Source organism: Tenrec ecaudatus, chromosome 11 (genome assembly GCF_050624435.1).
Source record: "Tenrec ecaudatus isolate mTenEca1 chromosome 11, mTenEca1.hap1, whole genome shotgun sequence".
Taxonomy (NCBI): domain Eukaryota; kingdom Metazoa; phylum Chordata; class Mammalia; order Afrosoricida; family Tenrecidae; genus Tenrec; species Tenrec ecaudatus.
This window is the reverse complement of record NC_134540.1, coordinates 70,272,335-70,341,895: the sequence shown is the minus strand read 5'-3', so window position 1 is coordinate 70,341,895 and position 69,561 is coordinate 70,272,335. Positions and strand designations below refer to the sequence as shown.

At 47.0% G+C, this 69,561-nt stretch overlaps 1 protein-coding gene and 1 pseudogene across 1 annotated transcript; both read left to right on the top strand.

The window, feature by feature from the left end:
- The first annotated feature begins 20,696 nt into the window (after positions 1 to 20,696).
- Positions 20,697 to 20,807, top strand: LOC142462040 (small nucleolar RNA SNORA61; annotated as a pseudogene).
- A 1,393-nt stretch (positions 20,808 to 22,200) lies between these two features.
- Positions 22,201 to 47,942, top strand: STARD7 (StAR related lipid transfer domain containing 7). The gene is made up of 8 exons (XM_075563162.1): positions 22,201 to 22,959; positions 40,454 to 40,662; positions 41,528 to 41,577; positions 43,658 to 43,768; positions 43,848 to 43,930; positions 44,460 to 44,559; positions 45,457 to 45,541; positions 46,917 to 47,942. The coding sequence occupies exons 1-8, from the start codon at positions 22,637 to 22,639 to the stop codon at positions 47,099 to 47,101; spliced, it is 1,146 nt and encodes a 381-aa protein (XP_075419277.1). The 5' UTR covers positions 22,201 to 22,636; the 3' UTR covers positions 47,102 to 47,942.
- Positions 47,943 to 69,561: the final 21,619 nt, after the last annotated feature.

Here is a 69,561-nt window from a genome sequence, read left to right as displayed (position 1 = left end):
ATGATGTGATTGAAAATACCTTGACTTGGGTCAGGTGCACCCCAACTCTCAAAATGACATCCTTGCTCTTCGACACTTTAAAGAAGTTATGTGAAGCACATTTGCCCGATGCAGTATGTCCTTTGATTTCTTTATTTTTAATCATTTTATTGGGGGCTCATACAACTCTTATCACAGTCCATACATCCATCAATGGTGTAAAGCACATTTGTACATTCGTTGCCTTCATCATTCCCAAAACATCCTTTGATTTCTTCACTGCTACTTTCATGAGCATCGATTGTAAATGCAAGCAAAAGGAAATCCTTTACAACTTCATTTTTCCCATTTATTATGATAGTATCTATTGGTCTAATTGTGAGGATCTTGGTTTTCTTTACATCGAGTTGTAGCCCATAGTGAAGGCTTCCATCCTTGATCTTCATCAGCAAGTGCTTCAAATCGTCCTCCCTTTCAGTAAACAAGGGCGTTTCATCTTCAGATTATTAATAAGCCTTCCTCCAATCCTGGTACCACTCTCTTAATTGGCTGCAAATCATTTGGTAATTGAAACCTGTTTGGTACTAGTGAAGTGTATCTGGGTGGAGTTGGAGAGAGCAGGAGCTGATGTCTCCTCCTTGGTTCCTAGCTCTCTGAGTTCAGTCTCTACCTGGTTAATATATGGATTTAATGTTACAAATTTCCTTTTGAAGTCTAGCTTTAACTCAACCCAGCAAACTTTAGTGGACTATCTTCATTTTTACTCCAATCAAAGTAGTTTATAATTTCCCTTAATACTTCCCCTATAGCCCAGGGGGTCATTTAGAAAGATGTTTCCTTTCCAAACATTTGGGAGGGGTTCCAATTTTTTTTTTCTGACATGGATTTCTAGTTAGGTACCACGCGGTCAGAGAATTACATGATTAAAATTCCTTTTAAGAATTTGAATTGGTTAAGGCTGTTTTGCCATCCACGATGAAGAAATGACATGAGGGCCTTGGCCAGCCCCCTGCCTACACGAAGGAGAGAGAGAATCCAGCTCCACACCAACCCAAGGCCGATGGCCAGAAGGCAGAGATCAAACGTGCCTCCTCCCTCCATCCTCCTGCTGGTCCCTATTCTGACTCCGACCATCCTGCCCACGGTACCCTTACTTCTCTGCTGGGTTTGGTAGTTCGTTGCAATGGCTGCACAGGACTTACAGACAAGCCTCGTGATTATGAGGTCTATGAAGGAAGCCAGTAGGTTATAAGATGCTTCGAATACAGCTTTTTTGGTGTCAGCCCCTCGTCAGCTGTGCTGGCTGGCATCTTTCTGGTCCTTGGCAGCTCAGTCACATACCTTGGCCTGTGTGTTGTTCTGTGGGCCAGCAAACTCGCTGCTCAGTCTATGGTCTCAGTACAGCTCCTCTGCTCAGTCTCATGGCCTCTGTGCTGTGACCTCGGCTGCCTCCGTTATTTCAGGCAGGCATTGTACACAGGCTCTTCTTAATGGACACAGGACTCTTTCTCTTCCTGTTTCTGAGATGTCTCACTTATATGCCCAGTGGAATTGTCAACCTCACCAATTGCCTCTGTTAATTGTTTCACATACCCAGTAATTTGGTGGGAGTCACAAAGACATGATCAGGTGATTTCACTTCACCACTAGAGTCTGTCATGGTGACTATCCATGTGTACTTGAGAAGAGAGTATGTGCTGCTGTTGTTGAGTAGTGAGTGGCATGGTCCATAAATGTCAATTAGGTCTTTTTAAAAATGGTTTTAAGATACAAGCCCTCTGTATCTTTTCTATCTACATTTTCTAGGTATTACTGAGAAATCCTCAAGTGGAATTATGGATTTATTTATTTCCCTTCCCAGTTGTATCAGTTTTGCTCATCTACTATGAGACTCGTGGGTTTTTAGTAGTATTATATCTTCTTGGTGTACGGACTTTTATGATGGGAAAATCATTTCTTTTGGCTAAAGTAGTATAAGACTAGTCCCAATGAAGGAGTATTCCAAAATGCTATAATCCTCTATTATCCCCAATTTCAGCCCCTGCTCCTCCCTTCAGTATGTTTCCTCACCTCCCAGGGATTTGCGTGTTGTCACAACGTCTCACAGAACTCAAGAACCATGTGGTTGTGAACTTCCCATCGGAAATTCAGACACAGCGGATCCTCCTCATCTCCAAGGCTGGGGTAGCTGGGGAGTCAGAGCAGGTGATGGGCCACAACTCAAGTCTCAAGGCCTGAAGGTCGGGCAGAGACCAGCCAGCTGCAGGATCAGATCCAGAGAGTGAACATCGGAGAGCGAAAGCAGGTTTTGCGCCCTTGGCTCATCCAGAAAGCGCTCTGGGACTCACGTCAAGGTGGCGGGTCACCTGAGTCCTGGGCCAGTGGTCTTCTGGGGTGGTGTTTTCCACTAGTAACCCAGCATCAGTCTTCTGCACATGCTCAGTTGGGAGACGGGAAGTCACTAAGATGGCTTTGTGGGAAATGTGGTTTTTTTCTTTCCATGCCGCCAAGGAAACAAAGGTGGTGACCTGATTCCCACCCTCAAATTAGGTAAAGATGCAAAATATATTCCACCTCAATCCTGTCTCATTAACATAAGAACTCCCTCCAAAATAGAAATTAGGTGTAGAGTCTAGAGTTTACAATATATCATCACATAATGGAGAACTATGGCTAGAGGGCCTTATGAAGCAGTTGCCTACATTTCAATTACTATGTAATTTCTCACTTTATCCCTACTGATTTTCTAAATTAAACTTGTTCCAAAGTGTAATTTAGTTTTCAGATGGTGTATAACTCTTTACCATTGTCTTACTTTTAGTCTACATATCATCGTAATTAAAATGGGTGTCTTGTACACAGCATAGAATTGGGCCTTGTTGTTGTCCAACCTGAAAATCTTTCTCTTTTGAGTTCTTAGATCATTTACATTGGGTGTGGTAATTGAAGGATGGACTTAGGTCTGTCGTGTAATTGTTTTCTGTTTGTCCTCTGGTTTTCTTTGATTTGTTTCCTGTCACTACCTGCTTTATGATTATTTGAAGTTTCTTTTGCTTTGTTGTGTTTCAATATTCCATTTAGAAACACTTGGCTATATTTACTGGCGTTTTGGCTATACCTCTTTGTATTGTTTGTAAGTGGTTATTTGAGAGATAACAACATACACATTTAATCACAGAATTGATAGTTTACCACTTTGATTGAAATCTACAATCACATAATCCTTTTACCTCCCTGTTTCATGTTGTAGTTTTAATGTGTATCCACATACACTGAGCCCCTATCAGACAAAGTTCAATTTTCCCTTGTAATCAGTGCACATATTTTTTTAAAACTTAATAAAAATAATCTATAGTAGCAACCCAGGTCTTTACCATTTATGTTGCTTTTCCTTCATTGTTGAGTTCCCAGTTTCCCTTTGGTTTCATTTGCCTTTCCCATTTTGTTTAGAGAAGTTCAGCTAGTGACAGATTCTCTGAGTGTTTTCATCTAGGAATGTCTTTCTTTTGCCTTTATTATCCCTAAAGTATATTTTTGCTGGATGCAGAATGAAGGGTTGACAGTTGCTTTCTTAGAGCACTTTAAAAATGTGCTACTGTCTTCTTGCCTCTGTGGCTTTTAAAACAAGAAATCTGTAGTCATTCTGATAGCTATTCCCATATATGAAATGTGTCGTTTTTCTTTGGCTGCTTTTAAGAATATTTATCTTTAATTCTTAGTAGTTTGCTTATCCTACGCATAAGTGTGGTATGATTTGAGTGTATGCTGATTAAGATTCATTTATCTTCAATCTATAACTGTATATCTTTTCCTAAACTGGGGGAGACTTTGACATGTCTATATGATGGCACAGTGGGCTGTGAGGCTGCTGATGCTAGGTTGGCAGTTCAAACCAATCAGCTGCACTGCAGGAGAAAGAAGTCTTTCTGTTCAGATCTATAGTCTTAGAAGTCCTATGGGGCAGCTCTACTCTATCCTATGGAATTGCCATGGGTTGTAAGTGACTTGACAGCATTGAGTTTCTTTTTTGTGTGTGTGTTTTGTCTGGTAAACACTGGACTGCCAATCACAATGTCAGTGGTTCAAATGCACCCGCAACACCACAGGAGAAAGATGAGAAAGCTGTCTGCTCATGTAAAGATTTACAAAGCATCAGAAACCCTATATGTTTGCTTCAAAAAGTTCGTGGAAAAATGGAGTCGAAATATAATGAAGTTTTTCCACAAATGTTTTGAAGCCTCTTCATGTGTGTGTGTGCACACAAGCACACACACGGCACATACACATTTTTTTCCCTCCACCAACTCTGCTTCTGCAACCCCAGGGACTGAACTGCTGCTCCTTTTGATGGGCCCTGAGATTCCTTTCTGTTTTGAATCTCCTTTCTCTTTGTTGTTTGGGATCCTTTCTACGGTCACATCTCCAAGTTCATGGGCCCGTTGCTCGGATACTTCCGTTTTTTTATTGAGCCTACTCGGGGGATTTCTTGCTTCGGTTATGGTATTTTTAAGTGTTCAAGTTCCCAGTTGGTTGTTTTTGCCACTTCCCTCTCTTGGTTAGGAATTTTTATCTTTCCAAGAGCTTTTTCTCTTATTGTGTGTAGCATGGTTATACAAGCTGTTTTAAAGCCCTCGATAATTCCAACACCCCGTCAGTTTGGAGTTAGTGAATACGGACTATCTTTTCCCTGGTGAATTGAGATTTCCCCTGACTTTTTTCTTCCCTCCCCTCACCTGACTTCTTATGTGATGATTTATCATGGAATATAAGCCAAGCTTTTGGAATATTATGTTATCAAACTCTGAGTCAGGTAATTTGTCAGCCAATTTTCTCATTTGGGCTGAAGTTTCATCTCAAATTTATTTTATGGGCCCTGGTCCCAGGGCCATCTCAGTATCCAGCCTTTGGGGAGAAGTGCTGCCCTGTCCCAGGGTCTAGTCGGGAACGTGGGCAGCGGTCTACACTGCAATCCAGTGCTCAAGGTCTGGGGTCTGTTCTTCAGTTCACTTCCACACGTGCACAACTCGGGTGAGGCCACAGCTTTAGGAAAAGCTTACGAGGTCCCTGAGGTCCTGTTCCTGATCCTGATCCCTTGGTTGTAAGCTAGCATTATAGCCTGCTTCTTACAGCAAGGCCCACCTAAGGTAAGTGACAGAAAGGAAAAATATTTGAAAAAATAACAAGGATCAGCCCCCAAACTCTTTGGATGACCAAAACCCTTTCCCCCAATTCCTCTGGTCAAGCAGAAGGACCCACCCACCCCCAGCCCCCCTTGAGGCACCTGCACGGCTGTTGCTGCTATTGCCACCACCATAGGAAAGTTACATTGGGATTGGGATTGGGATTGGGACTAGTCTCAGGACAAGGTTTGGGGAGAAAAAATCACACACAAAAGTAGATTTCTCCCAGTGCCTCTATCCCCCCGGGGCTCCACTCCTCAGTCTTCTGAACAGGAAAAGGGGGTTTCCTTGGGCTAATTTCTGGGTGAATAGTATGCTGTTCTAGGGCTCAGGCTCCTCTGAGTCGAAGCCAACAGATAGGGGAAGAAGCAAGTTCAGAAAACACGCTCCCAATCAGTCTTTTTTTGCGTGTTCAACTCCCTCCCATGTGCTCTGCCAGGTGCTCCGAGGTTTGTTTGATGTATTCTGTCCAGGGTTCTTAGTTTCAATCATTGAGAGATGGGATATGGTGTGCCTACCTTGGCTTAACTCAATGAGAGGCCTAAGAGTCCTTTTGAGATTTGTTTTACTATCATTTTAAACTGTTTTCATCCCTGACCATGCAGTGCAGCACAGAGCGCAACCCCTTACTTAGGAAGAAACCATGGCTCAGAGACAGTGTACTTGCTCCCCAGTCACCTGCTGGTTGGTTGCTCGAAGTGAAAGAATTATCCTGTGAACAAGAAGGCTAGACTCTTCTATCCTGAGCTCTTTTCTTTGAATCCACTGCCAGGCTCAAAATGGTTAAGCATTATTGTGGCAGAGGGCTTTCGTGCAGTGAGGTCTAATATTTATACACTTAAAATATTTTAGGAAAACGGCCAAGTATGGCTTGCTACTTTCCATTGCAACAGAATGCCTTTAAGGAAAAAAAAGAACTTTAGATAACTTTGCCACACCTCAAGGCTAAAGAAACAGATACTGAAATCTCTGATTTTACGGAAGGGCGTATTAGGCAATACACCTTCAGTTGCCAAATTGCTGAAAACAACACACACCACCCTCAAATTGCTAATTTATTGATTACCTAGAGTCATAAAGTTAAGTGAATTCAAGACCTCAAAAATACCTTTTTTTGCTTCTATCTACTCTCCTAGCTGTGTTCCAGCCAGGTTTTTGTTTTTTCTCTCCTAAGGGTAGTAAAAGGGTTGCCAAGCTTCCAAGCACTCTAAAAGAGAGGCAAGCACGTGCCCTGTCTCTGCAGTTTACAAAGTCCCAGGATCTGTTCTGGGCAGGTCACTCTGGGGCTGAGCCCACCCTGAATGAGTGTCCCCGCCAGGAACCAGAGCCCAGCCGCTTGCCCAGCCCTGATGCTGGAAGTAGAACTCCGTGGAGAAGAGGCGGGTCCATGAAAGTAGCGTCAGAGTGGTTTTACCAAAAGAAGGGGGATGGATTCTGAGCACCGGAAATCGAGACTCTCTCCCGTTACGGAGAGGACCTTGCGCTCTCCGAACCATCCAGAGGGGCGGCAAAAGCAGAGAGCGGCACTTTATCCTGGATCATAGGCTAAAGCGCATATGTTTTTCATTGCCAGGGAGGCGCTGAGTAATTTTTTTTTCTTTCTGAAAAGGGGGCAGTAGACCATTAAGTTTGGGACCCTCTGCCCACGGCTTGCCCTTCGGCAGACTTGGGCTCCCCTCCCCTTCTTGGTTCTCCCGACAGAACCTGGTCTTCAACTTCCATAGGCACATTCAGCGCATGGGTTGTCACTGTTTCCGTGCCTGTCCCCTCTCATTCATTGCCCGCTTCACTCATCTTTATGTGCCCTGCCAATCTCTGGAGTATCTTCCCTGAGAGTTTATCAGCTGGCACGGGAAGGCAATTAGATCGCTATTGAAATAATGAACAGTCATACCAGATACAGATATATATATGAGGGGGTACCCCCCAAAATAGGATTTTTTTGTTCAAAGCTATGAAAAATGTGCTTCGTACAGTTGGTGTATGGATTGTTATAAGAGGTATAAGAGCCCCCAGTAAAATGATTTATTTTAAAAAGAAGCTATGTATTTAAACTGTTTTACAAAACCACCTTATCACCTTCAAAACGTTCTCCATTACACTTAATACATTTTGTCACACGTGCGAATCCATTCTCAGAAACATTTTTCAAACTCCTCTGTTCAGGTGGCTGGCAGCACCTCCCTCATTGTTTTCTTCACCTCGTCTATGTTGTCCAATCAATGTCCTTTCCTGTCCCTCTGCATTTGTGGACACAAAAAGAAGTCCCATGTAGCAAGGCCAGGTGAGTAAGGTGCACAGGGGAAGAGAGGCATGCTGGTTTTTCCCAAAGCTGGCACATTGAGATGACTGCATATGTACGCAGGTGCATTGCCGTGGTGGCAAAACCAATCCCCATCTGCCACAAATCAGACCCTTTTTTGTTGAACATACACAATCTTTTCAGAACCTCTAAATAGAAAGCTTGATTAATAGTCAGACCTGGTGGAATGAACTCCAAATGCACGATCCACCTCACCTCAAAAAAACACAATGGGTTTTTTGGCGGGTATCTCTCTCTCTCTCTCTCTCTCTCTCTCTCTGTATATATATATATATATATATATATATATATATATATATATATATATATATATATATATATATATTTATATATATATATATTTATATATAATACAATGGGAGTTCAATAAGGAGAAAGACTGGATGAGCCAGGAAGCTATTTTGGGGTCTTCTTGAGGCTTTGGGAGATCAAGGATGGCCCACAGAGGGCCAGTTCTCCCCTCTATGAGTGACAGGCTGAGCTAGAAGGCACCGCTTTAGGTCTGTGAGTTAAGTGGGCTACTGATACAAGTCCCAGTGAGGTTACTAGACCCAGGAAGCCCTCCCGTGGCTCCCTGCACTTACAGACTGAGGAGGGAGCATGTGTAGCGCCCCCAGCACCGTCCAGGTAGAGAACGCCTGTGATCTAACTCCCACTACCCATTGCTTGGACAAGGATACTCTAGTGAGTTTGAGCACAGATTCGGCTAGGTTCACTGGGAAGTGGCCTTTGAGAGGAAGATTAGCAGAAAGTGTAGGACCTAACCCAGATTGGGTTCGGGAGGGAAGTGGAATTGATGGAGGGAGAAAGCTGTATTGAACAAAATGAGAAGAACCTCGTCGGACCCCACGGAGAGTTCTGAAGCTGAGAGGCCATCCAGCACTGTCCCTCGTTGGGGGAGACAATCAGGCCTTTACACCTGACCGTCAGTCAGTCAGTCGGTCACTGGGCGCATGCTACCCCAGAGAGGGATGTGAGCTGACTGAGGACTCGCTCCTCCGTGGAGGCCAGTTTCTGAAAAGGGCTGACAAGGGACGGCTGCCAGACTTTAATATTCCCTGCAACTGGGAGAAGTAAAGAGCGTTGGTAGCGTAGTGAGCTATTCTACGGGGCTGCAGTTCGACCCCACCAGCAACTCCATGAGAGGACGATGAAGTCGTCCTGCTGCCCCATGAATCCCCAAGGGGTAGTGCTACTCTTTCCTACAATGTGAGGGGCGGGGGCAGCAGCCCTTCCAGCGTGAAGATCCGGCTGGTGGATCATGGTGTCTCCTACCCCACCTGTCTCAGGTCCACTTGGCGTGAGTTCTGGGAGCAGCGCTTATGTCTAGGACATAAACGGAGGGTGGGAGGAAGCCTAGGCCCCGCTGCTGTAGCAGGTCTGCAGGTGCCTACTAGCCCCTCCGCGTTCCACTGCAGTCTCCTTCCTCCCCTCAGCGAGCAGCTCTGCGGAGGCCCAGATCCCCGCGCCCTTGTCAAGCCACCGCTGCTGCTCTGGTCTGTTCGCCCTCAAGGTTGAGCGCCGGCACATGGAGAGGCATCTGGCTTGATCAACCAGGTGCAAAACATTTCACCACCATTGTGTAACCATAGCCCTGCCTTTTCCAGACGAGTGGGGTCAATTATGCTTGCCAGGATGGTGACACCTGTTGCTTTCCTACCAGTCCCTGGGCACAATGAGGTCAAAGTTTCTGGGTGGGAGCTGCTCAGTCAAGTTTAATGGGATGTTTGCTCTACCCGATGTGGGGAGTGCTTCCACTTTTGGCCCTTCCAAACTCCAAGTTGTGGCGACAGAAATACTCCCAGGGGATCAATGGGTGTGATCCGAGTGCAGCCACTCCCGTGTCTGCCTTTGGTCTCGGGGCCTGTATATCGATGCTACTGGACACAGCACCATGAACTGTATCCTGAAAGATGGTGCCCATCCATCCTTACTTGGTATTATCTGTGCCCTGGCACCCCAGCTATGCCTTTGACAGGCCCTTCTCTCAGATAGTGATGCTGCCTGAAGCCCTTAAGGTAGAGAAGGCCACAGATAACCAAACTGGGTCAACTAGTCAAAATAAGGCTATGGATGACAGTGGGAACCTCAAATCCCTATGTGGATGGAGCCTCGGGTGAATCCCGTCTGCCCACTGGCCAGCGATGTGAAGAGTAGCCATGCTGTCATGCAGAGCGCAGTGTTAGGGCTTTGTTTGTTTCTCTGTATTTTGATGTCGATGCTTTTCTGTACATGAACTCCAGGCTGGGCAGAACTCTGGAGATAGTGGCTGCAGTGGTGGTTTCTTGAAGGGTGTGTGGGGGGGGCGGGGCAGGGGAAGTAGGGGAGCTGATGACAATGGGTATGAGAACGAAGTAAATGTCCCGAGGTTGATTGTGCTGCTCTTACTAGTAGTATGCTATAGGAAATAAATCCCAATGAAACGAGGTTTAAAGAATTTGTCAAAATAGTTGCTGCCATTTTCATGATGGGAGGGAAGGAAAGTGATTGGTATCCCTTGGGACCTGAAGTCTGTTGGCTCTGCCATTTGCACACCTGGACCTCATGCAGAGGCTCTTGCTATCCTGGGCAGCACCCACAGGTGGCAGCCTTTTTTGCCTTATCTGGTATTTGGGCTACAGCAGTGTTCCTAGGCACTAGATCAAGAAGAGACCTACCTACCTACCAGGAGTTGTGCCCCGATCTTGTTGGACGTGCAGGGCCAATACTTTGCTGTTTCCTTTACAGAGGATGTCTCAGCGTGCCTAGGTACACTGTTTAAACTGTCAGTCGTGACTCCACATGGGATCTGCATAGTTAAATGTGGGGGCTGCGAAACATTTGACAACAGTAAAGGGTTTCTGAAGGCAGGACCAGAAATGAATGAACAATCAAGTGCATAATGAATCGGAGCTCGCCTGGGTTGCAGATTTCTTGGGCAAAAAGGGGTCATGAAAGGAAGAGGCTAAAGAAGCCCTCGCCTGGTAGGTACGGCAAGTGCCGGATAGTCACAGGGTTGATTGCTAGCGCCTGCCTCATCGTAGTACTGGTCCAGTGAGCATGATGCACACAATGTCATCGACCCATGGACTAATTCAAAGTTCTACAAGCCATCAGACTATACGTTGACAAGGGAGTTAACACAGCTTTGTAGGAAGACTATAAATGTTATTCATCCTGACTGAGTTACTCATCCCAATTGAGTAAGCGGTGTTTATCCATTCCAATTGAGGATTTGCGGAGGTCTCACATCTGACCAACTCTGGCTATCCAAGGGAGGAGGAGAATCCAATTCTTCACCAGCCTAAGGTCTACTGCCAGGAGGTGGAGGTCAGACACATCTCCAGCCTCCATCCTTCTTTATCCTTTTCTGACATCAATTGTTCGATAATTTGTTGCAATGGCCCCACTGAACTTACAGGTAATGCTCATGATTAAGGGGCTATTACCGTAGTTAACAGGTAGTTAACAAGCCAAGAGCAGAAAGCATTAGGCTGTATAGTCTTTCATCCATAGCAACATGTCTCCTGAGCAAGCAGCTACATCTTTCTCTGGTCTTCAGCCTTTCAGACATGTGGTCTCTTGGTTTTGGCCTCCTTGGACCAGGAAGCCCACCCATTGAGTGTTAGGCTGGGTTGACTAGAGAAACAAATCCAGAGATACTCATATGTACAGGAAAGAGCTTTATATCAAAGAGCAAATACATATTGAGAAAAAAAATCCCATCTCAGTCCAGATCAAGTCCATAAGTCTGATATTAGCCCACATGTCCAATACTAATCCATAAATACCTCTTCAGACTCACACAACACATTCAATGATGCTGAAAGCAGAAAGATCACAGGCTGGTGGGTGAAAAGTCTTGTGGATCCAGTGGCAGTGGAAGCCTCTCCCGGTGTGTCCCCTGGGCAGTAAGGTGAAGCCAAGAGAGTGTGTGGTCCACCTATGGGAAGAAAGGAAGTTCCCAGAATCCTCTAGAGAAGGTAATGCCCACGTGGAGTCATCATCAGGCTGTGACTTGTTTGGCACTGCTATCCTTTTTGAGTTTCTCCTTGCCTTGGCACCTGGCCTTGGTGTGGCATGCCATCTGCTGCCTCTGCCACTTCAAGCTGGGGTGTTGAATGTGCTGTACTGGCAGCTCTGCTTCCTTGATGGTCCCAAGAATTCTCTGTTCCTGCTTCTGAGCTGGCTCATTATTATAGCCAGGGGAGAGGCAACTAAAACGGACCAGTACTCTCTAAAGCATTTCTCATGTCCTATTTGCATAGTCCCACTCAGTTATCGGATATCAAAAACCAAACTTACTGCCACTGAGTGGATGGCAACTCGCAGTGATGCTATAGAACTGCCCCGGTGGCTTTCTGAGACTGGAATCCTTCACAGGAGTAGAAGGCCCTCTTTCTCCTGAGGAGCAGCTGATGGTTCCACACTGCTGGCCTTGTGGTTCGCAGTCCAACACATACCCAGTATGCCACCAGAGCTCACAGAGACATGGAGAGAAGCGTCACACTAAGAAATTTCACTCCACCACATGGAGTGTATGTAACCCACTTCAAATCCCCCTGTTGATAGGATGGAGACCAATGCAATTGCTAGCCATCATCTGCTGTGGACTCCGCTCAGGCAAAGACACCCCATCTGCCACAGCAACTGCAATTGAGAGCCGATTTGGCTCGTTTGTCATAGTCTATTGTCATTCTCCAGGATCGACCTGGCTTTCTTAAGGAACAGACCGGTGAATTAAAAACATGTGATGTGGACCCCTGACCCTGCTCCCACTGTTCTTCAGGGTGGCACCAATCTCTGCAACTCCCCCTGGGATGCAGTACTATTCTGATTGCTTATCTTTGCTGGCTGCATCCCTGATCTATTGCTGTATAACAAGTAACACCAACAACCTAGTGGCATACAACAAAAACAAATGTTTAGTATATGAACAATTCAAGAGCTAGTTCCGGCTCAGAAATCCAGCAGTGGCTTTATTTGGTGTCTCTGGCTAACCACGTAGCAAAGCTGCAATGAAGATGTAGTCATCTGACGGTTTGGTCCAGAGGGGGGCACGCTTGCAAGCTCAGTTGTATGGCTGCTGGCCACTGAGGTACAGCGGATTATTGAGTATGTCTCTTCTAGACAGTCTTTGTAATTCCCACCAGGTGACTGAGTGGGACCATGCAAATGAGGAACTGTGGCTCATCAAAGGGATTGGATAGCGTGTTAGTAATGCAAGTAAGGTGCATGGCACTCCTGTGGAGGTGGAATAATGCAAATGAAGTACGTGGACCTCTAACCAGTTTTACCATTCACTAGGCTAAACGGGAGACATGGCCGGAGGGAGGAACTATAACCAGGGAGCAGCAAGCGATGGTGGCAGAGCAGTAGCAAGAGTGAGAGAGGAGCAAGAGAGCATGCGCCAGGAGCCTGGTATGAGCGGGGCTTGCTGACCCATAGAGCTGAGTTGTAACATTTGCTCAAGAAGGCCTGCAGAAAGGTGTGGTAGTTACATAATTGTTTGTCAATTTGAGAGGATTAAGAGTGAAGGGGTAGAATCTAGCCTGTCAATCAGGTTATAGCTAATAAGGCCACTGTGTGGGCATGGCCTTCTCCAGAGGATTCTGGGAATTCCTGTATTCCTCCTTGGAGGCAGGAGACACACTCTCTCTCTCTCTGCTCACTCACTGCCTGGGAGACATTGCAGCTGACAAGGCACATGGAGCTACACTAGTGCCCTGAGCTGGAGGAGCCACATGGAGACCCCTGGAAGCACTGAGATGCTTACACCACCACTGGAGCCACAAGACTTCCCCCACACTGGCCTGTGATCTTCCTGCATGCAGTGTCATTGAATGTGTTTCATGAGTCTGAAGAGGACTTTATAGATTGGGATCAGACATATGGGCTAATATCGGACTTATGAACTTGATCTGGACTGGGCTGGGATGTTTTTGCAGTGTTCCATTGCTCTTGTATATAAAGCTCTTTCTTATACACATATGAGTGTCTACTAATTTGTTCTCTAGTCAACCCGGACTAACACAAAGGGTGTGGTGGCAGGCTGGAAGAAGCTGTCCCTATTGAAGAACTCTGTCCTGAGTTGTTCCATTAACTTCAACTTGATCCCAGCCTTGTGTTGTGCCCCATTATTGCCTAGTAAGCCCCATAATCAGGACTGCAGTGTCTAAGTTCTGTGTGGCCATTGCAACAGATGACTGAACTCAGCAGAGGAATAGAGAATGCGGGGGAAGGGACAGTTAGTGTCAGATTTGGGGAAAAGGTCAGAGGGCAGAGTTTGGTAGGGAATCAGCCTTAGGCTGTTGAGCTTGACTTTACCTTCCCTTTGTGAAGACAGAAGCCAGGCACCTCCCTTTGTACACACGTTTCCAGCAATTCAGGAGTCCTTGCTGGCTGCTGGCCGCATGCACTGGTACACTGCCACAAGCGCTTCTCCATAGGGCTCTTTACAGCATGACAACTGACTTCCCACTCTGCGAGAGCTCAGAGAGAGGGTGACCGAAAGCCGTTGTCCTTTTGCAACCTAATCTAGGAAGTGATATCCCATCACTCTTGCCATACTGTATGCATTAGAAGTGAGTCCATGAGCCCAGACCACACTGGCAGGTAGGTGGGCATTACGTTAGGACGTGAACACTGGCAGGGGGGATTATTGGAGCCATTTTTGTGACCAAGCCAGAGGTTGGAGGGGCAAGTAATTTCAGGGACTTCTACTTGGCCATCTCTGTCATAGCTTTTATTCCCCCCACCCCCACCAGGTGATAGAAACAACAGGAGTGCTGGGCCACCAACTCAACTATATCCATTTATTTATCCACTTAGGGAAATGATCAGGACCAAAGTTTGGACCATTTCTTTGTTCAGTTTTATTGGCACATAATCCTACAAGTATCCTATAAGTTAGGACCATTTCTTGCCCGGCTCCTGTACACCTGCACTCTGGGGTGCAGTGGCGGGGGGGGGGGGAGCATGCTAGTGACTGTAGTCCAGAGGACCAGGGTCCATTCGAACTAAGACGGCTTGGATATTCCTGTTTCCTTATTTATCCTCCTAGAGGGTGACAGGTCTCTTTGGGGAAAGACCAGGGCATTGTAACTGTGCCCACTTGCTAAGATGTTGCAGGGTTGCAGAGTCCTTCCTCTGTGGACCCAGCCTCTCCTCTAGTTCATGGGTTCTGGGTGTAAAAACAGGGTGGCGTGTCATGGGCAGAGAATCTTAACTCTTTATTGGAAGGCTGTCCTTAACTGCCACTCTGCTTCTTTTGATCGTCCATCTTGCATTTCTTCTGACTACATAAATTGGGTAGTCCCTCTGTTGACTGCCCGGTGTAGATGGGATGCATCCTCCTAAAGGAGCTATGTCCCCCTTGTCTCTCTGTTTGTCGTACTGCAGTGGCTTGGGTGTTGCTGTGGTGATGGAAGCTATGTCACTGGCATTTCAAATGCCAGCAAGGTCAAAGTGAACAGGCTTCAGCAGTTTCCAGACTAAGGACAGACCACGGAGAAGGAACAAGCTGTCCACTTGGGAGGAATCAGCTGCTGAAAACCTTCTGGATATGCTGGGCACACTGTCAGATATGGAAGGCCTAGTGCACAGAAGGAAGGCATTGTCAGAGATAGTGCCAGGAGATTAATTACTTTTATATCATCCTTCCAGCATTGGTCTTATAACTCCCACACATTTAGGTGGGGCTATAAAACTAAAGGTATAAAACTAAAACTGGGATATGCAAATAAGATGCCTGTGGCCCACCAAGGGGATTGGTCACTTTTACCTTCCCACTAGGCTGAGGAAGGACTTCAATATCACCAAAAGGAAGAGACAGGAGCCGGTGGCTCAGACGTAGCCCTTCAGACGCAGGGCTCCTGCACTGAGAACATGCCAGACTCAGGAGGCAGGGCTGGAACATGTGGACAGTGGCAGCACAGGCCTGGCTGACAGCTGCGGTTGGCTGGCCACTAACAGAGCTAGAGTGGAGCACCTTCAGGCAGGAAGCTTCCTGGCTGAGTGTGGCCCCTCCAGGCACTTATCAGCGGAGCTAAAGAAAGCTGTTAACACTTGGCCAAGTAGGGCAGAGGCCGGGCCCAGCAAGCTTCTGTGGCAGCAAGGCCCCCAAAAGGGCTCAGAGAACTGTACCCACATGTTCCTGTTACCTACAAGTTGATCCTGCACCTGGATTGTAGGCTGTTATTCCCATAATGGTGATGTGTGAGCTGAGCGTGGTCATTACAACAAATCATCAAGCCTAGCAGAGAAAACCAGTGTTCCCAGGGAGGGAAGGCAGGCTTGTGCGGGAACTAGGAGAGGGATGGAGAGTGACGGTCATGCCTGACCTCCATCTCACGGATCAGCTTTGTGCTGATGCTGCAGGGGAGTCTTATCTCTCCCCGGAAGTCAGACAAGGCCTTTCACAAGGTCACACCGGAGTCGGAGTGCTGCTAAATCTACCGGTAATCATCTGAGCAGTGTCTTAGAAAAAGAGCACAACAGACACAGAGACATGGGAGCGGAGGAAGAGGGAGGGGGAACAGCACGTGAGGATCGAACTACAAGCAAAGGAATGGCAAGAAAATGCTGGAAGGAGCGAGGGCTGCAGAAGGCTCAGGCCCTGACTTGGGCTTTCAGCTTCCTGAACTGCGAGATAATAAAGTTCTATTCTCTAAGGCATTCTTGTGGTACTGTTGATTCAGCAGCAGTAGGTGTTAAGAAGGGGCCCTGGTGTACCGATCTGTGTTGGGCTGCTAACTGCAAGGTTAGCAGTTTGAACCCACCAGTTCTACGAGAGCTTTCTGCTCCCATAAAGACTTACAGCATCAGAAAGCCTACATAACTCACCATGAGTTGGAGCTCACTTCCTGGTGGGTGGTGGTAGGTAGCTAAGACACTGCCCATCTCTCCGCCTCTGGGATGCCATCTTCTATTAACCCGCTCCATCGTTCCCAGAGGGTCAGGGCTTCCTGGCTGTCACGTCAAAATTGCTACTCACCGTGCTAAGTACACTTGCGTTGGTTCATGCTGAGGGGCACCTACCTGGCCTATTCATGTGGGAAACCCATTGCCATCACTAAGAATCCCTGGTGGAGCTGTGGGGTAACCATCGGACTGGTAACTGCAATACTGGGGGTTCAAACACACCAGCCTATCGTGGGGGAAAGTTGAGGCTGTCTGCTCCTGTAGATTGACAGCCTTGAAGACCCAACAGAGGGTCACTGTGAGATGGAGCCAACTCAGTGGCAGTGGGCTTATGGCCATCAGTGAGCCTACTCCTGTACTAGCATCGCTTACGCTCAGCCCTGCCCTACCTATGAGGCGAGCCCCGGCGAGCACCTCTCATAGTGCCGGTCCGCTCTCTCCAGCACTCAAGACTTTGGTAACTGGGGCATCCTCTGGGCCTTTCCACAGACCGTGTGAGGTCAGTCATCCATGGGCAGTCCTGGTGGTGGGAAAAGGCAGTGCTTGTCTAGGTTTCTATTTCCTCAGTGAAACCGAACGCAGCTTCTGTCTCCATGGCTATAACTGCCCAAATTGAACTGGGCAAGGGCTCCAAACCCAAGTAAGGCCATTAGGCTCTTCCTTTGGAGGGAAGATTCCAAGACATTAGTATCTCCTGGTGGCATCATGGTTGTGTGTTGGGCTGATTCCCAGAAGATCGGCAGTTCAAAGCTACCAGCTGCTCTGTGGGAGAAAGGAGAGGCTTTTACTTCCATACAGAGTGACGGTCTGGGAAATCCACCAGGGCGGATCTACCCTGGCCCACGGGGTTACTAGGAGACAGCACCCACTTGATGGCAGGGAGTTCTCAAATTGGGAAAAGTCATAAATTTAGGAATTGTGGCTGAGATATCTTTCGTCAGGTAAATGGAAAAGCACAGATGCTTGGGATGAATAAAGAAAAAAAATCAGATAAGTGAAAATAAAACGAGACACATGGCCCTGGGGGTGCCAAATAATGACCGAAATCTCCATATTACTTTGAGTCCTCCTCCAGACAGAGTTAGATGAGCAAGAGATGTATTGGGAAAAGGCCTGTGAGCGAACGGGGCAGGGAGCCAGAGGAGCCTGGGAGAGCTGCCCTGTAAGATGCACATTATGGGGGAAAGGCAGGAAGAAAACCGGGCTGGAGGTGTTTAAGTGAGGTGCAGTTCTAAGAAAGCAGTGGGCAAAGCTGTTGGGGAGTGCTTGGGCCAAAGACTTCAGGTGGGAGTGTTAGCGCAACAATGTTCCTGGCACTTATTGCTCTGAGAGGGGAACTCTCCTGTCTCTTACCAGTTTCAGTGACTTTCCAATCCCCCATTTGAGTCCCTTGTGAAGCTGGACTGTACTTCTTGCACAAAGGAAGAGGTCTGACATATTTCAGACCTAGGACACGGCTTGCAACACATGGTAAATGATTGTAGCACACTTGGAAGCAAGCTGCTTCGGAGTTATCTCCCTGAAGGCATCAGCCATGGAGAGCGACCAGACTCTTGTCTGTGGACTGCTTTCCTGAAGGAGGGCTCAGAGTAAATGGAGCCAGCTCAAGGACTACTGCATTTAGGCCGCCATCTTGAATCTAGGATCCACCCATCTTGTCACATGTGTATTCCTAATCCCTCCTCTTCCTAGTGTGTGTAAACCCCTACATGGTCCCGCTCCCATTGCTGTATTGCTTATGGTACAATCCCTTCCTGTGATGCAAGTGGTTATCTGTAATCAAGTAACACCCTGATTACACCCCTAAGTATATACAGGCCTTGGTCAGAAATAAAGGGGAATCCTCTTGCTCTCTATGTGATCCTGGATGCTGAGATCATGGCTGTCCAGGAAGTGAGCATGCTACTATGAAATGTGTCTGACTCCTTTATTATCTTCTCTCCTACCTTTCCTATCTTCTATGACTTTACTATGATCTTTATGTATTATCGCTGTATAATTGTGCCTACGGACCTCCCACAATTGTCAGAGGCTGGTTACTCTAACACTCTTGCCCATGAGACATTTTGTATCTTTCAAATTTGTTCCCTATTTATGTTCACATTACTTCAAGTTGGATTCTAAGTATCTGCAATGACAAAAAAGGAAACCGTCAGTAATGTGGGGATTTTAACTTCAATGTTCTAAGGGAGGTGCAGAGGCCGAGGTACTTAAGGGTAATTCTCTCTTAAAAGCGTGCACCTGGCTCTACAATGTATTCACTTACATCGGAGCCTCATTACACCCGAGCAAAGGTAGGGGGTCACATTATTATCTGTATTTTACATGAGAAAGCTACATTTCAGAGACAATATAAATTGCTCTCAATGAAAAAAATATGTATCAAAAGAATGGATGGAAATAAACTATTAGTCTCTACAGTTACCACCTGTCGCCTGCCAGTTTGCTATATACTCTGATTGTGAGGTTGGAGGCTCTGTCACTGGTCTTGAAAACCAGAGGGTCACCTATGATGGACGAGTTTCAGCAAAGCTTCCAGATAGACTAGGAAGAGAGGCCTGGTGATCTACTTATGGATACCAGCCGAGAAAAACCCTAAGAGTCACACCACAACAGGCTGATCAAGGGCTGGAAGACAAGCCCTGTAAGTTGGAAGGCCACAACAGTGCACTGGAGCATACCAATGATGGTGAAAATGGCGCAGCGCTGGGCAATTTTTGGTTCTGTTGAACAGGAGTTGGAGCCAACTTCACCGCAGCTGACAATAACAATGTACTAAAAAAAAATTAAAAACAACAAAAAACAACAATGTGCTAAAACATTGATGGGAAATATGATTGTGTCTTTTGCAGAACTCAGATAGGAAAAATCAATTTAAAAACTATGCTATCAATATATTTCACTAGAATGCAATCCTGTGGGGGAAGTAGAATTGAAATACTAGATCAAGGCAAAACATTTAACAATGTAAAATGCTTAACTGAAAACAGAGCTTGCATATTTATTTTTTAGTGTATAATTTTTAGAAGATGACTGTCTAGTTGCAGTGAAATGGAATGCCTTGGTATGGCTCTTGTGTTCAGCCTGGTAAATTCTGCTCAGTGACTAGTTGGGAGCATGCAAATAAGGTGTAGAGGACTCTCAGAGATTGGCCGGTTTTATTCCACGGCACTGCAGGAACAGAGGGAATCACATGACTATAAGAGTCACCAGCAGAACATATGCAAGATCTTTGTCTACAGTGGCAGAGAAGCAGCAGCAGCACTGAAACTAGCTTCAGACAGGAGACAGCAGAGGAGCCACGCCAAGATCACGAGGCAGAGCTGCCGAAATCAAAGGGCTTTGTGGCTGAGAAACTGAGAGACCAGAGAGACATGCCTGCCAGGCTGAGAAGAGGTGTTGCACACAAAACAATCATATCCTTGCCATCTTGTAACATGTTAACTTCCTAAGACCACAGTTAAGAATTCCTGAGTTCTGTGCAACAAAGTGAACCGTCAGAGAAGGAGCAGTTCAGGGAAGGGCAGTTGTGTCAGAATAGGGTGAAGGAGGATTGTCTTGTGGAAAATCCAGATGTGGAGCTGGATTCTCCTTCTCCTTCCTGAAGCCAGGGAGGTCAGCTGTGGCTCCCATACTGTTTCTTCACAAGTCCATTCAGACTTCTGGCAACCCCGTATGCGTGTTAGGACAGAACTTTGCTCCACAGGATTACCAACGACTGATTTCTCAAAAGTAGATCACAAGGCCAATCTTCTAAGGTGCCTCTGGGTAGACTCGAATATGCAAATTCGGTTTTGTTAATAGCTCAGAGTGTTAACTGTTCCCACTACTCTAATGGAGGGTATCACATTACTATCGATTTTGTGGTGTAGGGAGTTGTGTTGGGCTAGGTCAGCAGTTCGAAACTACTAGCTTCTCCTCTGGCAAAAGATGAGGCTTTCTACTCCCCTTAAAGATGTACAGTCACAAAAAAACCACAGGGGGCAGTTCTACCCTGTCCTACAGGGTCAGAATTGACTCAACGGCAGTGCCAAAGGAGTTTTATTTTGAGATAGTATTTACAAGCTACCAGAAATGACATCATTTGTAGTCTTGAGCTTTTGATGACAAATTTGGCTCAAATTAAAAATACAGAGAGGGAATGAAAACTGCTGCTCCAACCCAGCTCAGACGTGAAGCTACAAAGTAAAATCCCCAAATAGAAGCCACACTGCCTTGGAATGAACACAAAGTGTCTTTCATAGTCATATGCCTCTTAACATTTTTTTTGGTCAATAAGGTACTTAAAATACAAGCATGAAAAATTAGTCTATACCCTCCAGTGTCCTTTCCCATCGGATCAAAACACTGGTCTGGGTGGTCGTAAAAGGAACATTGAAGCTGCCCCTCAGTGCTCTTGGAGCGCGGGCTAGTTTCAAACAGGGTAAAAATAAAATTAGTCCACAGCTTTCCCATTGGATAACAGTTTTTAATAAAGTTTAGACAACCCATAAAAACCAAACCCACTGCCATCCAGCTGACTCCGACTCACTGATGCTAGATGGTGCTTGCAGGCTGTTAATCTTTAGAGGCGCTGACAGACTTATCTTTCTTCTATAGTCAATGGCTGACCTTGCTTGCAGCTCCCACCCTGACCACTTACCTGGCAAGGTTTGGATACAGATCAATTCACTGCTATTGAGTCCATGCTGACTCATAGTAGCCCTACTGTGGGTTTCCGAGAATGTAGCTGTTTAAGGGAGCAGAAAGCCTAAGCTCTCTCCATGGAGCGGCAGGTGGTTTAGAACTGCCAACCATGCACATCAGCCCAACGCATAACCACCAAGTCAGCAGGGCCCTTTGGATGCAGAATAGCAATTTGTTACGGGGAAAGATCATTTAGACAGACTGCTCAGGGGTCATGCACCGTGGGCTTCAGGAAACTCAGGGGCTGCTAACCACAGGACAGCAGCTTGAAACCACCAGCTTGGGAAGGAGGATGAGGCCTTCTACTCCCATAAGGAATTCCGGTCTCACAAACCCACACCGGCAGTTCTATTCTGGCCTACACAACAGACTCGATGGCAGTGAGGGTTTTTTGTTTGTTTACCTTTGGGTTAAGGGCAGATGAGGCAGTTGTTATTCGACTTGGGACATTTCCCCCAAATAACTTCACCCTGCTGCCCTCTGGTAGCTCTTCCGGATTGCAACAGGCCACCTGCTCACGTGTAACTGCCTGTGCAAGGTGCCCTGGGCTGGCGGGCGTCAAGGGTTCATTAAACCAGAAACGCTCGATCCGCCGACCCTCGGGCCCTTTCAGGGGGCTCGGATATTCGGTAGCACGCCTGAGTCAGAGCCGGCCGGCCTCAGGTGGTTTTTGTGACCACCGTTGGCAGGCCAGAGTCAAGGTCCTTATTCGCTTTGCCCCCAGCCCCCCTCCAGCCTCCGCAAAAGCAGTGCGGGGACCCCGCCCCCACCCCCACACGGAGCCCCGGCAGGGAATGGGGCGACGTGCCCTGCTAGCCCGAACAATTGAAGGCCGCGCAAAATTCGAACTGGCATCTGGCGGCGCAAGCGGGGCGGGGTCCGGAGGGCCCGAAGATGGCGGCGGCGGGGTCCGACGGTCACTCTCCACGGGGCCCGTAACTCACTCTGGCCGCCGCACCACCTAACTTGTTAGCGGGGCGGTCCCGGCACGCCGCGCGGGAGGAGGCGGGGACGAGCACCGGAAGGCACCAATGAGCACTCGGGAGCTCGCGCCGCGCCCAATCAGGAGCCTGGAAGGCGGGGCACGGGGGTGGGTGTGCTCGTAGTCTGCGCATGTGAGGCGGAACGCTTGAGTCCTTTCCTGCTGCAGGGTCGGGGCGCCCCTCCGGCCTCCTTCCCGCGTGCTCTGCACCCCTGGCTGGGGCGCCGGCTCGGGGACGCCGCGGAGGGGCTGGCCAGCCTTCGGCCCGGCGACCCGAGACCACGAGCGCCGCCGGCAGTGGTCGCAGGCCCACCTCTGCTGCCATGCCCGGCTCCCTCCCGCAAGGGAACTTTTCCTCAGCAGTGACTGCCGAGAGATGAGGGGCGACTGCCGGTCGCAGGCCTGGGAGCGGACCCCCGAGCCGGTCGGCCAGTGAGGAAGAGTGCTGCGGAAGGTCGCCTGCGCCCGGCGGGGCTGGTTCGCGGGGCCCGGCGGCCAGCTCGAGAGGGAGAGCCCGCCCGCTCCTCAGGTGCGCGGCCGGCGCCGGGGAGGCCGCGGCGAGCCCGGGGGGTCGCGGCAGGCAGCATGTTCCCGCGGAGGCCGCTGGCCGCCGTCGCCGCCTGGCTGGCGGGCGCGGCCGCGGCGGGGCTGGCGGGCGCGCGCGGCGGGGGCCTGCTCGCGCTGCTGGCCAATCAGTGTCGCTTCGTCACGGGCCTGCGCGTGCGGCGCGCGCAGCAGATCGGGCAGCTCTACGGCCGCCTCTACTCGGAGAGCGCGCGCCGCGTCCTCCTCGGCCGCCTCTGGCGCCGGCTGCGCGGCCGCCCCGGCCATGTGTCCACCCTGATGGCGGCGCTCGCCGGCGTGTTCGCGTGGGACGAGGAGAGGATCCAGGAGGAGGAGCTGCAGAGGTGGGTCCTGCGGCCGCGGTGGGCTCGGGGCGGGTGGGGCCGGTGGACGCCGGGGCCAGCCTTTCGCGTCCGCCGCTCGCTCCCACGGGTCGACCTGGTTTTGGCAAGCCGCGTTCTATGACCGACCGTCACGGGGCCCGTTTGTGTTGTGAGGTCAGCCACGAGAACGAAGTGTAGACGGCGCCAGGGGCGCCCCCTCGACGTGAGAGAGACGACCCCGTGGGCGGATCGGGTAGGGGAGGCGCGCCGGCCCAGGCGTGGGCCATCTCTACCGCCCCCCGAAAGGTGCCGAGCAGGTTTTAAACCGGGCCCGAGTCGCCGGACACCACCCATCCCGATGGCACCCGGGCTTTCTGAGAAATGCCCGGACAGATCTCGGCGACTTGGCGTCTCGGCCGAATTAGGGGGCTGGAGAGGATTAGTGCCTCCTTGGACGGTTCTCGGGGTTCATACAGGAGGGCAGTTCCCTGCCCTGGATCGCTGTGAGTCGGCGTTAGTTCGGTTGTGTTTGCATCAGCCAGGGGCCCAGACATCTTAAGCGGTAAGAATTGAGTCCGTTTTTGTGCCACTTTAAACTAGAATATGGGGGGCACTCTAGCACGAGGCCCTGACATCATTCAGACATCCACATTTTTCTGCTTTTAAATCGGAGACTTATTTTTCAGGGAAAACCAAACCTTCTTTTGACAAACAGTTATTGTCTCTGTAACTGTCAACGACTGAGTTGAGGGTCCTGCAACAAACTACTCCCGGATGAATCCCACGCAAGTTTCATGATTCACCAGGGTTTCTCCTGGGGCTGGAACCCTCCAGGGGGCCTGCAAATGTAGGGCCTACACTGGGCTACATAGCACAAGGGTTTGTCATTACAGAGGAGCACTGAGTAATTTTTTTTCTCCCTGAAAAGGGTTAAATATGTTTGGGAAGTGATGTCCTCATTTCTTCACTTAGGGAACTCACCATTTCACGTTTTCGGTTAGGTTAGAAATGGAAGCACCCCAATAAAGTTTACTTTGGGAGGTCACTCTGGGAGTTGTAACACCTGCATACCAAGCAGCACAGTGAATTATGGGTAAATTTCTATTTTAAGCAGTGGGATACTTTTCCTAATAGGAAAGGTGACTCGTTTATAAGTTCAATTTAAAATCCTAACCATAAACCACTTTATTCACAAAAACTGAGATAGTGAAGTATGAAAGTTAGTTTGCCCAATTTATATAACCATTAGTATTTTGCTACTTGTTCAAGTATTTTAATCAAAAGGGTGCAGGTGTAAGGAGTTAACTTATGGTAATGGAAAATTTTGAGTTAAATTATTAATAACTTTTTATTTTTGTCAAAATGACATGCAGGCCACATCTGACCTCCCCTGGCTTCTGTAGGGAGAAAGAGAACCCATCTCCGCACCAGCCCAAGGCCAGATGCCACAGGGCAGAGAGGTCAGACAGTCTCCACCCTCTCTCCTTCTCTCACCCTATTCTGGGACCAGCCACTCCTCCCTTGGCACTGTGCTTCTCCACTGGCTTTGGGGAAATGAACAGCTTACCACAAGTCGGTCAGAAAACATTTTCTCTATAGCAGGGCTGCTTGGGCCAGGAGCCCCCCAGCCCCTCCTCCTCACTCTTCCTTGCTCTCAGCAGCATATCCCCAGCACCTCTGACACTATAGACACAAGGATCTAGCACTCAAGCCAAGCTCCATCCTGGGGTTAGTCTTGCTTGATGGTCGTCAGATTCTCTCAGTTCCTACTTCTGATGTGGCGCTCATTTATACCCATCAGTCCCCTCACATGGTCTCACCCACTCATTTGGTGGGAGTTACAAAGACATGGATAGAAGAGTAATTTCATTTCAGGGATTTTGTTATTCTGTCTTTGACACATACAACCATGTTCCATGGTAATGAAGTTTGAGGTGAAAATCCCCACTGGGACCAGTGTGCTGCATGCAGAGGAGGAAAGCTGCTATTTTGGAGTCGAGCTGAAAACTTTTGAGGCTTAGGTGATAGGTGACACTCTCTGACTTACTCCTCCCTGTGTTTTTATGCATATTTCCTGGAATCTTTGTTTAGAGTTGAAACACCAGCTAGGAAGTGAGCATGGTTGGTTAGTCATTCATTGCATACCCTTCTGAAGAGACCAGACAAATTGGTGACTAGGCCAGCTCTCCATTCTCTCACTCTCCTAGCTGTCTCTGAAAGCCAAGTGCTATTGAGATGCTTCTTGGTTCTAAGCCAACTCCTGAAGAGGCAGTGCTCCAGTTTACCTGAGTTGGAACTTCAGAAGCTCGGATGAAGGCCAGTCAGAACACTCCTAAAATGTCTTTGACCCTCTTATAGGTTGTTTCATCTCACATCTAACGCTTCATGGTCCAGCTCTTAGGCACTCTGGTCCCTAAGGGGGTAAGCCCCAGCCTGCTAACCTCAAGATTGACGGTTCAAGCTCACCAGTCTTCTGCAGGAGAAGGGTGAGGCCGTCTGCTTCTGTAAAGATCGGGCCTTGGGAACCCTAAGGAGCAGTGCCATTCTTTTCCATGGGGTGGTAATGAGTCAGAATTGATTCGATGGCATTGAGCTTTCATGTAATTCATGCTTGAATTTTTTCTTAGGCTGAAATTGATCAAGTTTCCCATCCTGAGGATTGTCTTCTAACATTTGTTAATTCAAATTACCATAATCTTTAATTATCCTCAGTGGCAAAGTGATTCCTTGGGTATTTGAGAGCCTGTCATGTTTGTATAGTATTGAATATCCTGGGCATGGGTTGACTTTCCTTGCCTGGTGTTTCGTGGTTTAAAATAAGCAAAAGCCCTGCTGGGATGTCATAAATAACTGTGGCGTCTTAGGGGTTTTTTGGCTTGTTAGCTGCTTGTGGGTAGCTTCCATAATGCAACACATTTGAGTGTTTCCAGCAAGTGTATTTCTTTTTCATTGTTAAATGGATGAAAAATGTGGTTGACACATGACCTCAAAATCCTAGTCTTTATCTCGTGTCGTCTCTGCTGTTTCTCTACCAGCTTCTCCAGGAACAAACAGATTCTGACATTGCTGTTTTGGTTACACCGCGCTGGGCTATGCAGTGTACGTCCTTGAGTGTGTTCTTTAAACTGGCTTGTATTTTTAAATTCGTTGAGCTTTTATTCAGAATGAGAAATAACCTTGCTTTCTCATCTGTGGTGCTTAAGAACATTTTACTAAATAGGATTTCATTATACTCTGTCAAGAGCAAGGGGATCTGAGAAAGGAAGTGACTTGTGTAAAGTGATTACAATTCGCTGCCAAAGCCTGGGGTAGAAATAGGATCTTTTGATGCATGCATGGCTTGTATTCTTAGCCAAGCGAACAACCAGAGTACATTTTGATCACTTTTTGGAGCAAACTGCTATTCTGTGAGCCTAGGTAAAATTTTATGGAAAAATACAGTAGCAGTGTTTTATTGCTCTGGAAAATCAAATTTGAAAATTACGGCACTAAAACGAGGAAGGAAGTTGAGAAATATGGAGGACTGGGGGGAAATGTTCCATTATCCCCTCCTCCTCCCCCCTTTTAAGTTACAGTTCATTGCTCTAGAAATTTGAGTAAATATGTTCCAGTAATGTGTGATACAGAAAATTGGCCCTTTCGTTTCTGTCTTCCAGGGCATTCAAAATAACTTTTATCTTTTAGGTTACTAGCTCAAATACTTGATGTAAAGTCTTATTGGCTTAAAGGAATCACCCCACACCCCTTTCACTTCGGGGTATCTTATTAGTACTCCTTTCATAGATCATCAGAACTACATAAAAGCTGACCTCAGCTTTTTGAGATTGTCTTCATTATTTGACTGTTAATTAAGTTAGCTCAGAATTGCAATGAGCTCTTGGGTGGGTGTGTCCCACATCAATAGGACATGAATGTTTTGAGGGGATGTGTGAAGTGAGGCAGGTGTCTTGTTGGAATTTCTATGTGCTAAAGGTGGTGGTGGTGATTTTGTGCTTTCATGCCTTTATGTCTCCATGGCTGTCAGCTCAGCCTCTATCAAATACTGAATTGAGGTTAGTTTCAGGGAAGGAAGCATTGACTGACTTCCTTTTTGATCCGATTACTAATTGGCTGATCTTAATACTATTTGGGAAATAATCTCTTTTGCCCTTTCTTCTCCTGTCACTTGCTTAAGTCTCTTAGATGCTATTGTTTAGGTCTCCTTCCTGTCCAAACAAGAGTTTACCAGTACCACCAACGCGCCCCCCCCCCAGTCCCCACCCCACCCTCCCAAAAAAAGTTACAGCAACCACGCTCACTGTCATTGAGTCAATGCTGACCCATTAACGACCCTATAGGGTGGGGTAGAACTACCTTTGTGTGCTTCCAAGATTTTATAGAGAAAACCTGGTCTTTCTCCCAAGGAGCTGCTGACTGGTGCTTTTGAACTACTGACCTTGCAGTACATATCCACTCCCCCACCAGGGAGGGCTCTATGAGACAGAAAAGGCCAGCGGATTTTACTTTGTCCTGGTATATGATGGTGTGTGTGCTTGTGCTCCTGTGTGTTAGTTGTGTCTGTGGAGCCAATAGTCAGAAGTTAGAGACCCGTTAGGGGTTGTTAATGGGGCATAATAGCTTTGTTGATCATTTACCTTTACGTGCTGCATGTTTGCTTCACTATTTATAGCATGCTTTTGAAAGTGCTTTCACAAGAGATTCTCTCTCTCTTTGGTGATTTAGTCTCAGAATTTAGTCAAGGATACCTCCCTATCACCTGTTGCCATCAAGTCAGTTCTGACCCAGCAGCCCTGCAGGGGCAGACTGAACTGCCCCACAGGCTTATGGGAACACAGGGACCGCAGCTGTCTCCTGTGGATCTGCTGGTGGTTTTGAGCCACCAACCTTTTGGTTACCAGCCTATTGTTTTAATCATTGCATCACCAGGGTTCCCTCAAGGTTACCCAGGGACCTTTACTATTATATAAGAGGAGCCAGTGAGGCAGCGGTCCGAAGCTGTTTACCACCTTGAGCCTTAAAAGGCCATCGAACATATTGCCATGGTCATTCATCTTAAAGCTTTGATGAGCTCCTGTTTTACTAAGACCCTCCTTTCATTCTCTTCCGAATGGCTTCCAGGTGTGGTGGTGAATTCTTACTGCAGGAGGCTCTTGTTCTTGCTTGTTCTAAGGCCCTTCACTACTTACAGATCAATCTGCAGGCAATTCTGTTTTTAAACTTTAAATGACAGATTTTTGAAAAATGGCTAACATTTTTATTTTCCAAACTTGGGTATAAATTGTTCTGGTCAAGGCTCTTGGTTGGAAACAAAGAGACGGAGATTGGTTAATTTAAGCCAGAAAGGAGCAAACTGTGAATTGGAAGGGTGTTAGGCCACTGGAGTATTGACTGCTAGACCAGAGTGCAGACTGCCTGAAAGGGCAGTCAGGCCAGCCAACTTCAGGCATAATCTCTGGAGGGCGGTGCTCTGGTGTGCCTGCCCCAGAACCCTTGCACTGTCAGGCTCTCAACTTCTCCAAGATCACTGACAATAATCCCCACAGGCTCCTGTGCTTATTCAGGGTTTTGAATTAGTTCATCTGGTTTTGCTTTCACCCATGAAGGGACTGAAGAATAGACCCGAATTTTTAAAATGTTGGGAGAATCAATTTTCTGACAAGAACAGGAAAAATTATGTCTTGAAGCCCTACTATAAACTTAATCTCCCCCTTAGAAAACAAGGGCATTATGTGCATTGTAAAGTGACCAAATCAGACCAACTGAGTCAAAAACAGCCGGGCCTTTGGGCCCTTGGCTGATGATGCATCTTTCCCAGCAGTACTCCAGCCGTGCTCATCAGCCACTTGAGCTCTGGCTTCGCCTCTCCCCAGCCTCCCATTCCAGGGCTTTCACCATACTTTTCCTTGTTCTGGTGAACATTCTGGATACACTCACATTTTAAAACCTGTCTTGTCTGGTTTCACTTCGTCAGTCATGACAACCTGTTTAAAGTTCTGGTGTTATTTCCTTAAAATTAAAGCTGCTGCTAAGAATCTCTAATGAACCCCACTCAGATTCGGAGTTGTCCTCTAACTACTTGCTCTAACTACTGAAGTGCTTGGCTGCGGGTAAGGGCTCCTATTTTGGGATTCTCCTTAGAAAGGAAGAGATTCAAGATGGTCAAAGAGCAAATACCCTTTACCAAAACCAAAAAACTAAACCAAAAAATCCAAACTCATTGTCACTGAGTCGATGCTGATTTATAGTGATCCTATAGGACAGGGTAGACCTGCCCTTGTGGGTTTCCGAGACTAGCTTTTTACAAGAGGAGCCTGCCTCCACCTCCTAAAATGTCCTGTACATCAATACTTTATGTTCTGAGGTCACAAGTCAGTGGATTAAGGAAACCTCAGCCTCCATGACTGCTCTGAAGTGATCACAGTAGAACACAGTCCTGGGTGTATGAAGAAAAATGTGGAACAAAACTCAAAATCGTAAGAAAGCCAAGGCTTATCGGTCAGCTAGAGACTGGTGGAATCCTGAAAGTTCGGCCCTTCGTCACCCTTCAAGCCTGAAACTGAGCTTACTAATGGCTCAATTGTCAACCAAGCCATAGACAGGCCTGTGAGGGGACAGTACACTTAGAGGGACACACTTAGAAAAATCAATCATTTGGGGTCAGAAGGCAGCATTTGCCCAAGGACAACATTCATAGGGTAGGAAAGGCTAGGAAAGAAGGAGGAATGGAAACAGGAGACATGGGGATGACTGGTATTACACATGGGGGAATTGCTATCCGGGAGATGACACGAAATGCTTGAGAATTGTTGAGTGGAAAACTGAGTAGCTCTAAAAAACGTCACCAAGTTTACACTAAAATAAAAAAAAAAAACCTCAGGGAACCAATTTTAGAGGTAATGGAAATGAAAATTCTTTCATTTTACATATGGAAAAAGATAATTTCTTTCTGAAACATTAGGGCATTTATAGTTTGTCAGAGAGGCAGCTGTAGAAATACATTAATTACAGTGTAATAGGTTGTATCTCGATAGAGGACTAGAGTATAGAGGAAGGTGTTAATTCTTCCAAGAAGTTACGTTTGAGGCTTGTTACTGTACCTGCAGTTTGGTGTCAGGGAAGTTATTTAGACTGGTTATCAGAAGACACTTAGTTTAGGTGTTTCAGGACACACATAGTGGGTGAGGGTGTAAGGATAAGCTACTTTGGGAAGCAGTCTGACAGTGTCTCAGTATAGGGGTAAGCAGGGAATTGCTGTCTGATCTGGTGCTCATGAGAATGGAAGAGTATATGTTCACGCAGAAGCTTTGACTTCATGTTCATAACCTCATTATTCATAATAGCCGAAAAATAGAACGAGTCCTATGTCTGTTAACTGATAACGAAAATGTGGTGGCTCCATTACAATGGAATGTTCGTCAGCTATAAAAAGGCATGGAGTTCGTGTTACACCATGACTAACTCTTGAAAACATGAGTTATGAAAGAAGCCAGACACAGGGCCACCTGCCTTATGCTTCCACATCTATGGCATAGACATGCCCAGAGAAGTAGAGTGGAGACAGTGGTTGGCGGGGCTCAGGAGGCAGGAATGGGGATAACCGCTGGGAGGCATGCATTTCTTTTGGGGTGATAAGAATGTTCTGGATCTAGATAATGGTAATGGTTGCAAGGGTGCTTGAAGACCGAAGATACGGACCATTGAAGAGATGGGCATGTTATCTGGACTATTGAGCTCAGTTCAGCAAATTTTAACGGAAGATTTGGGAATGACAAGGATCACTGCGAAATTTATGCCTTGGCTTCTGACTGACTAGGACAGTGGTTCTCAACCTTCCAAATGCTGCGACCCTATTTAATACAGTTCCTCATGTTGTGGTGACTGTGACCCCAACTCTAAAATTATTTTTGTTGCTACTTCATAACTACTTTTGCTACTGTTGTGAATTGGGCTACCCCAATGAAAGGGTTAATCAACCCCCCAAAGGGATCACGACCCACAGGTTGAGAACCACTAGACTAGGAAAAAGCATGTCGAGTGGAACCATGCCATGCTTGGAAAGAACAGCTCTGAAGTGACCCTGAAAGCAAGCCACCGGAAGACGCCATTGTTACCTCACAGCCACTGCCCCCCCTCCCCCCAATGCTCATCAAGTGAAATAAAATATCAAGATGATACTTTTTTTTTAATGTGAGGGGAATAGTGCATTCATTCTACTGGGTCAGACTGTTAATTAAGCTTATTTTGAAGTTCTGAAAAGATGGCAAAAAAGTCCTGATTTGTGGCAGATCAGGAACTGGTTTTGCCATCACAACAACGCACCTGTTCAGGTATCCATCTCAGTGTGCCAGTTTATGGCAAAAACCAGCATGCCTCACTTGCCCCATGCACCTGTCCTCGCTCTATGGGACTTCTTTTTGTTTCTGTGAATGAAGAGGAACATGAAAGGACAGTGACTTGACTAGAATAGGTAAAGGAAAAAATCGAGGTGCTGTCAGCCATCCAAACAGATGAGTTTGAGAAATGTTTTGAAGAGAGGAATTGGAGATTTGACAAATGTATTAAGGGCAAAAGAGAGTACTTTGAAAGTGATGATTGTTTTGTAAAAGAATTTAAATACATAAGTGTGAAAAAAATCCATTTTGGAAGGGGGGCGTGTATACTCCCTCATATTCTTCAAGTCTACTGTGACAGTAGCTTCTTCAGTATCATCATTATTTCTTGGAATGGTTTTATTGGCACATCATTTTGTCCTAGAATTGAATAGTCCAGTCATTGAAGCAATCACCATCATGTACATCCTAGAGCATTCCTCCTCCCCGTGGTTGATTCGCCTCCAAAGTGAGCTCAGCGATCACGATCAGCTTTAGCGCTCCCTCCCCATCATTATTCTTTAGTGGCGCATAGTTTTCTGTTATGTGTATGTACCAAAGTTTATCCATTTTCCACCTGTGGGCATTGAATTGTTCCCCCCTTTTTTGGCGGTTTTGGACAGTGCTGCTATGGACACAGGCATGCATATCTCTATTAGTGCTCTGCCTCTCATTTCTGTAGGGTGTAGATCCAGCAAAGAGATTGCTGGGCCATATGGTATTTTTACCCAAAGTTGTTTGAGGAAGCGCTTACCACATTCCACATGGGTTACACATTTTCCAGCCTCACCAGCATCGTATGAGGGAGAAGCTCATTTTTATCTAGTCCTTCTAGACCATCCTAAATCCACACCAAGGGAGAGGGCAATCATGGTCTTTATTCTTCCAGGATCTTCTCAGATACCTCTGCTGTAGAGTACTTCAGAAATCATTTTGGGGGCGTAAGTGAAGTCAAAACAACAAACACTTTTCTCTCTTCCTCAGTAGTGATCTCATTTCTAAGTGCTTCATATCTTCTCACTGCCTCCCTGCTTGCTGGGCATCTTGGTGGTTATCTTTTGTTTTGACTGAGTGCTACATTTTATCTTTCTGCATTTGGAATTTGCTTTGGATTAGGCCCAGAGACATTGAATTCTATAAATATGTTCTGTATCTCCATGTACTTTTACATGTGTGGCTTCCTAGTCCCCTACAGCCTGCAGGTTCAAGAGCCTGGCAATTAATACTGGACTTTTAAACAGTGGGACTCAGTTTTTAGTGTCTAAATAAATCACTTTAAAAATGATCACATGGGAGTGACAAAGGGACCATCTACATATCATACTGGGAGATTTTAAATAAAAAAGCCTGCCACTGCCACTCCATCTTTAATACCCATTCTCACAGCCACGGAGTCCATACTGACTCATAGTGACCCTGTAGGACAGGGGAGAACTGCCCCAGTGGGTGTCCGAGACTGACTCTTTCCTGGAGTAGAAAGCCTCATCTCTCTCCTGAGGAGTAGGCTGCTCATTTTGAGCTGCCGACCTTGCAGTTAGCAAGCCCCCCTTGTAACCACTATGTTACCAGGGGTCCTTCATTACCCATTTTTGTTGACTCATAGTGACCCTGTAGGAGAGAGTAGAACTGCCCAAGGGTTTCCAAAACTAAGCTTTATGAAAAACAGATCACTAGATTGTTTCTTTCCTCAATTGCCTGGTGGGTTCCTATTGACCTTTCAGTTAACAGTTAGGCACCTAACGTTCGTATGTGCACCAGGAGGGAACCTTCCATCTTGCTTAATATTCCACAGTGTACGGATGTCTAAGAATGGTAGGACAAATGATTTTACCATAGATGCGAGTGAATTAGGACATTTGGGACACTGGCATCCTTGCTGTTGTTATTAGGAGCCGACAATCAACTCTTGATTCCTAGAAACCCTGGGATCAAGAGGAAGTCACACTACCCAGTCCTTTTTCTTTTTAACAGATAACTGACCTATGTTTTACCAAACAGACCGCCCTTCCAGAATAGATTTGTTTATTCTTCTGGAAATCCAAGGCATGTTCAATATTCTTTGCTACAACCATAATTCCAAAGCTTCAGTTCTTCTTTGGTCTGCATTGTTATTGTCCAGCTTTGGATGCAGACGAGGAGATTAAAACTACCATGGCTTGATTGGGTCAATCAAGGGCATCATTAGCCTTCAAAGTGGCATATTTGCTTTAAAATTTAAAAGACTTTGAAGAGGTCTTTTGCAGAAGACTTGACCCAATCATTGATTTTATATATATATATATATTTTACTGCGGCATCCATGGACGGACATTGATTGTGGAGGCAAGTAAAATAAAATCCTTGACAACTTCACTCTTCTCTTTTTATCATAATGTTGTTTATTGGGCCAGTTGTGAGAGCCTTTCCTTTCTTTATATAGAAGTATAATCTATATTGCAGACTTTTTAGTCTTTGAGCTTCATCATTAAGTGCTTCAGTTTCTCTTTACTTTAAGCCAGTGTAAGGTTGTGTTATCTCATAGGGACGGTTGTTAATGAGTCTTCCTCTAGTCTTAATGCGGCACTGTTCTCCATATAGTCCAGCTTCTGTTATTTTATTTTACAGTTTTATTGGCACATAATCCACTTATCATACAATCAGTCATATGAAGAACTGTACAATAATCACCACAGTCAATTTTAGAACATTTTCTTTGTTTTTCTTGGTGAAATTGCCTTTAAAATGAGTTGTGTTATTTTTCTTTTTTCCCCCTTTAAAAAAAATCATTTTATTAGGGACTCATACAACTCTTTTTACAATCCGCACATACATTATTTGTGTTCAGCATATTCGTACATATGTTGCCATCATCATTCTCAAAACACCTGCTTTCTACTTGAGCTCCTCATTTTGCTTTGTTTGTTTGTTCATATTAGGGTTTATCTCAGAGATGCTAATGTCATGTGGGATCACTTTCTTGAAGTTGTGTTACATGGCTTTCTGTTTTCCAGTCTATGAAATCAAGGATTGATGAATTTACAGGAACAGCAAGCTGATTAAGGGTTTTGGGGTCAGGGGTGGTTACAGTGATGGGCGAAGGTGGTAAAAGGGAGACAATGTCAAGGAGTCGTGGAAGGAAAAGAATGTGTGGAAACTGATTGTGGTGGCAATTACACAATGCTGCTTGGTGTGATTGAACTATGGAATGAATGTGTATTGATTCCTAATTAATAAAAAAATTTTAAGCAAAAATAAATGAGTTGTGTAATCACAATCAGTTTTAGCGCTCCCTCCCCCTTCCGAATTCACTGTGTATTCCCCAAATTCCCTCACCCTTCCTAGTTCCCATCTCTATCTCTACATCCCCCAGTTACCATCTCTATGCATCCGCTCCTGTGCTTCACAACTGGAAAACTTAACAGAAACAAAAAACAGAAAGGAAATAAAGTGGTAAGGATAAAAAAATAATAAAGTGGTATGGATAAAGATAAAAATACAAATAATGAGTAAGAAATAAGACCGCTATCAATATTTTAAAACCAGGGAAGAAATTTTTGTCATGGAACAAGCAAGAGATAGATACTTCACCTAGAATAAGTTCAGGTTGGGTCAGGAAGGGAGGTCACCTTACCAAGTATCAAGTTTGATCCAGCGTAATCAAAATTGCAATCATCTATGTCTGATAGTAAAGCTGTTCGAGACCCTTGCCTATGGCTAGAAGGGATCTGCCAGTGGCTTAATCTGACTAGAGACTCTGCAGATGGGTTTTCCTCCATAGCCTTTTACAAATTGGGTGTTCATAATTTTAGTTCTGATATCTTTACCTTCCTCATATTTGAATTTTGTTATTGTCATACATGGATCATGCAAGCTGGTGTGCTTCCATGTGGACTAGTTGACTCATTTCTTAGATGGATGCTTGTTTGAATACAAACCTTTAAGACTCCAGACACTATTCCTATTGATAGCTGGACACCATCTGGTTTCTTCCCCACACTTTGCTGTAGCACCTTTTTCTTCAGTCATCATTATCGGGACTAACTGTTCTTAGATTGGGATTGGGACTAGACTCCATGGGCTTGCCCATAGGATATGCATGACTCAGGTTTTACTTTGTATTATGACATAATCAGAACCCCATAAGACCAACTGGAACAATAGCAACAAACCAACCAGCAAACAAACACAAATAAAAACAAGCTAAAGGCAGAGACACAAAAATATATAACATTTTGTCCACCATCCCCCTGGGGTATAAGGCAATTGCACTGGGAGCATTATCAATTTTTCCCGAGACACAGCCCTCTGGACACTGTCAGTATGAGGCGTCTATGCAAGTACATTCCACTGTGAGCTGCAACTCATGAGTTGTTGCACGGGTTGATCTTAACAGCGACGTGTGTGTAACAGGTTGCAGTTCCAGTTTAGGAGCACTCAAGATACAGCCCTTCCGTCGATATAGCCTCTTCTCAGTCGTTCCTGTAGGCTCACTGCTATGACCCCATCCCCTTGTCCCCTGCTCGACTTGGGCAACTGCTATAAAACTCTTCTCAACTTTGCCAGTAAGTGCTCAGAGAGACCCCCCCCCCACTTTACCAGCAATTCTCTTGTCCAAAAGCACGCAGCATTCTTGCACCAGAACCCTCACTGTGTGCCATCTTTGACTAGTCCCTGCTTCTACGGCCTCCATTTCTCTGATGCCATCTCTTGCTGTCACGTGTGCGACAAGAGGAATCGTGGGTCTAGGACAATGCTCCCTTCCTGGCTCTTCTTTCTTGATGTAGTAAGATCCCTCTATTCTGCCTCTGGAATTCTAGGCTCAGTTGCAAGCTTGCAGGTTGGCAAAACTGACTAGTCCTCACATTAGAGTTGTATACATCTTGTTCGCATGGTCCCACCCCAACACTGGTGCCATACCCATTCAGTATTAGCAAGCTCTCCCATCCCCTGGGTGGGCTACAAGTACCTTACATTTGTATAGTCATATAAATGGTCTTATAGGGTCGCTATGCATTTGAATGGATTCAATGGCTGTTTGGTTTTTTTAAAACAGTTTTATTGGCACTTCATCCACATAGCACACAATTCAGTAGTTCAATCGTATCAAGAAGGTGGAGAGGTCTGGGAGGCTGGCCCCAGCACCATAAATTAAGTGGATTCCTGCCCCTCCCCGAAAAGAATTTGTTCCAAAGGACGACATTGTCTCTGCAGCTATGGGAGATGGACATATCTGATCAGAGCACACGGGAGCAGATGAAGGGGCAGGAGGAGAGAGTGGAGCACAGCCTGGCCCACCAGGCCGTGATGATGATGTTCCTGAGTAGAGCAGCCAGTCCACAGAGAGAACAACATGGCTGGCCCTACTATGAGACATGATGCCCCCCAGTGACTAAGGGCGATACAGGGGACAGCACCGGAGACACAGTGTGGGAATTGCACCTGACCTGATCCCACCACACCGAGGCAAATCACTGGGGGAATGCAGCGGAACAGCAAGGGAATGGAGTGGCAAGGTCCCCAGGGAATGCTGAAAGTGGACTTTGGGGCCAGGGCGTGGTGCCCCAACAGACTGGACTGGAAAACGCTCCTAAGGGCCAGCAAACGATCCCTGAACTAACTACAAGCTTTTCTCTTGTGAACTGTTTTGTTCTGTTCTTTTTCAGTGGTTTGTTTTGGTTGTTTTGTTGTCTGGTTGTATACTGTTGCTTTGTTTTCCTCTGTCCAGTTTTCGTGCATGTGACTCCACAGGTCTGTCTGAATAGGACAGGCTGGATGAACTATCTGGAGGAAAAACAACGGGACCGACAGTTCCGGGGGGACTTGGGGTGGGGGGGTAAGGAAGTGGTGTTAACAAACCCAGGGACAAGGGAAAAACATGGGACCCCAAATGGTAGAGAAGGGGGAGTGGCAGGCCTGGTGGGAAATGATCAAGGGTAAGGTTGCTTAGAGAAGAGGTATACTCTAGCCCAGGTGGCGATGAAGCATGGTAGTGGGGCAGGAGGAAGGTCAAGGGAGATGGAGGAAAGAGCTAGGAGTCAAAGGACATTCATGGAGGTCTAGACAAAGACATGTACATGCAAATATATATAGGAGGATGGGGAAATAGATCTATGTGTCTATATTTATAGGTCAAGTATTAAGGTGGTGGAAGGACCTTGGGCCTCTACTCAAACACTCCCTAAATGCATGAATACCTTCTTTTATTAAATTGGAACTCTATGATGCTCACTCTCCCGACACAACGGCTGGAGCCAAAGTGGGTGAACAAGTAAATGTGGTGAAGAAAGCTGATGGTGCCCGGCTATCAAAAGAGATAGTGACTGGGGTCTTAAAGGCTTGAAGATAAACAAGCGGCCATCTAGCTCAGAAGCAACAAAGTCCACATGGAAGAACACACCAGTCTGTGTGATCGAGTGGTCCCAAAGGGATCAGTTACCAGGCATCAAAGAACAAAAAATCATATCATTGACTGCACACCTCCATGATAGGATCGCTGAAGACAAATGGGTGCATAAGCAAATGTGGTGAAGAAAGCTGATGGTGCCCGGCTATCAAAAGAGATAGTGTCTGGGGTCTTAAAGGCTTGAAGGTGAACAAGCGGCCATCTAGCTCAGAAGCAAATAAGCCCACATGGAAGAAGCACACCGGCCAGTGCGATCACGAGGTGCCCAAGGGACCAGGTATAAGGCATCATGCAAAAAAAAAAGATATAAGTGTGTGTATGTATGTGTATATATGTATATATATATATCATATTAAATGAAGGGGGAAGTGCAGAGTGGAGACCCAAGGCCCAAGTGTCGGCCAATGGAGATCCCCTCATAGAGGGGCTTAGGAGAGGAGATGGGTTAATTAGGGTGTGAGGTAGTATCGATGAAGAACACAGCTTTCCCCCAGATCCTGGATGCTTCCTTCCCCCAACTACCATGATCCGAATTCTGCCTTGCAGGGCTGGATAAGACAGAGGCTGTACACTGGTACATATGAGGGTTGGAGGTACAGGGAATCCAGGGTGGATGATACCTTCAGGACCAAGGGTATGAGGGACGATGCTAGTTGAGTGGAGGGTGAGTGGGTTGGAAAGGGGGAACTGATTACAAGGATCCACATGTGACCTCTTCCCTGGGAGAGGGACAGCAGAGAAGGGGGGAAGGGAGACTCCGGATAGGGCAAGATATGACAAAATAACGATGTATAAATTACCAAGGGCATATGAGGGAGGGGGGAATGGGGAGGGAGGGGGGGGAAAAAATAGAGGACCTGATGCAAGGGGCTTAAGTGGAGAGCAAATGCCTTGAGAATGATTGGGGCAGGGAATGTATGGATGTGCTTTATACAATTGATGTATGTATATGTATGGATTGTGGTAAGAGTTGCTTGAGTCCCTAATAAAATGTAAAAGAAGAAAAGAGAAAAAAATGATTAGGGCAAAGACTGTACAGATGTGCTTTATACAATTGATGTATGTATATGTATGAACTGTGAAAAGAATTGTATCAGCCCCAATAAATTGTTAAAAAACAAAAAACAATAAATAAATAAAATAAAATCATAAATAAAACAAACAAAAAAAAAGAGTTGTACAATCATTACCACAAGGCAATAAGTTTTTACTGAACCCAGTCACTTGATGGCATTTACAAATATGGCTACAAAGACCAGGTTAAGTAGTGAATAGCACAACAAATTGATTATTTCAATATAAATACGTCACCATTGGATTTTTCTCTCCCTTGTACATATTTTGGGAGGAGGATAGCAGGGGGGTGGGCTTAGTTTCTAAGGCTGCGTGCTCCACAGCAGGCTCTTCTGTATCTTGTTTTGTTACAGTAATTGTGTGGCAGGCACTGTGCTAGTTAGACTCAGTACACACCCATTAGTTGTTAGGTTAATGATGCAGGAAAGATCATGTAAGCTCACTTAATGGTTTGATTAGTTAGTGTGGTATTATTTTGTTCATTAATGATCATCAGCAGATGATTTAAATTCCTTGTCTCCTGTGTTTACTCACCAGAATGTCTAAAGTGGAAAGACAGAACAATAATACAGAGTTTCCACCGGATTCTTGGGTGACACTGGTGGGAGCATACAGTAGCTCACTGTTTTGGGAAATTGCTGAAACGCCATACTGTGACCTAGTGATCCCATGTTTATCCAAGGGAAGGGAAAGCATCAGGCAGTCCCTGACTACTTGACATACTTCCATTCTGAGATCTCCATTGTTAGTTCTTTCTGGTGTAAGTGGGGTACCTCATTCTCACTGCTAGCACCTTTTATTGTCAGTACCAGTGCACGTGATCTATATTTGTCTTGATGGAAATTGTACACTGCAACACTGTGTCAGACGTATTTCTGGTGGCTGATAACCGCCCCCCCCCTTCCAAAAAACAAACCCAACCAAAAAGCGTTGGAAGTGTGGTTCGTCATATCAAGACTACATCTGAGTCAGGGACTATTTGTGCTTGCCCACACAGACTTGTCAAAGAGAGACTTGTTAGAGTGTTCTGTCAGTTTTATTCATAATAACCTCAAACTGGAAAAAGATGTAAATGACCATCAACAGGTAAATGAATGAATAAATGGTGGTCTTTTCATATAATGGAATAATTTTTAAAAGGACAAACTATACAATCTGCATGGAATTAAAAAAATATTGAATGAAAGCAGTTTGTTACAAAAGAAAACTTGTGCTTCTGTGTAGATGAAACGAGGCACAGGGGAAATAACCCCTGGTGCAGGCTGTTGGGATGGCAGTTGCCGAGGGAGGGAGGGAGGGGGCAGAAGGGGACCTGGAGCCTCCTAGGGCACTGGCAGTATTCCGTTTTGTTTGGGGAGATGGTTATGGGGGTGTCTATTGATCAAGATCCATTGAGTTGTACAGATAAGACATTTTATTACATATAAACTAGACCTTATTATGTAAAAAAATAGTGCCGATATTATATCAATCATTATTAACAAAGACATTACCTGTGTTCTAAGTCATTACCCAACTATCAGGATTATCAATATTTCAATCTGATAATATTTGCTTTCAGAAAAGAATAACAAATGCACACATCAAAACTGCATGGCTAACATTAAAAACCAAAGTAGATCGTACTCTTCCAGGGAAGATGGGCCCTGACTCCACGCACCTGCATCACATTTGTTTTTCTCGTCCCCAGATCCATCAATGAGATGAAACGATTGGAGGAAATGTCGAGTGTGTTTCAGAGCGCTGGAGTTGAGCACCACTCCCCAGAACCAAAACCCCAGACAGAAGGGACTGAAGACTCCGCGGGCAAAGAGCATCCTTGGGAAATGGTGATGGATAAGAAACACTTTAAGCTGTGGCGGCGCCCAATTATAGGCACTCATCTGTACCAATACAGAGGTGAGCCTCCACTGATGGACGGCCTTTTAAGTGTGTTGCTGCCTGGTTGTCTAAAAGACCCTGGTAGAACATTGGTTAAAGCTCTGGACTGCCAACCACAAGGTTGGTGGTTCAAACCCACCAGTACTTTGAGGGAGACAAGTGTGGCAGTGTGTCTCCATTAAGGTTATAGCCTTGGAAGTCCTGGGGCAGTCCCACTCCGTCCTGGAGCATTGCTGTGAGTTGGAATTGGCTTGATGACAGTGGGTTTGGCCAGTGGGTTTGGGTTGCCCAGGAATGTAACCATTCTACTCTGATTGGTAGGAACCCTGGTTCTGGGTTCAAACCTACCGGTAGCTCCACAGGAGAAAGATGACACTTTCTACTCTTGTAACGAGTTACGGTCTTGGAAACCCATAAGGGACCGTTTTACTCTGTCCTGTAGGGTCTCGGAGTCAGAATTGACTTGATGACAGCAAGGCTTTTTTTTTTTTTTTTGGTAACCTCATAATTTAATCTCCAATTTTAGAGTTTCTGTAATTCTAGTCCATGTTTTTTCATTCTTGAGGAACGAAGATGTTTTGTATAATAGAAATATTCTCATTGTATCCAAGTACTATTTTTACCTCACCCAGAATTTAATGTCTAATTTGATCAGAGAATTTTTTTTTTAAGTTACTCTGATTGTTTTCAGAAAATTTGCCATGTTTTTCTAATCTAAGAGTCCAGTGTGGTGTTTGCGGCAGGCTGTCTGTCTTTACTGTCCTAATATGACTTATAGTTTCTGATTCTATCTTTGAGATCTGTCAGTACTCTGTAATTAAAAGGCAATTAAGTGATGGGAACAGGGTGAGTGATGTCACCTTGCTCTTTCTTGTCACTCTAGTTTTTGGAACCTACACAGATGTGACACCCCGACAGTTCTTCAATGTTCAGGTGAGTCATGCATTTTCCTCAAGATTTGGACCTTCGAAGCCGAGATCAGCACAGTGACAGCTGTGCATGGGGTCTCCATGAGTCCGATCAACTTGACGACACCTGAGAACAACAACAGAGCCTCGAAAGCCAATGACTGCTGTCCAGATGAATAATGCCTCTAGCTCAGAGGTGACATTACTGACTTACAGACCCCATCTTACCTCTTCAGACCTCTCATACCATGTTCCACAGCACCTGGGTAAACACTAGCTGCTTCATCTGCCCTGTGGGGCTGAAGCCTGTTTGGGAAGATAACAGAGGAATGAATTTGAGTGCTTCAGTATATTGTATAGAGCTTTATACTGTTCACGTGAGAGGGTAGCCCACCCAACTGAAACAAGCTCAGTGGGGTAGGTCCTTGGAATTATGCATTTTTCCCACTAGACAAACATGGAGCAATTCACTTTGAGTTAGTGCACCTAGTGGCGTTGCCTGGAAAGGTTCTCTCTGGTCACAGTGAATTTTTTCATAAAAGCAGTTTCGTTCAAACCTTGTTTTTTGTGATGGCCGATTTAAAAGAACAGTTTGTGGCTGTGAAATTTTGTTTGTGTTGGGGGAAAATGCTGCAGAAACTGTTGTGATGTTGAGCACAGCTTAAAAGGACAGCACTCTGGGAAAAATTCAGGTGTATGAGTGATTTTCTCATTTCAAAAAAGGTGAAATGTCAATTGATGATAAACTTCATTCTGGATATCTGTCAATTTTCCAAATGAACAAAAATGTAGTGCATTTGGAGTTCGTTCCACCAGGTCAGACTGTTAGTCAAACTTCTATTTAGAGGTTCTGAAAAGACAGCTGAACAGTATGTGACCAAAAAAAGGTCTGATTTATGGCAGATGAGGGATTGGTTTTGCCACCACAATGCACCTGCTCATGCAACCATCTCAGTGTGACAGCTTTTGGCAAAATAGCATGCCTCTCTCTTGCCCCATGCGCCTTACTTTACCTTGCTCCATGTGAATGCAGAGGGACATGAAAGGATAGCAATTTGACAATGTCGAAGAGGTGAAAAAAAATACAAGGGAGGTGCTATCAGCCATCCAAACCGATGAGTTTGAAAAATGTTTCCAAGACGGAATCACAGATTTGACAAATGTATGCAGTGTCATGAAGAGTACTATAAAGGTGATAAGGTGTTTTATAAGAAAAAAAAAAATCAAACTTGGGGGAGGGGGTTCTGGTTTTTTTTTTGGGGGGGTATCCCGTGTATTTATTATGTCTTAAATCATCTTTATGATCAAGATGTTTAAGGTCCAGCCAAAAGAATCTCATTGATTCCTCAGAGTTCCTTAGATTTGTTGTAATTTATTGGCCCTGTATTGTAACTCTTAGATTGTGTGGTTTGAGCTTGCTTCCTAGCCCACCTCACCTGCTGCATCTTATCCCTCATGATGAGCTCTGTGTACAGGTGTTGGGCTGTGCTCATTGATTGTCTGGAGCAGTGTGGGAAATGTTGAAAACAAAAATGAAAAAAGGGGAGGACTGGGGGGAAGGTGGTGGAGTTGGGCGTGTTGTCCAGAGTTCTATATTCAAAGAAATTTTTTCCTTCTTGGAATTTGTTTGTTTTATTGGACTATTGGAGCTAGTACTGTATTATAACACCCACTGGGAATATGTAAATTACACTTTTCCTGTAAGCACTTGCTAATTTGTATGAATTTTAAAAATTTGGATATGTACATCACAATTTGTAATGATAATTGAAAATTAGAAATATCCTACATGCAGTTCTTTGTGTAAGGTATCTACTCATACTCTGAACTTAAAAAAAACAAATCCATTTAATGCTTGTTAGAACTGTCTTACCCGTCCACTTTCACTTTGTTATATCTTGTCTGACTTAAGTGTTACTCTTTTCTTACTTCCTTTGTTTGATCTCCTTTTTGGGCACTCACATCAGTGCAGTGGTGGTGACCTCCCTCGAGGGTGTTGAAAGTCACTTGTTTTTACAGCCAGGCCTCTCACACTTTGGCACTGTCGTTTTGATGGAATCACCGTCCTCTGCAGCCTTGTCTTCATGCTCTTTCTCTCCCTCTAGCTGGACACAGAGTATAGGAAAAAGTGGGATGCCCTGGTCATCAAGCTGGAGGTGATCGAGAGGGATGTGGTTAGTGGCTCGGAGGTTCTTCACTGGGTGACTCATTTTCCTGTGAGTAGCTTTGCTTCTGGTTTTACTTTGTCTGGACCATGTCATGCACAGCACTGATCCTCCTCTCCCTTTGCTTCAGTACCCAATGTATTCTCGGGATTATGTTTATGTTCGACGGTACAGTGTGGATCCGGAGAACAACGTGATGGTGTTGGTGTCACGGTATGTACGGGCGCCTGTGGCTCTGCTGAGTGCCTTGCTTTTTATGCACTAGTTCTGGGGGATTTATCTGTTCTTAGTGCCCTACGGCCTCCCCACAGCCAACCAGTGTCTGTGACTAGTTAGGAAGATTAAGAGATGTAAACTTCTAGTTATGCAATTTCTTCAGGTGCCTTAATGTTGGCAATTAAAAAAAGGAGGGCTTCCTCAACACAAAGCCTTAGTAAGCTATAAATATTCCAGAGGGTGACAAAGTGGTCATGCGTTGGGCTGTTAACCACATGGTCAGCAGTTTGAAACCCTCAAGGGTGAGAGGAGAAAGGAGGCTTTCTACTCCTATAAAGAGCTAGTCTTGGAAGTCCGGGGGCAATTCTGCCTTGCCCTGTTAGGGTCACTCTCAGAACTGACAGGGAGTTGAGTTTGTGAGCCCTGTTGTGTTTACTTTGGAAGTAACACTAGCTTTTCAGGCCTTCTCTTCCATGTTCTGCCTGTGAGCATTACTGACCTTTGCTTCCCCACCTCCTCCCCACAGAGCCGTGGAGCACCCTAGTGTGCCCGAGTCTCCTGAATTCGTCAGGGTCAGATCCTATGAATCGCAGATGGTTATCCGCCCCCACAGATCATTTGATGAGGTGAGTGCTATATTATCCAAGGCATGAAGTGTGCTGGCTTGGGGTTTTTCTCCAGAAATGCCTTTCATCTAAATAGGAACTCAATCCATTGCCATTGAGTCAGTGCCGACCCATTGTGACCCCTGTGGGTTTCTGAGACTAACTTTACAGGAGTAGAGAGTCCAGTCGTTCTCTACAGAAGTGCTGCTGGTTTTGAACTGTTGACCATGGGGATCACAGCCCAACTTGGATCTGCTCCATCACCATCTGCTCCTCTCATCTAAATATAAGGGGTGGATTTCTGCAGGGCGTTGGCCTCCAACTTAGATGCATCAGAATCAGTTAAATGTTAAATCATATACACTGCCGAGCCCCAGCCTCTCGAGTTTCTGATTTAGCAAGCATCTTCATTTCTAGCAAATTCCCAGTGAAGCTGATGATTGGGAACCACATTTTGGCTTTGGGAACCCCAGCTGCAGGGTGACAGACCTGAGAGATCCTCCCCAGGCCCACGTGGCAGTGATCTGTTGCCCTCTTTCGGAGAGGCAATTAGGATAAGCTAGTTAACCTCTCAGTAGTAGTGTTTTAGGTTCCTAGAATGGGCATAACAAGGTACCACTAAATGAGTGCTTTTAAAGAATAGAAATTCATTTCTCACAGTCCTAGAGCCACCCTTCTCAGTACTGTTGATGGGACTCTGAGGGCCAAGATCCCAGATCACAGCCTCCCTTACAAGCAGTCCTTTCTGAGGTTCAAAGCCTCAGAAGAGACTGTAGCCTTGAAATAATGGGATTAAGTAGGATTAAAATATTGATAATGGCACTTGGTTGCCCACAACCAGATCTGGTGATTCTGTGGTCCTTGCAGTGGAGGTGCTCATCCAAGTGCCTTCCTCATTGTTGCTGCTCTTCTTTGCAGAATGGCTTCGACTACTTGCTGACCTACAGTGACAACCCCCAGACTGTTTTCCCGCGCTACTGTGTTAGTTGGATGGTGTCCAGTGGTGAGTGGAGACGTCTCTGTGGGGCCTGGCGCTTGGATTGAGTAGCTTGTTTTTCTCTGACTTCCTAGTGACAGCAGGGAGACTGGGACCTGTCCCAGTGGAGCCTTACTGCGGGGGGTGAGGGGGTATGGAGGGTGTGGGGGGGTTGAGGGGCACTAGTCTTCACATTTTGGAATACTTTGAAGATTGTGAAGCTTCCAGCTAGGATTTGTAGGGATGGGAATTGGAAGGTTCCAGAAAGGAACTTGTGCCCACAAAACCACTGAAAGAGAAATGTTTGCTTCTGAGAAGTAACTATGGGCCGTGTGCACATTAATGTGTTAGAAATTTTCCTCTCAGGTGGCACTAGAGACTATAAGATGTGGCATAGACTATGTGGTGTGGTGTGCTCAACTGGGAAAAGGGCTACCCCCATCTCCTTTTTAAAAATTTTTAAACTTTCATTGTGAATTAAGTGCATATTTACAGATCAGATCTGGTTTTCCATTCTGTAAGTCACACACATTTAGTTTCATCTCGCTCAGTCCTCACAGTGTACTTGCTATCACTGTACTCCTGCCTTGTGTTTCCTGTGTCCATGCCTCCTCTCTTCCTAATCCTTTGAGCTTTGAGGTAAATGCTACTCTTTTGATTTTAAATGGTTGATTACCTGAGGAGTGGCTAAGGGGTATGTAGTCTTAGGGTCCCACTAGTCTCTGTCTGACCAGAAGCCTGGTCTCTTTTATGGTTTTGAGTTTTATTCCACATTTTTCTCCTGCTCCATCCAGGACCTTGTAATGTGGTTCATTTCGGGGCATTGGTGGTGGGTAATGCCACCACCTTGCAAATGCTCGTGTCCTAGCTGTAAGCAATCTTCTCTTTCCTTCCTGAGTTCAGTGCCAGCACCTTCATGTTCTGTCTGATAGTGTCTGTAGGCAGCTCCTTCTGCATCACGGGAGAAGGAGGACGACTAGGAGAATGGAGAATAGAGTTTCTGTGTGGCATTTGCTTGTATTAAATCGGCAGCTGTTTAGGTTTATGTCACAGTAAACAAAACCCCCCAGACCAGTTGCCATTGAGTTGAATTTTGACTCACCAAGCAGCCACACAGGCCAGGGTAGAACTGCCTCAGAGGCTCCCAAGGCTGCAGTCTTTTCAGAAGCAAACGACCACATCTTTTTTCCTATCACCTAAACACTGAGATTCAGGGGGATTTCTCTCGCCTGCACAGTGCCCCTTTTCAGGGTCTGTGGTGGTTTTTATTCTGCGCACTTACTGCGAGGCAGTAGTTACCGGTTGTCTCTCCAGCTGTGATCTTTCTAAACAAGCAAACCCACAAAGAAAAAGGCCTCGCTTTGAGCCTCTTGCCTGACCCCACCTTCCCCTCTCCCGACAGGCATGCCAGATTTCCTGGAGAAACTGCACATGGCCACGCTGAAAGCCAAGAACATGGAGATCAAAGTGAAGGACTACATCTCCACTAAGCCTCTGGAGATAGGTAATGAGGCCAAGGCCGCCAGCCAGCCCTCCGAGCGGAAGAGCGAGAGTAGTCGCGGGCCTGCACGGATCGAGTATGCCTGAGTGAGGGGCTTTGGGGCGCGGAGTGAGAGCCTGCCTCTCCTCCTGGCTCAGTCCTTGGTCCCTCTGCGGCACAACAGCACAGGCCACATGTATTACAAGGCATCTGCCGGAGCTTCCAGCGCACAGTCACTCAGTAACTGCTGTCTGACTTGATGCGGAGCCCTGACTGGTCTGTATTGAAACATTGAGAAGGCGCCCCTGGGGACCGTGTCCTATTCTCAGGCCAAGCATTCTGAAAGTCAGTATTTCACTGAACTGATCCGAACCGAACCTCATGCCCAAGGCAACACTGCCCTGTTGCTTCCTCTGCGGATGGTCCAGTTCCCCCCCATTGGTTCTGCAGTGTTTTGGATTTCCTGTAGCTCTGAAGATCCCACCAGAAGGTGAAGCTGGCTGCGTGACTCTTCAAAGAGGGAGTTACAGGAGTGCTCTTGGCCACTGTCTTTACCGTGGAACGGATATGAAATAGTACATTGTGGTGCGAGTGCCTTGTCTCCTCCTTGCGTCTGTCTTTAGGAAATAACATTTGTACCAAGAATGTCCCTCCTCACTCCCCAGACTTGGCCTCCTGGCTTGTCCTTGGCCGTCACAGTGTCCTGTGAATCTGACCAGCTCTTCTTCAGATGTCCTTGTTGTGTCCATTTGCTTCTATGTTCCCAGAGCACCTGGAGGGCTCTTTTTTCCCCAATAGAATTAGGCTCTGTTATCAGGGTTTTGATGGGGCCACTGGAAAGGCTCAAAACTTTACTTTCGAATCTAGTGGGGTTTTTTGTTTTTAATCTTGTGTCAACAGAATGAATTGGGGATTTGAACGGTATTCCTCCACTCCATAGCCTCACAGTACAGACACACTAGTTCGCTTCACTCATTCGTTCTCTGCTTACACCTCAGGCTGGCTTCCCGGATCCTGCGGGCACAGCTCCTCAGCAGGTTGAAGAGGGGCGGTGGGGGTTGGGGGGTGGGCTGTGCTGTGCTCTTCCCTCGCAGCACTTAACCTGACTCAGGCCATGTGAGAGGACTTTGCTGGTCCTGCCCCAAGTTAATTTTCCTCCTCCCTTCAGAGCTAAATGAAAAACAAGCTTTGGTTCTGATAAGGCCACAGTCAGTATCGTGTGCGACCTCACTGGTGTTGCTTATGGTCATTAGGAGGCCAGGGCTCAAGTTCTAAATCCTCACTCTCTCACTTCTAGCATTTCAATGACAGGGTTTTCCTCACTTGCTGCTCTCTTGTGGCATTGTAACAGGATCTCACCCCGAGACAGACTAATTGCAGCCCTTCCTCATCACCTCTGCCAGCTAGGTCCCGTGCCAAGGTGGCAGCCGCCCAGTGCTTTTCATCCTGCCCGAGCCCTTGGCAGAGCAGAGAGGTGGAGCAGCCCAGCTGCTTCTCCGAGATTGTTTTCTCATCTCACCCGAGCCTGACGGAAGCCAGGGAAGAGCTTGCTGGGTTGTGTCTGTGCTTAGCACCTGCGGTTGCTGGGCATTGGTGGGGGCGGGAGAGCATGTGTGTGGGCCCAGTGCTAAGGAGTTGTTTGCTGCTTCGTGTGCTGATTTATGGTGGCTTGACTCTGTACTTGGGGTCTTTATGTATGGTCACATGTGTCATTGTCATGATTTTACTTCTAACTCTTTGACATTTTTATCAAATGTGTGAATAAATATATAAAGATTGGTACAAAAGAGTGTTTGTCTTCAGACAACTGGTGGGGAAATCTTGAATATTGGTCTTACTTTTTTGTCCCGATCACACCTATGGAAGGAAGCATGTTGCTGCTCAGCCTGGTTCTTTCTTGGTGGTTAGGGCTAATTAACACACAGCTCGCCTTCTTGTCGGGCTTCCGAGCTCTGGACCGGCAGGCAACTCAGTCCTCCTGTTGCTGAGCTTGTCTTGTCTCCGAACCCTCTCGAAGGGTCCCATTGGAGGGATCACTGGAGCGCTTTGCAGGTAGCAGAGCCCAGGGCTCAGGAGAGGAAGGCGGGGAGAAGCACAGGCCTGGAAGGCAGCATCCTGGCAGAGCTCAAAAGCTTGCTGTGGTGGGTAGTGAGTCAGGCTGGCAACTGTGCTAGATCACTTGTTTTCAAAGGAAAATGCATCTCTGTGGAAATGAAAATGAGTTCCTGTCTTCAGAGGAAACACTTTGAAACAATGTGAGTTTTGAGTTGTGCACGTGTTAATTTGCCAGTAAAGGCAGAAAGCCACACCAGCACCCCCACTGGCTCAACCCTCGCACTCACAACTGAGGTTACACGGCCACCCCCTACACTGGGCTGCAGCCCTGCCAGTGGCCACTGACACCCCTTTGAGTGCCCTCTTCCATTTATGGTGCTTTCTTTGCCTGTCTTCTCCCCCCTCTTACACCCAGGTTGGCGGGTGTGCAGACACGGACTTCCATAACAGACCGAAGAGTTTTTCCCAAGACGGAGGGCCACAGTGCTGTGTGGCTTTGTTTCCAAGGCAGTTAATGTGTACAAAATCGTGCTGCTGCCTTGTTGTGTCATTGCACGTCTTGCTGTGACTTGAGCCAATAATAGCTGCCACTACGAAGCAGAGCCAGGCAGAGCCGCCTGCTTCAACATACTGCTTCCCCCAGCGACCCTGTCTCTTAGACAAGAAAATGGCCTCCGAGTCTACAGCACTCTCGTGCCAAGGACACACAGGAAGGGGCACATTGGTGCTTCCAGAGCCGCGGCTGTAGCTGGCATCAAACCTGCATCATGCCTCATCAGTGCTGACCTGGCCTGAGCTAGTTAGTATCTGGAATGGGGCTCACATGATTACTCTCTGCCCATCTCTGAAGCTTTGTGGGTTCATTTACTCCTCTCTACCCGAGCTCAGTCTCGCTGGTTGTGCCTTGCTCGGTGTCTGAGGCATCAATATCCCTTTTCTCCTGGAAGTTTTCACTGTACCACTGCCAGTGGCCCGCTGTTCAGTGTAAGAGTTTGGGGGCTGGAACATTTCTTGAAAATATCGTACTCGAGATGAGCCAGTCTGGGTGCAGTCTAGCACCGATGAAACAACTTTCCTCTAGTTCTCAGGTGCTTCCTTCACCCAACTATCGACCTCAGTTGTACCTTACAAATCGGATTAGACCAGAGCATGCGCACTGCTACAGGTAAGAGTCCGCAGCACAGGGAATCCAGGACAGATAAACCCCTCAGGGCCAACAAGGAGAGTAGAGATACCAGGAGGATTAGGGGAGGGAGGGGGGAGAAAGGAAACCGATCACACGGATCAATCTAGAACCCCCTCCTAGGGGGACAAATAACAGAAAAGTGGGTGAGGCGATGGAGGACGATGTAAGATATGTGAAAATAACATCAAGGGTTCGTGAGGGAGGGTGGGCGGGGAGGGAGGGGAAGAAATGAACGGATACCAGGGCTCAAGTGCAAAGAGAATGCTTTGAAAATGATGGCAGCATATGTGCAAATGTGCTGGACACACTGGAGGCATGTATGGATTGTGATAAGAGATTTAAGAGTCCCCAATAAAAGTATTTTTAAAAGTTCATATTTAATTCAGTATATTTAGCAATTTCAGTCTCAGCCCAAGTGTAATCGCCTAGGGGAGGAAGTGTCAGGGGAATGCATAATATCTGAAATTCTTTACACTGTGCTTGTAACATTCTTGAAGCACTTATTTGGGAATTTGTACTCATTATTGGTGGGGAAAATTCTGTTATTTGCAACGAGTTTTTCTGTTTTTGAAAAGGGAGTCTCATCCTTCTGTACAGACTGAGACGTATGTCTAAGAAGGAAGATGCTTTGGTTCATTTTAATTTATAAAGAGAAATATGCTGAAATAAGCATCCAATCTGCTGCTGCTGCTTGCCCCAATTGTTCTACTAATAAACTTATATACAAACAAAATAACATACTCTATTAGAAAACAAAGCTACAAAGCCATTGTACCCTCCATCGGTTGAAATAGGAAATTCTCAAAATTAAAACACTTGTCTTATAAACGGAGAGCCCTGACTGATAAGCGGACTTTTCTATCAGATGTGATCTTACTGTGAAATGTGCTTGTTCTTATAAACGTGGCTACTTGACAGCGTCATGCCAGAGAACCGCCACATCACCCCGCCACCCCTCACAGAGGCTTTAAGTGCCCTGTGGTCGGTTCTGATCCACAGATGTACTTTACACTCAGAAGCAGATAAATTGGAAATGACATGCTATCATGTACTTAGAAAGCACCAGCCACACACACAGGAGACGGGTGTTTGAAGATAGTACTAAGAGTGTTTCTGCGGTTGATGCGTTTTATCTTACCTAGGAGCCTTGCTGTATATGCGAATTAGAATTCTGGGATGGGACCCCACAATCAGGCTGAGACGGGATGTCCCCAACATTTACTACCTTGTGAGCGGAGGCAATCGCGAGTGGGCCCACCCTCCCCTCCTGCCATCTCTGCTTTCTTCGTGGGGCTGCCACTACGTTTGCATCAGTTCAGGATCTCTCTGGGGAAGATTTTTTACAGCTTCAAACCTAAAGCCACAGCTGATTCAATTCTGACTCAGAACAGCCTTGATAGGCCAGCGGCATCGCTCCATGGAATCCCGAAGCTGGCGTCTCCGTGGAGCTGCAGGTGGGTGGGTTATCAGCTGAGCACGTACCCACTGCCACAAGGGCTCCCCATTAAGCTCGTTCGGATGGTAGTGCCTTGTATGTCATCTGTGAAAAGGGAGCAATTGTACTCAGGTGCACGAGGGTTCAGTGCTGAAATTGCCTCAGACGCAGCAGGGCAGTAATACACTAATCTCGGTCTCATTCACTCTGCCATCAAGTCAATTTTGACTCACAGCGACCCTACGGGACAGAGCAGAACTGCCCCAATGGGTTTCTAAGGCTAACTGTTTACTGGAGCAGAAAGCCGCCTCTCTCTCCTAAGGAGCAGCTGGTGGTTTCAAACTGCTGGCTCGGGGGTTCGCAGCACAATGTGTAACCACCATGTCATCACGGCTCCTTCAGGGGACTTCAAAACAAAACGATACTAAAGGCGTTGCAGGAAGACCATGGCCAATCTTTCCATTTGAGCTGAGCCTCCCATTCGTGGTTCTTTTACACAAGAGTGAAGCCAAGAAAGATCCTGTGGAACACCTCAGGACTGGGGACAAGACTTGCATTTGCCAACACAATGCAGGAAGCAAGGTCCAGTCGTACCAGGCTTGTGAGGGGCTCCGTGAGGCCAGTTAAATTTGAGTTGGGTCAGCTCAGAAAGTTATGGTGCCCTTTCTGGGGTTTCCACGGGAGTGATCTTGGCAGAGTTCCGCAAAGGACAAGGGACGATCACTGGGGCTTGTGGAGTTAAAATCTGGAGACTGCAATGAGGAGAAGGAAAAAATTGCCATGGCTACACACACAGTTTTCGAGGGTGCCAAAAGCTGTCCCACCAGAATTTCATGGAGAAACCTTACTCCATCCACCCAACAACCCCGATCTTTCTCCTTCTGACTTCTAAATTCTGCAGAGAACGGAAGACTGATTTGAGGCCTGCTGGAGGACCACACTGCTGTTGGAGGTCCACTCTGCTGTTGGAGGCGCTGTAGATCCCAGTGTAGGAGTTTTGGGGAGATGGTTAGAGACGGAAGCGCCACCTTTAGTGGTGTACAGACCTAGAGGAAGGGTAGGCCAAGAAATGATAGCTTCAGATTTGGGTATTTTTGTTTACTAAAGGTTTCTATGATTTTGTAACCGTCCTGTTAAAATTAGCCTAGTACGATAGTTTGCCAATGCCCTTCCTGAAATGAGGATCCAGAACTAGGACGCCATTCTGTCCCCTGACAGGAAGGTGAAGCCTTGCTGGGACCTCAAGTGGTGACTAACTGCTGGGTCTTCAGCGCTTGGACCGCGATGTCCGCTTCACCCCCAGCCACCCTAGGGAAGGAGGAATGGGAGACAGGACGGCCTCTACCATTATGGCCTTTGGCCAGAACGGCACGCCATTTCTAACAACGCCCGGAGCCCAGAGTTTATTTCAAAGCCCACACCCAGCTGCAAGGGAAGTTGGGAAATAAGGGTCGCGTCTTTGGGCAATCATGTTCCCAGTTAAACTTCAGGGGTGTTTTGTTGAGCAAGCCTAGTCTCCCAGGCTGTAGGTTCTACACGGGGAGTTCACGACTCATCTGCAAAGTTTGCTGAAATGGATTGTGGTGGTGATTACACAACTGTTTTTAATAAATTCAAACGATCGGATTATATGGTATGGGAATTACATGTCAATAAAGCTCTTAAAAGTTTGGGTGATGAGAGAAGGAAAGAGGGCACTATTTGAGGACTCAGTTTCTTATTAAATGTATCCATTCTGCCTTGTCATGACAAGATAGTGAAGGGGCAGACTCCACAGAAGGTTGGGGTCACCGTAGGGAACTCTGGGGGTCAGTCTGGAAAGTTCCCAGGTTCCAGGAGGCGATTCAGCTTTGTGGGCCCAGGCTTTGTGTTGGAAAGTGGAAATTGAACCTGAGTCTCAAAGCCCTCAAGACAAAGACATGTATGCTCCGAGAACAACAAGCCAGGGGGAAGAATCTGACCAGTGTCATCTCCACACAAACAAGTTACCGGAAACCACATCACTGCGTGCTGTGTGGCAATGGGGCGGCAAGGGTGAACCTGAACTCTGCTGCATTTATTTGTCTGCCACCCACCTCCCGCACCAGCTTCTGGTCACCACTCGGATTTACTCCACATGTGCTCTGCTCTGGGGGCCCCACTGCGCGCTGGCCTTTCCTTCGGCTGCGTTCAAGCCTGCACACGAGGGCCACACAGCTCGGTGGGCTCTGCCGCGGGCACAGACCCACTCCATGAGTGCTTGGGGACATGAAGGCTGACCCCAAGTCACGCAGCCTTGGCCCTTTGGAAGCCATTGCATTTTTTAATCCCAATTTCTTGGCACAGATTTTGAGGAACTCTAAAATTCATAATGTTTATGCTGGAAGAGAACTTATAAATCACCCCCGTCGTAATGTTCTGGAAGGTGCTCTGAAGTCCAGAAGTCAGCAGTTCAGAGCCTGGCCAGGTCCCTGCCCTGCAGCTTCTGAGCGGCGGCAGCAGGGGGCAGGGTTGCGCCGTCTGCTGGGAGCCCAGATCTCCTTGGGTTGCCCTTGGCGGTGGCGGTGGTGGTGGCCCTGGCAGGATCTCAAGGGTCATCAAAGCAGCTAGTTCAGTGTGGTCTGTTGGGGCATCACCGCCCCGTGCCCGGCCTCCAAGCCCCAACTCTCATCAAGTCCTGAAATGTGTGAATGAGGAAGTGGGTCAGACAGTCGGTCTGCGTGGGTGCATTTGGGTTGGTGGGGGAAGGTGGTTGAAGGCTTGTCTTTTGGGGGGGCCGGTGGGAGACACCAAGACCCCGCCGGAAGGCGTGTGTGGGGGAAAGGCTTGGAGCGAGATAGCAAGGTCCCAGCTGTGATTGATTCTTCCTCACCTCCTCTGGTGGCCACAAGTTGCCCTGCCCTTGTGGGGGCTAATCCACTTTTCCGTTTGGGAGGTGGGTGGGTTCTTGTAGATCCAGTCACAGCCTCTGGGTCAAATGGATGGTCCAACGTTTCCAGTACTCTCTTTTTGCTGTAGTTCAGTGCCTAGGAAAGATAGTATTATGTGGCAGCAAAGATTTATTGAGGCCCCACTATGTGCCCTGGTGGCCCCACTATGTGCCCTGCATTGAGCTGAACGCAAGCAAGGTTGGCAGTTCCAACTCACCACCCGCTCCATGGGGAGAAGATGAGGCTTGTCCCTGTAAAGGTGACTAGTCTGGGAAACCCACAGGGGCAGCTCTCAGCCCTACAGTGTCGCTAAGAGTCGGAGCTGACTCGATAGCAGGGAGTCTGGTTGGGTTTGGATGTGTCCGATGACTTTCCAAAGAACCAAGTGGGCGTGGGGCCAGAAAGGCAAAGCTGGGCTCAGGGAAGTACGACCCGGCGGGAGGAGCCCTTGGCCGACAAACAGAAGGCCTGTGTTCTTTAAGGAAGAATAAGGTAGGCAGAGTTCTCGGAACAGCTCGCTCTGGGTACCCATGGAGCGCCGGTCAGTGTGGCGGGGAGAAAGCAGGCCGGTGAGAGGTGTGACTGCATAATTCATGGCTGCACCAGCGCTGTGAGCTTACACTTCTACAGCTGGGGCTCAGGACATTCTAGACAGCGCTGGACTTTGCCTGCCTCGCCCCTTTAGTTTTTCTCAACAATCGCCGCTTTAAAAAGTCCTGTATGTAAAATAGGACATCAAAGCATATGTCCTATGGATAGAAACAAATGCTCTAGAACCCTAACGACCCAGGGAGTTCGGAGCTGGCTACGCAGCGTCGTTCTTTTTTCTACATGATCTTTTACAGAGAGCTTTTTTCTTTATCGCTATCTTCTTTCTCTTTTATAGTTTTATTAAAACTATTCCTGTACAGTTTTTAAAAATGAAGTAAAAGTCAAGCCATTGCTCTGGGTTATTTTTTTGTGAAACCCTGTCCCCACCAATCGCTTCTCCCCAGAGACAGTCAGTGTCATCTCTCATAACTGATTATATTGGGATTACCTCCAGGTCTTTAAATAATGCTTACATAGTCACACCGGAGTTTTAGCTTAGGCCGGCTGGGAGGATTTCTCTTTTCCTTCCGTCTTCCGCTCGCTCTGTCTTCTCCCTCCTGTTGCTCCCCATCCTTCTCCAGGGGCAGACCCAATTTTGGCTGCATTACTCAGCATAGCCATGGCTATGGGCTATGAGCGGGGAAATACTACTCACAGGTGAGATGTGGCACGGTGACGCCTCGACGCCTCGTTTCCTGCACAACTTGTTTTCCCAGCGTTAATGCCTGCTTTCTCCTCCTGTTCGTATCACTGCGTCAGCCCGCCCCTCTCTGCTAATGACGGTGTCGCCATGGCCATGCAGAGGCATCAGGCATGCTAACAATCTGGTCTCCTGGAGGAGGCCTGGGCAGACTTCTGGGCTTGGGTCCAGCTGTCTGTCCTGAAACTCTCTTGTGTGCTCTGCAGGAAATCTGGTGGCGTAGTGGTTGCTTCTTGGGCTGCTAACTCCAAGGTCAGCCGTTTGAAGCCACCAGCTGATCCTTGTGAAGAAAGATGAGGCTTTCTATTCCCACAAAGAGTTAGGGTCTGAAACTCACAGGGCAGTTCTACCCTGTCTTTATAGGGTTGCTATGAGTCAAAACTGACTCCATAGCATTGAGTGTGCTCTACCCTCTAAGACAGGGTGGAACTGTCTCCATGGGATTCTGAGACTAACTACCAGAGGAGAAAGCCTCATCTTTCTTCTGTGGAGCCTTTGGTGGTTTCAAACTGTTGGCCTTGTGGTTAGCAGCCCCAAACTCAACCACTACACCACCAGGGTTCTTTTTTTTTAGTTAATTCACGGATCGTTTGTTGGCCTTTAGGAGTGTTTTCCAGCCCAGTCTGTTGGGGCCCCACGCCCACCACCAGAGTTCTTGTGCATCATTGGAACTTATTAATCTAGAGATTTAGGTCTCTTCCTTTTAGGAATTTTTTCTTGAATTATTTTACTTTCCTCTTTCACATGCCATTTCTGTTCAGTTATCAAATCACCTGAGTCTCTTAAAGTTGTTCTTGTTTTTCAAACTTTGGTCTTCCTGGTCCACTTCCTGGAAGCTTCCTTCATCTTTATCTTCCAACCTTGATATTGAATTCTTATTTTCTGCTTAAAAAATCATTTTATTGGGGGCTCATACAACTCTTATCACAAGCCATACATACATCAATTGTGTAAAGCACATTTGTACATTCGTTGCCCTCATCACTCTCAAAGCATTTGCTCTCCACTTAAGCCCTTGGCACCAGCTCCTTATTTTTCCCCTCCCTCCCCGCTTCCCCTCTCCCTCATGAACCCTTGATATCAATTTCTGCCTTAAAAACATTTTAATACCCACGAGCTCTCGCTTGTGTTGTGAGTGTTCTCTCTGTGGTAGCTGTGTCCAGCTTCTGGGGACAGTGGGATTCCTAGGCAGTGCAGAGAGTTTGTGCTTGGCTACTGAGTCAGAGGTTAGCAGTTCCCATCAGTGCCCTGCGTGAAATGCCTGACCATCTGCTTCCGTCCAAACGACAGCCGAGAACACCCTCGGGAGCAGTTCTACTCCGCCACGCTGGACGTCACTGGGAGTCGGAGTCCGTGGTGGTGAACTTGATGTTGTCTATTTCTTCTGCAGATGCCGGTAGTATTGGTCCGGGTCAATGTTGCCTTTCCCCTGAAGAGCCAGCCTCTTGCTCTTTTTCCGGGTTAGACCGCCCTTCTGAGCCACAGAGACTTTCCTTGGATGGCCGAGAGCCATGGTCTCTCTGAGCATGAGGGAGGCCCAGAGCTTCCGAGTGGGCCTGGCTTCACATCATACAGACTCCCACCAGTTATTACTGTTGCCCTTCTCCTCGCCCTACTTGCCGCCTTCACTGAGGGGGGACTCTGCTGTGTACGTGGGATCAGATCTTGGCTTCTCCCACTGGTTGGCTGCCCTCGAGTTAATTCTGAATCGCAGCCACCCCATGAGACAGAGTCGAGCTGCCTCAGAAGCTGTCGAGTCCCCAAGGCTGAACCCTTTACGGAAGCGGGGGGTCAAGGTCTTTTCTCACAGAGCAGCAGTATTGGGCGCGACCACATCGGTCCCACGTACCCGGCCCACTGCCATCTTCACAATGGTTCTTACGTTGGAGCCCACTGATGTGGCCACTGTGTCCATCTGTCTTGTCAAAGGCCCCCCTCTTTTTCACTGCCCCTCCACTTTACCAAGCATGACGTCCTGCACCAGGGACTGGCCACTCCTGATAACATCTCCAGAGGACATGAAACAACGTCTCACCGTCCTTACCTGTCAGGAGCATTCTGGCTGAACTTCTTCAAAACAGAACTGTTTATTCTTTTGGCATGCCATGATACTTTCAATCTTCTTCCCTGACACCATAGTTCAGATGCATCCATGTTTCTTTGGTCTTCCTTATTCAACGTCCACCTTTCAACATGCAGATGAAACCCTTGACAATACCATGGATGGGACCAGACACCCTGTGGTCCTCATAGTAACAGCCTTGCTCTTCAACACTTTAAAGAGGGTGCGTGCAGTCGATTGACGCAATGCACTGCATCGCGTGATCGCCTGACGGCTGCTTCCATGAGCGCTGATGGTGGATCCAAGCACGGTGGAAGCCTTGGCTGCTTCAGTCTTTCTTGGTTCATCATGATGTTGCCTGTCGGCCCAGTAGTGAGGTTCTGGGTTTTCTCTGCATCGAGCTTTAATCCACACTGAAGGTCGCCCCCTTGGTATTCACCGGCACGCAGCGTTTCAGTCAGTTCACATGCATTTCCTCCGACTGGCTGTGTTTGGTCCCCTGCACCGTTCATCATTTTGTCTGTCGATTTTCCAGTTTCCAAAATTCGGTTACTGTGGCTCCTCTCCTTTCCCTTTGATTTGGTGGACCTGGCCTCCAATTTTGTTTCCTTGAGGTTGTCTATTTCCTGTTTCAGGAGGGGCAAACGTGAACCTCCCCTTTGCGTCATTACCCAGGTCCTCAGCTAAAAACGTGTAATGCTGTGGATTTCTCCAACCCGACTGAGTCGCCACAGACAGCACCTGCTTCAGCTGTGCGACCTTATCCCTTTTCACCTGTGTCCACACTGTGACATCTTGGCCACAGCCAAGACAATGCACATTTAGTTACTCAGCCAAGTTCCCTTGGGCCTCTGCGATCCCCACTCCCAGGCAAGTGCTCATCTACTTCCTGCCCCTATAGATTAGTCTGTTTTTGGGTAGAATCCTATACAAATAGAAGCAAAGCGTATGGTAGGTACTCTTTTTTAAAAATGCCTTCTTTCAATCAGTGTAATGCTGCTGAGATCCACCCAGGTTGCTTTTTCTCGGAGGTCATTTCTTTGCCTTGTGGAGAACGATTGCCCTGGATGGACGTACCACACCGTGTCTAGCCTCTCACCTGTTGATGGACATTGCGATTGCTTCCGGATTTTGACCAGCAACCGCCATGTGCCATTCTTTGTGTGAACTCTGACTTGTTTTGTTTTTCCCCACTGAGGAGTTGAATGGCTGGGTCATATGAGAGGGGTCTTTTAAAAATAGATATATTTTAACCACCAGACTTTTCTAATGTGATATTACCATTGTATAGTCCCATTAGCAGTGTATGGATTTCTTTTCTTTTTTTTTTAGTGTATGATTTTCAAGTGCCACACCACTTTGTCAAAACTTGTTATGGCCTGCCGTCCGCCTTCTTAATTTCAGCCAATCTAATGGTTTTAAAATGATATATCATTATGGCTTTAATTTGCATTTCCTTAATGACTAAAGATGTTTAACATCTCTTATGTGCTTATTGGTCATTCACCAATCTTCTATGAAGTAGCATTTGAAATACTTCGCCCATTTTTTTAATAAATCATTTTATTGGGGGCTCGTACAACTCTTATCACAATCCATACATACATCCGTTGTCTCAAGCACATTTGTACATAAGTTACCACCATCATTTTCAAAGCATTTTCTTTCTACTTGAGCCCTTGGTATCAGCTCCTCATTTTCCCCCTCCCTCCCCCTCCCTCTTGAACCCTTGATAATTATAAATTATTATTATTTTTTTCATGTCTTACATTGGCCAATGTGTCCTTTTACCCCCTTGTCTGTTGTCCATCCCCCTGGGAGGGGCTCATAGGTAAGTCATTGTGATCGGTTCCCTCTCCCCCCGCACCCCACCTTCGCCTTACCCTCCTAGTATGGCTACTCTCATTATTGGTCCTGAGGAGTTTATCTGTCCTGGATTCCCTGTGTTTCCAGCTCTTTTCTGTACCCATTTACATGCTCTACTCTAGCCAGATTTGTAAGGTAGAATTAGGGTCATGATAGTGGTGGGGAGGAAGCATTAAAGAACCAGTGGAAAGCTGTATGTTTCATCAGTGCTACACTGCACCCTGACTGGCCCGTCTTCTCTGCATGACCCTTCTGTAAGGGGATGTCCAATTGCCTACAGATTGACTTTGGGCTTCTGCTCTACACTCCCCCCTCATTCACAGTGATATGACTTTTTTGCTCTGGGTCTTTGATGCCTGATACCTGATCCCATTGACACCTCATGATCACACAGGCTGGTGTGCTTCTTCCATGTGGTGTGCTTCTTTCTTTGTTGCTTCTGAGCTAGATGGCCACTTGTTTATCTTCAAGCCTTTAAGACCCCAGGTGCTATATTTTTTGAGAGCCGGGCACCATCAGCTTTCTTCACCACGTTTGCTTATGCACCCGTTTTGTCTCAGCGATCATGTCGGGAAGGTGAGCATCATGGAATGGCAGTTTAATAGAACAGAGTGTTCTGTGTTGAGGGAGTACTTGAGAAGAGGCCCAATGCCCATCTGCTGCCTTAATACTAAACCTATAAATATATGTACATAAGTATATTTCCTCCTCATTATATAAAAATATATTTACATATGTACATGCCTGTATTTAGACCTCTATAAATGCCCTTTGCCTCTTAGTTCTTTCCTCTATTTCCTTTTACTTTCTTCTTGTCCCACTATTATGTTCAGCCTTCATTTGGATTTTAGTAATTCCTCTCTGTTACATTGCCCTTGATCAAGTCCTACCAGGCCCCCTACACCCTCCTCACCATCGACTTTTGGTCACTCATTGTTCCCTTATTCCTGGGTTTGTTAACATCCACTTCCTTTCCCCCACCTCCCCCTCGCCCATTTTTAAAATTGGGCTGCTTCTTACTATATTGTAAGAGCATTTATGTATTTTTCCTTCTTAGAAAATGAAATAATAATTCACATATTATAAATTTTACTTCTTTAAACTATAATTTGAGGGTTTTTTTTAATGTATTCACAAAGTTTCAGTCATCACCATCTAATAATAGCTGGGCATTTTTGTTACCCCCAAGAAGCCCCAAACCCATTAGCACTCACCGTTACCCTCCTTCATCCCCATGAGGACTAATACAGCCTCCATCTCTGGTGATCGGTCTCTTCTGGTCACTTCAAGTGAATGGAGTCATGTCACAGGTGCCTTATGAGACTGGATTCTTCACTCGGCGTGTTGTTTTGAGGCTCCCTGTGTTGGAGCATGTACTAGAACTTTATTCCTTTTCATGGCTGAGTAATACTCCATTTTATAGATAGACCCCATTTTGCTTATTCGTCCGTCCTCTGACATTTGAATCATTTTGGTTTCCTGGCTATTATGAATATTTATGTACCAGCCATTGTGTGGACATATTTCTAGAGGTCAGTGGTTTGAACCCACTAGCGAGCGGCTCCATGGGAAAGAAGACCTGGTGATTGGCTCCCACCAAGATTTCAGCCCAGGCAGTCCCGAGGGGCAGTCCTTCTGATCGGTCCTTTGGGTTGCTGTGAGCTGGAACCTACTTGTCAGCACACAACAAAAACATCGGGCCCAGGGCTTCATTCTCTCAAAGTGTTTGGTTATGTCCAAGAAGTTGCCATAACTTTGCCCGCTGTACGCCAGGGTATGAAGAGACTGAAAGCCGCCTGTGCTGCTGGCAGGCCTTTAAGATGACATAAACACGTTAAACTGTGTAAGATAATAGAGTGCTGCTTAGAAAGTTGGATCCAGCAATCCCTCTACTTGGTCTATGACCTAGAGAAATGGGGTCCCGGCACAGATAGGGAGACAGATGCCCACCCATGGTCACCGCAGCACTGACAACACCTGCAGAAAGAAGGCAACAACGTGACTGCCCATCAGCGAAGAAGGGTGAGATCAACGGGCGCCCACTCACGGTGGAACGGGAAAGGAGACGTATGAACCTGTGAAACCCCGCATCCCCTGGGTGAACCTGGAGGACATGATGCTGAGCGCTGGAGTAGTCAGTCACAGAAGGACAAACAGTGCGGAGACCACAAGTATGCAAAGTCAAGAAAATGTTCACACGGAAAGAAACATTCTTTGATGGAGACCAGGGGCAGGAGAGGATGGGAGAGGAAATTACTGGCTAGAGGTGGACTCCTGTTAAGTTGGAGGAAGGGAGATGGGAAAGGGCGGCCCATTGGAGAAGGACAAGAGTTTGAGGCAGATACCAGTACAACCACAGCCCTGCAATAAGGGTGAACTCCAAGAAGAGGTACAGTGCAGTTAAGGAGACAAACTTGCAGGCTGACCGGATGTGGGAAGGGGAGAGGGAGGGCGTCCACCTGGGAGACGATGTAGGTCTAATAGTTGTTTGAACACATGTATTTACTTTTGTTGCAAATATATTCATGAATGAGGTGAAGCTTTTGGATATATAATTTTATTGGGGCTCTTAAAGGTCTTATAACAATCCATACATCAATCATATCCAACACATTTGTACATATGTTGCCATCATTCTTTTCAAAACATTTTCTTTCTGCTTGAGCCCTTGGTATCAGCTCCTCTTTTTCCCCTCCCTCTCCAACCCTCATAAACCCCTGATAAATTATAAATTATTATTATTTTCATCTCTTACACCGTCTGCTGTCTCCCTTTGCCCACATTTTTGTTGTTCGTTCCCCGGGTGGAGGTTGGAGGGAGTGAGATAGTTAAGGTTTATTGTGCCAACCTGGTCAATAAACACATGTGGTATTAACTGAAGGGCAGAGGGATAAATGGCTCAGTGAGCCTCACCTTTCTAGTTCTCGAGTCTCTTGCTTTGTGATGGTTGGACCAGGGTGGAGCTGCCTTAGCCAGTTCCCTGCTTCAGCTGGCAAGGCTCACTTCCTGCAAGACACCCCTGAGGAGAAGCCACATGGACCTACCCCAATGCAGCCCTGGGTACTGGAGCAGCTGTGTGGAGACCTCTGCCAGTGCTGAGATGCTTCCACACTCACTGATTTGCCTTTCCTCCTGCAGTTGGCGTCATTGCATGTGTTTTGTGAGATGGAGGAGGACGTTGTAGATCGGTGTTGGACCTATGGGCTAATATTGGGCTTACGAGCTTGGACAGCACTGGGTTGGGATGGTTTCTTAATGTACACTTACCCTTCTTTATATAAAACTCTCTCTTCCACACATATGAGCTTCAGTGGACTTGTTTCTCTAATGCACCCAGATGAGCACAGGAAGCTTTGGATATTTTAAAGGGATGTTTCCTGCAGATCTGCCCAGTGCAATGTGTCTGCTGCTTTTGTGAATATTGATTGCAGATCCAAGCACATTGAAACCCTGGACAACTTTAGTCTTTGATCCATTTATCATGATGCTGCATATTGGTTCAGTTCTGAGAATCTGTTGTTTTTTTTTTATGTGCAGGTGTAATCCACATGGAAGATGATTTTCATTGATCTTTATCAGCAAGCGCTTCAAATCTTTCAGCAAACAAGTCTATGCCATCTGCGTCTTGCGAGTTGTTAACAAGTCTCCTCCAATCTTGACGCCTCATTCCTCTTTAGCCCAAAGTTTTGGGAGATTTGCTCAGGATACAGATTGATGCATGGGGTGAAAGGGTACCACATGGATGCACAGCTGTCCTGGTTTTAAACCCTTGCTCTGTTCAACAGCTGCCTCTTGGTTATATCCGAGTTCCACACGAGCACAGCTGAGTGGTCTACAGTTCCCATGACTTGCGATGGTATCCATCCACTGTCAAAACCCACACAGTTGAACGTCTTTGCATAGTCAATAAAACACAGGCAGACATGTTTCTGATATTCCCTCTAAACCAAACTCCCTCTGATATCAGCAATGATATCCGTCATTCCGCATCTTCTTCTGAATCTGGCTTGACTTTCTGGAAGTTTCCTCTTGATATATTGGTGTAAGCATTTCCAATTACCTTCAGCAAAATGTTACTTGCGTGCGATGTTAATGACCTTTTGATAATTTCCACTTTCTGTCGGGTCACTTTTCTCTGGAGTGGGCACGGATATAAATTTCCTCCACTTTTCCAGATTCCTTGGCACCAGTGAAGCCGACGCTTCTAGGGACGCCTTGTTTGTTGAAGCATCTCCACCGGCATCCCGCCCGGTCCTTGTTGTTCACCACTCCTTCTGAGGAGCGCGGGCGGCATAGAGCCTTTTTAAAATCATTTTATTGGGGGCTCGTACAACTCTTACTGCAATCCATACATCCACCCATTGTGTCACGCAGATTTCCATCCATCCATCCGTTGTGTCAGGCAGATTTCTACATTTGTTGCCATCATCATTCTCAAAACATTTGCTTTCTAGTTGAGCCCTTGGTATCAGCTCCTCATTTTCCCCCCTCCCTCATGAACCTTTGATAATTTATCAATTATTATTATTTTGTATTATCTTACACTGTCCGATGTGTCCCTTTACCCACTTTTCTTTTGTCCATCCCTCAGGGAGGAAGTTATATGTAGATCCTTGTAATCAGTTCCCCCTTTCCAACCCACGCTCCTTCCACCCTCTTAGTATCGCCACTCACACCACTGGCCCTGAAGTTATCATCACCCTAGATTCCCTGTGTTTCCTGTTCCTATCTGTACCAGTGTACATCCTCTGGTCTAGCCAGACTTGCAAGGGAGAATTCGGATCATGATAGTGGCCGGGGAGGAAGCATTTAGGAACTAGAGGAAAGTTGTATGTTTCATCGTTGCTACTGACTGGCTCATCTCCTCCCTGAGACCCTTCTGTAAGGGGATGTCCAGTTGCCTACAGATGGGTCTTAGGTCTCCACTCTGCACTCCCCCTCATTCACAATGATTTGATTTTTTTGTTCTTTGATGCCTGATACCTGATCCCTTCAACACCTCATGATCACACAGGCTGGTGTGCTTCTTCTATGTGGGCTTTGTTGCTTCTGAGCTAGATGGCCACTTGTTTGCCTTCAAGCCTTTAGGACCCCAGACGCTATATCTTTTGATAGCCGGGCACCATCAGCTTTCATCACCACATTTGCTTATGAACCCATTTGTCTTCAGCGATCGTGTTGGGAAGGTGAGCATCATGGAAATGGCATAGATTCTTGATCAGATACTACCTCCTGAAAAGTTGAACTCTGATAAATTATTTTTGGTACAGCAACTCGGTGTATTCCTGCTATCTTCTTTTGAGCTTTCCTGCATTGTTTACCCATAGAATCATACTTCAATATTACAATTTGAGGCTTGAATTTTTCCTCCCAAATCTTTCAGCTTGAGATATGCTGATCAGATCAGTTTTTTTCATTTGCTTTTCTAACTCCTGGTCTCTCTCTCTCTCTCCCCATTTCATTATAATGCTTGACATGTCTTCTCAAGCTGCACTCTGAAATCTGCTGTTCAGCTTTATGGCTTCATCCTTACGTCCATGTGCCCAAGCCACTCTGTGATGAAGAGCAAGTTTCGAAGTCTCTGCTGACATCTATTTTAGTCTTTTTCTTTCTTGCCTCTTTTGTGACCTTCTCTTTTCTTCATGGGTGATTTACATACTTGTATATTTCCCTAATAGGAATTATCTATTGTGGCTACACCCAGTTTCCCATAGATATGTCTCAATGGTTCTCTATTTTCTCCTTAATTTGCAAACACTCTTTGCATATGTCAAATACGATTTCCTTAATAGCTTATTTTATCTGTGAAAGTAAGTACAATATACAGATAATACTCTTTGTCAGTGCTAAACATTGCAAACATTTTTCTCCCAATTCGACACCCATCAGCTAATCTGACTGCCCTGTGACTATTGATCAGAGACGTTGAAGCTTCCATGTAGTCAAGCCCATCAATTTATTTCAACTGTAGTTTGTGCTTTTTGAAAGTTCATGGCCTCAAGGAAGAAAAGACATTTGCATCTCTTAACTCTATAGCTTTTACCACGAGCTAGTTACTCTATTAGGTAAATGCTGGGAGGTAGGCATCCAACCTGATTGTTTCCCCCATGCAATAATCCAGGTTGACCATCTATCTGTATGTAGCTAGCATAGTGAGCGGCTGCTGTGCAGAGAGGGCCTGGAATCAGAGGACTCTGAGGGTGGGGACAGAAGGGACTGCGTGGTGTGGTGGCTTTCTCTAGCAAAATGTAGTGACCTGCGCCCACATCCGGAGTGATCAGTCTTAGGGGTTTCCCAGGTGCCAGGATTGGAAGGGCAAGGAGGGACGGGAGGAAGGGGGTGGCCTTGACAGACTGTAGACCTTTGTGGAGTTGGTGCTGCGAGACAGGGGCGCACGCTCACGTTAAGCTCAGGGAAATACAGGCAGGAAGTAGGGGGGGGGCAGCCCCAGCCACCTGGATGACATTGCCACCCACGTCGCAGGGGGAAATCACACCCAGGGCTTGTGGCCCAGTGACCCTCCTCACCTTGCCCACACTTCTCTGCCTGCAGTCGGTCATGGGGCTCAGCCCACTGCAAGGGGGCTGAGGGGACAGGCAGCTGGGACTGGAGGCTGGTGACCACCAGTCAGGTCCACCCCAGGGTGTGCAGTGGTGGGCACAGCAGGCCCCACCTCCTCCTGGCCTGCCCTGGCCTCCAGCCCCACCCATGGCTTTACCCCAGAGGGAGCCTATGGGGCTGGGGGATCAGCCGATGAGAAGAAGAGATGTGGGGAAGTGTAAGCCTGCTGCTCATCAATATTGGAAATACAACATAATTTGAGATTTAGTTTGTTAGAAAACCCAAAATGTCACAGTCTCCTCCTTTCCAGGAAAAATGTTCCAACTCAGGAAGGGGACTAGCAGGGTCATTAAGAGAAGTAGTCAGATAGGAAGGACCCCCCCCCCCCCAGTCAGAGGCCTCAGGGGTGGCGTTCTGACAAAGCCAGTCACAGAAACGTCACCCCCATTGAGATAATTAGGGGCACGCTAAACTTGTGTGTGTGTGTGTGTGGCGGGGGAGGTTGGCCTAATGGCCCCTGGAGAAACGTAGGTCTAGATAATTTCCTAATGATCATGGCAAAACCTGCCTTCTGAGAGTATCCACTGTATCCAGTGACAATGTAAAAAAGCTTGTAATCATTGGAAAGAACAGGACCAATCATGAGAGAAGTGATACCAGGAGGGGAAGGGGAAGGTGGGGCGGAAAGAGGGACCGATCACAAGGATCTACATAGAACCCCCTCCCTGGGGGCCGGACAACAGAAAAGTGAATGAAGGGAGACATTAGATAGTGTAAGACATGAAATAATAATAATTTTTATTATAAATTATCAAGGGTTCATGAGGGAGGGAGGATGGGGAGGGAGGGGGAAAACGAGGAGCTGATACCAAGGGCTCAAGCAGAAAGCAAATGTTTGGAGAATGATGGTGGCAGCACATGGACACATGTGCTTGACACAGTGGATGGATGGATGCATTGTGCTAAGAGCTGTACGAGCCCCCAGTAAAATGATTTTAAAAATAATAATTGTAAAGAAAACAAAGCCACAGCAGCAAACAACATGGTTGAAGGTATATTGACTTGTGAGGTCAGGCCTGGACTCGGAACCAGCTCAGAGGAGAGCTGGTTGCTTCCCTCCTGCCAGCGCTTGCAGAAAGGAACTTAGAATGTCTCCAGTCGACCTGGCCTCTGTTCTTGGCTAATTCAGGGCCAGGCTGTCCCGGACCCCGTGTGGTGGTCAGCGGCAGGAGGAAGGGCAGGCTGCCGGAAGGGTCAGAGCTGAGGCGGGCACACAGGCCTTTGTCTCGGTGTTGGATTCACCGATCTGCCCCTCCAGGTCTAAGTTTTTTCCAAAGGCTCCCTCCCGGGGCGGGGGTGGTGTCCAAGGCGGACTGCAGTGGGTTACCCGCTTTCCTGTCTTCTTCTGTCTTCTCTGTTGTTCCAAGCTTTCTGGAATACGGCCGACTGCCCAGACGTTTGCAATCCTGTGTGATGGAAGTACGTGTTCCGAGGGGTCCTTGCCCTGGGGACAGCTCGCTTGCCCAGCCTGGGCACCTACCTCCAGGACACCCTGCCCTATCCTGTCCTGTGGGTTCCCCTGCTCTAACCAGTGAGGGCAGCCTCTCCAGATTCCCACCTGGCAGCTGTGGAAAGTGGGCCCGTTCGCTTAAGGGCCTTGGGTTGGCGGTAGAAGTGGGCTTTGACTCTGATCTGACCTTTGGCCCCGTCTCCCACATCCCGTGAGACCATCTCTGACCCTCTTGAGAACGAGCGCGACCTTTTCAGGACAGCAGGTGAACTGTGTCTATCCCACCAGCCCCAGAGAGTTCTAAACAAGAGGCCGTGCCCCTGATCACCCCAAGAAAGGTGAGGTGAACACCCGGGAGGCGGTGTGGTGAGGCCCCGGGTTTGGGCCCCGCTGTGGGTGTCAGAGAGTGGAAACAGGATGTGAGGGGGCCGTGAGATGGAGCCACCTGGTACCGTGTGTTCTGAGCTGTGGAAAAAGACCCCGGCTGTGTGGGAGGCGGCACTTCCTGCCCCCCCCCCCCCAGGCTTCCCCCAGCCCTGCCTGGCTTCCTTCTGCCTGCCCCAGTGGAGTCTGACCCGTGGGGGGGGGGAGGGGGAAGCAAGAAGGGTGCCTTTCAATGATAGGGGGCTTGATCCTTAATCTGAGCTGCCAGCTCCCCACCGGGGAAACAGGTACCCAAAGGAGAGACTAACGCCGAGGAAACTGGGCAAATCTTCCCCCTGCTGTCTGTCGTTCAGCCGGCACTGATTGAGGGCCGCTTCAGGCCAGGCCTGGGCCATATTTTAAAAACCAAACCCGCTGCCTTTGAGGAGAGTCTGGCTGGCGGTGACCCCATTCTGCTCTCGAGGTGACAGTGGACGGCTCCTGGGCCGTGACCTTTAGGGAAGGTGAGCTGCAGGACTTTCTTACACGGCACCGTGTGGACGTGGGCTCAAACCAGTCACCTTCTGGCTTGCAGCTGAGTGCAAACATCAGTGACCCGGGGCCGTCAGGCCGACACCTGGGTCAGAGAAAGAAATGACCGAGGCCTGCTCCCTGGCCTCAGGGAGGCCCGTGTGCCGGCAGGGAGGGCTCAGAGATGAGGGTTATGAAGGAAAAGGTGAACCGAGGTCTTGGGGGGCCCATGAGAGGCCCCCGACTCAGCCTGGGGGTCTGGAAAGGCTTCCTGGAGAAGTGAGGCCCCCTGGGAGTCTTAAAGGAGGGCAGGTGATGGTGGGTGAAGATGTGCCAGGCAGTGGTCGGCCCACATAGGGGACTGGTGGCATCGCGGTAATGCACTGAGTAGCTAACCACAAGATCAGCAGTTTGAAACCAACCGCTGATCCACTGGAGAAAGAAGAGGCTTTTCACTCCCATGAAGAGTCAGAGTCTCAGACACCCACCGCGGCTGTCGGTTCTACCCTGTCCTACGAGTCAGAATCAACTCAATAGCAGTAAGGTTGTTTTGCTTTAATAATGTAAACATAGAGCTTTATTATGTTATTTTATTTTGTAGGAATGGCTGTACTACGTTACGGGGCTTGCTCCCTATCAGTAGGTGTAGATTCACTGCGGCGTTTTCTTTACAGCTCCTTGCCTGGCAGAAGGAGACACGGTTTGTACCTCCGTCTGTTTCTCCAGAACCGACAATGCTGTATTGGAAACGTCTCTGGCATCCTAGGGTCCAAAAGAGGACTTCTGAGCCCCGGGGTG

Excerpts from the sequence above, each read along its gene's own strand:
- STARD7 (XM_075563162.1), top strand. The coding sequence starts at position 22,637 with ATGTTCCCGCGGAGGCCGCTGGCCGCCGTCGCCGCCTGGCTGGCGGGC. Across the intron at positions 44,560-45,456 it reads CCCACAGATCATTTGATGAG|AATGGCTTCGACTACTTGCT; the intron begins GTGAGTGCTATA and ends TCTTCTTTGCAG. Across the intron at positions 45,542-46,916 it reads TAGTTGGATGGTGTCCAGTG|GCATGCCAGATTTCCTGGAG; the intron begins GTGAGTGGAGAC and ends CTCTCCCGACAG.